The sequence below is a fragment of the Scyliorhinus canicula genome, chromosome 17, assembly GCF_902713615.1.
Source record: "Scyliorhinus canicula chromosome 17, sScyCan1.1, whole genome shotgun sequence".
In the NCBI taxonomy this organism is placed as follows: domain Eukaryota; kingdom Metazoa; phylum Chordata; class Chondrichthyes; order Carcharhiniformes; family Scyliorhinidae; genus Scyliorhinus; species Scyliorhinus canicula.
In genome coordinates, this window is record NC_052162.1 from 8,248,337 (window position 1) to 8,320,425 (window position 72,089).

General features: G+C 47.6%; 1 protein-coding gene across 8 annotated transcripts; it reads right to left on the minus strand.

Moving 5' to 3' along the window:
• Window positions 1-12,691: 12,691 nt before the first annotated feature.
• slitrk4 (SLIT and NTRK-like family, member 4) lies at window positions 12,692-59,116 on the minus strand. 8 transcript variants are annotated; one of them, XM_038774866.1, is made up of 3 exons: window positions 53,916-56,852; window positions 31,735-32,436; window positions 12,692-12,752 (listed from the first exon to the last, which is right to left on the minus strand). In XM_038774866.1, exon 1 carries the CDS (start codon window positions 56,669-56,671, stop codon window positions 54,158-54,160), a length of 2,514 nt encoding a protein of 837 aa, XP_038630794.1. In that variant the 5' UTR covers window positions 56,672-56,852; the 3' UTR covers window positions 12,692-12,752; window positions 31,735-32,436; window positions 53,916-54,157. The 8 variants fall into 8 exon arrangements, with proteins under 8 accessions (XP_038630794.1, XP_038630790.1, XP_038630789.1 ...); XM_038774862.1 differs by lacking the exons at window positions 12,692-12,752; window positions 31,735-32,436 and adding exons at window positions 14,191-17,961; window positions 58,632-59,116 and having other exon boundaries at window positions 53,916-56,686; XM_038774861.1 differs by lacking the exons at window positions 12,692-12,752; window positions 31,735-32,436 and adding exons at window positions 14,191-17,961; window positions 58,230-58,339 and having other exon boundaries at window positions 53,916-56,686.
• Between the last annotated feature and the right edge of the window lie 12,973 nt (window positions 59,117-72,089).

Here is a 72,089-nt window from a genome sequence, read left to right on the forward strand (position 1 = left end):
ATATTGGACCCGCCAACTCTAATGGTGACTTTTTCCAGCGCACTCTGCAGGACTTGGTACAGTAAATGAACAGGCAAAGGTTTCATGTCGTGTCGCGGATGGGCGGCGTTTGATTCCCCTCTCCTGCTGTGACCTTCGAAATTCATTAACCGGGAACCATATTAACGGCTGCCTCTGCACAGAACTAGCCGTCTCCAAGGCTGCTGGGAACTGATGACTGCCAACGATAGAAAACATTCTGCCCCCAAATTTAGCAATCCTCTCTCGAGTGCCTACACGATTCAGTGGAGGCCTGCTGCAATGTCCTGTACCTCTGCTCTGGACAAAGACCTCCAAGCAAGGACAACAACCCAACATGGGAGATGGTGACAGCAGTAGTCAGCGGTAACACTGCCCAGGTCAGCCATCAGTGCCGAAAGTGGATGATTATTCCACCAGGATTAGTCACTCTTCTCATCACTCCCAACTCACACACTCTTCACACTTCCACAGGGAGCTCACTCAATTCCAGTTCAAGTGACACCATCACTCCCGCTCCCACACAAACCTTCATCTCTCCTACTCATCCCGTCTATGGTCCCACTCACCGTTTACACATGCCAGGCATGCTGTACATCTGGCCTGGCACATGTCCTGCTTACACTCCCTCCACCTGTCTTTATGCAGGACAAGCTGCCTCACAACAAAGGGAAGAGGTCCCAGGCTGCTGGACGGATGACCGAACTCAAGGTCCTCACAGGCTTTGAGGATAGAGTGATTCAGCTGGTCAGTGAGGATGTGAATCATTCCTGTGCTGACAATGTGGTCTGCGGTGCTCAGCCTAGTGCAGATCTTGCATTAGAACATCTATCAGACAACCATACTGTGAGTGATGTTTCCTGTTTCACAGCCCCCTGTCATGCACGAACGATCTCTCATTTATTTTGTAGGCACAGAAGGAGCCAAGGGGATACACGAGTCAGGTCATGGACTCCAGCCTCAAGAACAACACTAATGAGCAACCTACACACCACGGAAATTGTTGACCTGTTACAGCACTCACTAACATGCTCCACATTCAGTCTGCGCTGCCATGGGGCGTTGCAGTGGCAAGCACTGTTGCTTCACAGCTTCAGGATCCCAGGTTCGATTCTGACCTCGGGTGACTGCGCGGAATCTGCATGTTCGCCCCGTGTCTGCCTGGGTTTCCTCCGGGTGCTCCGGTTTCGTCCCACAGTCCAAAGATGTGCAGGTTAGGTGAATTGGCCGTGCAAAATTGCCCCAAACGTTAGGTGAGGTTACGGGGCTCAGAGTTGGGGATTGGGCCCTAGGTAAGGCATTCTATTGGAGCAAGGGCCGGTGCAGATTCAATTGGTTGAACGGCCTCATTGTACACTGCAGTGATTCTCTGATGCTCTCTGACTCCCCCTCTCCCCTGTGTCCTGAGGTTCCCTTGCCACCCTCCCCCATCATCCCCTCAACTGTTCCCCATGCCTAAGATTCCCTTGATTTCCTTCTCCATTCCCACTGCTCCCCATGCCATGGGGTATCCTTGCCTCCCCTCTTCTGTGCAGAGTTCTCCATGCACTGGCCCCACATGTCAACCACGAACAAGCTGTTTTGTGACTTGCCTGTGACCCCGCCCGAATACCCAGAGCACTTCCTTGAGCACTGCACTCGATGGTGTGCTACTTTGTGTCAGTTTAACTTAGTTGGCTGGATGGCTGGTTCATAATGTGGAGAGGTACCAATAGAGTGGGTTCAATTCCCGTACCCGCTGTGGTTATCCATAAAAGCCCCGCCTTCTCAACTTTGCCCCTCACCTGAGGTCTGGTTAAATCACCGCCAGTCAGCTCTCTCTCAAAAAGCAGAGGGCAGCCTCGGGGACTATGGCATCTTCTGCTTTCACTCATCTCCGTGTTCCCCTCGGAGTTCAGTTCACCAGGTGCACGCCATTTGAAACCAGTTGTACGTCTGAGACGTAATTAGGTGTGGCATGTGAGTGTCCCTTTAAGAAAGGTTTTTGTCTTATCACACGGCTTCAGTGATGTCATTTTGCGGGTGGAGCTGGGCTGTGGCTGTGAGGTGCTTTGTGTTTCAGTTTCTGTTTGATTGTTTTGGACAACAGAAGGAGAAAGAAGTGCCTTGTTAACTGTAAAGATATAGTTGCTTTCCGGATGGAGTTAGAATCTGCTGGTTGAGACTGGATCAGAATCTCAAGAAGAGGATCAGTCCCATTCAAGTGAGAATACAGTTTGTTGGGCCACGCCCTTGAAAAGGGGTTTGGTTTATTGGATTTTGTTATTGAATTGGAACAGTTAACGAGGAATTCATTAAATGTTATATACATAAATTACTGTCGCTGTGCGGTGTCTTTATGTTTGTAATTGATAAAAATTCTTGCTGTGTTTATAGATATATATGTGTTAACTACATTCCCGGGATAAACCTTGTTTTGATTAAAACCTGAAGTGAAGGCTTTTGTGCTCATCCCAGCCAAATTCAACATAAAGGTTGTAGGTCAGGTGATCTTCAAATACACTTTGGAGTTTCTGAGCCTTGGCCCATGACAGGTGAAAATTTACTATCATGACTTTCCTAACATTTGGCTGCAGGAAACACGGTCCACCATTGACAGGGAAGAAGGGGTCATCACATCCTGCATTCACGTCACCGGGAAATGCATTCCGGGCCGTCTCCCGGTCTGTTACAGTTGTGCCACCAGCACTCACGCCGGGAGCAGACACTTTTAGATAAATCTGTGGCAGAACTGTGGCATTCATTCCAGAAGGAAATAGGGAGGGCACAGGGCCAACATGTTCGTATCAAGAAAGAAGGGTGGGACCAACAAATCCAGTGAACCCTGGATGTCAGGGGTTATACAGCATTAGATAAGGAGAAAAAGGGAGGTTTACGGCAGATGCCAAGGGCTCAAAATGGCGGAACTCCTGGAGGCGTATAGAATGTGGAAATTAGGAGAGTAAAAAGGGGACATGAAAGGATAATCGTAGGTTAAATAATGGGAAATTTTAAGTTGTTTTACAAGTACATTCAGGGTAAAAGGATAACTGGGGAAAGAGGAGGGTACATTGAGGGCCACAGTGGAATTTGTGTGTGGAAGTATGGGGGTGGCACAGTGGCGCAGTGGTTAGCACTGCTGCCTCACAGTGTCAACTCCAGTTGCTAGCTACAATAATAATAATAACCTTTTATTGTCACAAGTATGACGTTACTGTGAAAAGCCCCTAGTTGCCACATTCCAGCACCTGTTCGGGTAAGCTGGTATGGGAATTGAACCCGCTCTGCTGACCTTGTTCTGCATCACAAACTAGCTGTCTAGCCCACTGAGCTAAACCAGCCCCTCCGATGACAGAGTCAAGATTTCACATTTTAACAATAGAGTCATAGAGATCCACAGCACAGAAAAGGCCATCGCGTCTGCGCTGGTTAAAAACAACCATCCAGGTATTCTATTCCCATTTTCCAACACTTGTCTTGGCATCGCAAGTGCACATCGAAATACTTCTTAAATGTTATACTGCCTCCAACACCTTTCACCCTTTCAAACACTCTGGGTAAAAATTGTTTTTCCTCACATCCCCTCCGAATAACAAAACGTTATTCACCTCGATTAATCCTTGTGGCATGGAGATCTGCATTCTTATTATTTTCTTGGTGTAGAAGATGGCCCAAGTTTCCCAGTGGATTATTAGTGACAGACATATATTTACATCCCCTAGTTCTGGTCTCTCAATTTCCAGGGCTGACTAAACTGAATGTCATTACTTTAGCTCATCTGAAAGTGCTGTCCAGTGAAATACTCTTGATGTATATTCACCATCGTAATGCAGGGAAAGGCAATTGCCAATTTGCACAGACCAGGCTCCCACAAGCAATAGTGAGATAGTGATCTGTTAATCTGTTTTACTGATGCTAATTGAGAGCTAGAAGGTGGCCAGGATGTTAGGGAGAAAACCTCCATGCTCTTCCTTAAAATACCGCCATCGGATATTTCCACACCATTAAAAAGGCATGTTGCAGCTTTGGTTTGAAGCCACAGCTAGAAGGTGGATGCTGCATTTCTTTAAAGGCATTCGTGAGCCGGATGGGGCTTTACAAAATAGAACTCCAACAGTTTAATGATCAGTCCTACGCTATTTATTCATTTACTATTTATTTATTGAATTCCACCAGCTGCTGCGATGGGATTTGAACCCACGCTCCCAGGTGAATTAGGGTGCAAGTCCCATTGTCACTGCCCCCTACACAGCAAGTCTGCTGAGACTGTGCAGAAATGTTGGCAATCTCAGTTGCATTCATTCAAAATACCTGCCGTATAATACTTGTGTAAAAATTAGGTTTTGGAGATCAGGGGTTGGATTCTCCGCCGGAGGGATGCTCCGTCTTTGCCGGCAGCCCGGGGGGCTTCCCGATGGTGTGGGGCTGCCCTGCAATGGGAAACCCCATTGACCAGCCGGCGAAACGGAGCAACCCGCCAATGGGGTGAACCTGAAATGCGACGCGGAGCGACGGAGAGTCCAGCCCCAGATTTATAGGCAAGGTAGAAGGTTGACTTTTGCAGTAGTAATAATTTTGAGGGGTTGAAATCCATGCCGGTTCTTGGAAACTGCCAATAGTGACACTATCTCAGTTATTGCTGGCCATTATCCTGAACTCCCCAGCTTTTTATTTGCTTTGAAATGAGAAAAGAGCAATTTCAAAAAAGACTCACTGGACTGTTTCCGACAACTCCCGTTCGCAAAGCTAGCAGAAGGGATCTGCAAAATGAAGGATGTTTGGGTCCAAAGTCATGGTTAACCATGAGAGACAATATTACTTGAGTATATTCAATAATAATGGAGGGTTTCATCATCTTCTTCAATCATCTGCCTGAAGAGAGGTCTGACCCACCGCGCCACGATCTCCATCAAGGATAGGGCAAGGAGACAGGTCCCGATTCTACCCCAGCCGGAACTGGAATCCAGCCCCAGGCTGTTGGCACAAAGCTAGGCCAAGCTGACCATCCAGCCAACTGGCCTCCCAATGAATCTGATTTCCCGTGTCAATATCCACTTTTACATGCATGTTGTGGTCCAGAGACCTGAAGAGGGACGGTAGAGGCAATGAAGAGGTTAAGCAGTTCCATTAGGTTGGAAAAACCTGTCCAAGTAATTGGAAAGATCAATCAACATTAAACATCCTGCCTTCAGCCCTCGGCTGGTCATAAACCAGGTGACTTATGGCATTGTTGTCAAAAGAGCTTTCAAATATTGGTACATTCAAAGTCATTAAGATAATTGGATCCTCTCTCATTAATTGGTTAAATTTGCCCATCTATATTATTGTTCATTTCTATTGTTATTTATACCTACACTAGAAAATGCAGAGTGGCTCAATGCTTCTGAAAGTAACATTATTCCCAAGCTGTAAAGATCTGCCACCCTGCATATGTACCCCCCTCACCCCTCCAACCCCCTCATCCCCCTCACCCCCCAATTCCCTCACCCCTTCAACCCCTCATCCCCTTCACCGTTCCCGCCTCCCCTCCACCCCCACTCCCCGCCCCCAGCCCGCTGTTTAATCACATGTTGTCTTGTGTCTTACAGGACCTGCCAGAGATGGGGCCAATCCATCCGGGCCCCCCCGCCCCCAGCCAGTCCCAGAGCCGGTGCCCACAAGATGGCCGAGCACTGATGGGGAGACCAGCCCGAACACCAGCCCTCTGCCCGAGACCCAGGAGACCCCGGAGCTCGAACTCTGGTCGGAGGAAGACATGGACATTCCGTCACAGCTTCTCCAACACACTCCACCATCCCAGAGACAATCACCTCAGTTGGGCACATTAGTGAAGAGGCTCCTGGGACACTACCTGGTGTGTAAGACACATTGCATCCGGTACAGAAGGTGGAAGTAGGAGTGCCTGGATGGTCGGAGCGCAGGCCGGCCCCAGGAATCAGCTGCCGTCCAGGTGGGTCCTGGGCTTCTGAAACATCCAGTCCCAGCCACAGTGGAGATGCAGTCAGAGACCCAATGGCTACTGAAGGGGATGACGGCCGGCTTCCAGCACCTGCAGGCACAGGTGGAGGAGTCCATCCGCGAGCTGGGGCATGGGGTGGTGCCGGACATGCGTACCAACCAGGCCAACACCGCATGGGTGGCGTCTGCGGTGGAGGCAATGGGGAGACATTGTAGCAGCGCTCTTCAGCATGGCCCAATCACAGCAGGACGGCTGAGAATGTCATCGGCATTGCTCAGCCGGCATGGCGGAGACACTGGGCGGGCTGGTCCAGTCCCAGATCCAAAGGGAGTTGGCTCACACCCAGAGGGATGTGGCCCAGTCACTGGCTGATGACACCCTCAGGGTGGTGGCACAGTCAAAGACGGAGATGGTCCACTCTCTGTGCTCCATGGCAGTGAACGTGCAGACCCTTTTCGAGACCAGGGAGGGCCAGGTGGTGGGAAGTCCTCAGGGGATGGCTCCACTTGCATCTTTGCCCCATGGAGTAGCCCGGGAGCCATGGGGCACCCCGAGGGAGGAGGAGATGTTGGGGCCCATGCCAGTGACTCTCGCAGGGGAGGTGCAGGAACAGCACAGCACCTCGGACTCCCCTCCTCCTGTCCCTGGTGCATCTGGTGGACAGCGGGCAGAACAGGGTGGCACCATGCCACCCGGGACACCCGACAGTGCCATGTCCATCCGGGCCGGGTCGCCCCAGGAGACATGCGCCAACAGGAACCCTTGTCCCAGGGCAGGAGTCACAGCAGGCTGCTTCCACTCCTGCTGGACCATATCGGGGACCACCTAGGCATAGTGTTAGGGCTCATAAGGCCAGAAAGCTGGACTCCAGTTAAGTTGACATGGGTACAGGGCATACTTTATGGGGCTAGGGCACAGGCTGTATATATTACAATAAATAACTGTTAATACCGTTGAAACCTGCCTCGTTGCTCTGTCTCATGGGTATGGGGGAGGCCCCGTGGGTGGACCGTGGAGGTGTGGGTCTGAGATGTTGGTGCCTGTGCCCCTGGCCAGTAATCCCCCCTACCCCCCCCCCCCAGTCAGTAAAACGTGTCACGAGGAGGACGTCCCGTGCGCGCTGGCCCTGGCAATGGCGACATGCGGCTCCCTGTGCTTGCCCGGTCCCCATGTCCCGCTCATCGTCCCCTTCCCCCGCATCCTCCTGGTCGGACAATGCCTGCCCTTTCTCCTCATCCTTCTCCTCCAACACATCACCCCTCTGCTGGGCTATATCGTGGAGGATGCAGCAGGCCTCCACGATGCAGGTGACCCTCCTAGCCTCATACTGGAGGGCCCTGGTCGCTGTATGGGCATCGTTGTATTGGTCTTCTCATCGGTCAGTGGCCTCTGGATAGCTGTCATCAGGCACGACCGCAACAGGTAACCCCTGTTCCCAGCAGCCAGCCCCGCAACCAGGGGGGGTGCCCTTCAAACATGTCGGGTATCACTGAGCGCGCCAAGGTGAAGGAGTCATACACATTGCCTGGGTATTGGACGCAGACGTGCATGATGCCCATCTGTTGATCGCAGACCAGCTGGATGTTCATGAAGTGGAACCCCTTTATGTTAGTGTATAACGGCCTGTTATCCGCAGATGGCCGTAGGGCGATATGCACCCCATCGATCACCCCCTGGACCCGGGGCATCCCGGCAATGGCAGCGAAGCCCGCTGCCCGAGCATCCTAGTGGGGGCAGTCCACAGGGTACTGGATGTACCGATTTGCCTGGGCATATATGGTCTCTGTGATGGCGCGGATGCACCAGGTCACTGATGCCTGTGAGATCCCCGCTTGGCGACTGGAAGGACCCCGTCGCATAGAGGTTGAGGGCGACCATCTCCTTGACAGTCACCGGGAGCGGGTGTCCTCCCCATATCCCCGCGGTGGCAGGTGTGCCAAATTCTGTCAGATGGGTCTGGTAGTCCCTCTGCTCACCCGCAGCCTTTATCTGCATGCCTGGTCCTGAAGGTCCTCGAATGGCATGCGGTTGCGGCACACATTCCTCCAGTGCCTCCTTGGCACCTCCTCCTTGGCCTGTTGGGCGACCTGCCCCTCTGCAACCTGCTCCTCTGCTGCAGCTTCCCCTTCCTCTCTGAGCGGCCTCCGCTCACGCGGCCGCAGGGCATCTTGCAGGGCTGTGGCCTTCGCCACGACAGCCAGCATCGCGGGTTGATGTCCGAATGCCATTGTCTGCAGGCAGTGAAAGGCCAACATGTTAGCATGGCGCATACTCCCGTGCCCCGCCAGGTTCCGTGGGCTACGCAGTGGCCTGTTTGGCACTGCGGGCCTCGCCCACGCTTGTCCCCCCCCCCGCGCACTCCAGCCCCGTCGGTGCCCTCAGAGTCCTGGTGCCCGTCCCTGCTGCCAGGGGAACATTGGCTGGCTCTGCCCTCACCGGGGGCTGCTGTGGGTTTTGTCTTGGGTGGTCCCCCGGTGGGTGGCAGCCAGTTATGTGAGGCGTTCGGGGTGGGTGGGGTGCTGTGGCGGGGGGGGTGGGGGGGGGGGGGGGGGGCGGGGATGGATGCACCCATACGGTCGGTGTAACTGTGTAGAACTAGGAGCCGAGGTGGGTGATCAGCAGCCCCCTGGCTGCGGGGCTGGCTGCTGGGTAACAGAGGTTACCCGTTGTGGTTGGTGCCTGGGCACCGCCCTAATCCTGTTGGGGGGCGCCCTGGCTGTTCAGCCTGTCCCTCCTACCCCTCCCCCTCGACTCCCGTAGCTCTGACAGGGCCCCCCCCCCCCAACCACGGGCAGCACGGCCGATGTCTGGGCTGGCAGCCCGCTTTCATTCCACGTCGTTGCCTACCTCATGAAACGATTTGGAGGAAAATTTAGCCATCTGATTAGTAAGTTAACAGATAACACCAAGGTTGGTGGAGTGGCAAATGGTGTTGGTCTAACATAGAGGAGAAATCTACCATAAATGGCAAAACTCTGAGGAATGTAGAAAGTCAGAGATCTGGGCGTGCAGGTCCACAGATCTTTGAAAGTGGCAACACAAGTGGACAAGGTAGTCAAGAAATCATGTGGAAGACTTGCCTTGGTTGGACGGGGCATTGAGTATAAAAACTGGCAAGTCATGCTACAGTTGTATAGAACCTTGGTAAGGCCGCACTTGGAATATTGCGCACATTTCTGGTTGCCACACTACCAGATGGATGTGGAGGCTTTGGAGAGGATGCAGAGGAGGTTTACCAGGATGTTGCCTGGTCTGGAGGGTGGCAGTTATGTGGAGAGGCTGAATAGGCTTGGACTGTTTTCATTAGAAAGACGGAGGTTGAGGGGTGACCTGATAGAGGTCTACAAGATTATGAGGGGCATGGATAGAGTGGATGGGCAGACACTCGTTCCCAGGGTGGAGGGGTCAGTCACCAGGGCGCATAGGTTTAATATCCATGGGGCAATGTTTAGAGGAGATGTTAGAGTTTAGAGGTAGGTTTTTTCCGCAGAGGGTGGTGAGTGCCTGGAACGCGTTGCCAGGGGAGGTTGCCGAAGCAGACACATTAACGGCGTTCAAAAGGCATCTTGACAAACACATGGATAGGATGGGTATAGGGGGATGCGGCACTAGGAAGTGCTGAGGGTTTTGGCAAAGGTTGGTATCATGACCGGTACAGGCTTGGAGGGCCGAAGGGCCTGTTCCTGTGCTGTATTGTTCTTTGTTATTTGTTCTCAAAGGGAGATAATTGTCTGGAATTGAAGAGTTATTTCTTTTTTCCATTAATCCCATTGTTTCTTTCCAGCGTATCTGATAAAGCCATCTTGCGAAACAAAGGACAATGCCACTCAACATGTGCTGTATTAGTAGGTGTTAACACTATTGGTGTTATATCATTCAATGCACTGAATCTATTGGGACCTTAGCGATAGCTTGCTACATAAAGAGAGACTTGCATTTTAGTAGCACCTCTCACAATGCCGTGATGTCCTAAATTCTTTTAAAGGCAATTAAGCACTTTCAAAGCTTAACAACACAACGTTGATGTATGCTGCAGCAGACCATCACTTCACAGGGATGCAATTAGATAAAAAAGGTGGCAGGTAAGGGAGCAGCTGTTAGGAACCATGGCTAAAAGCTTAGTCAAAAAGTGTTACAATGGAAGGTAAATTGGGCAGGTTCTACGATGATCATGTGATCTGCAGCTGCAGGTTACAACCCAAGTGTTAAAGGTGAACGATAACCACCTGAGCATTTCTGCACGTTACAAAACATAGAACATACAGTGCAGAAGGAGGCCATTCGGCCCATCGAGTCTGCACCGGCCCACTTAAGCCCTCACATCCACCCTGTCCCCGTAACCCAATAACCCCTCCTAACCTTTTTTTTGGCCACTAAGGGCAATTTATCATGGCAAATCCACCTAACCTGCACATCTTTGGACTGTGGGAGGAAACCGGAGCACCCGGAGGAAACCCACGAAGACACAGAGAGAACGTTCAGACTCCGTACAGACAGTGACCCAGCAGCAAGGAATCGAACCTGGGACCCTGGTGCTGTGAAGCCACAGTGTGAAGCACTTGTGTTACCGTGCTGCCCTTTGACTCACCTTTTTCCTTCACATGACATATGCCCTTATATTGGGGTCCATGAAGTTATTTCTTATTTAAAGGAAATTAGTTCTTCTTATTAAGTCTCCAATAACTTGACCAAATTGACCAATAACAAGGACAAATGGCATTTTCATATAACATAGCTGATGGAACCATCAATTCATCAGACACGTGTTTCCGATGTGAATCTAGGCTTTAATCGACTTACTTCAGAGCCAGCCTGTTACCTATCGATGAACTCGCAGTGAACTCAGGCTGACTCTGGACATGGGTATTTATACAGCTGCACTAGGGGGAGGAGTCGTGGGCGGAGCCAAGGGTGGGTCCCAGTACAAGTTCCTGAGTGCTCCCAGCGCTACTCCCCCTAGTGGTAGGATAGCGCCACTGCGCTTACAAAGACAGTGTGAATTAACATATATACATCTATATTACATTCACCACAATAGCAAAATATCCCAAGATGCTTTCCAAGAACGAATATTAAAACAGATTTGCCATAATGCCTTGTAAGGAGATATTCAGCAAGAAAGGCTTGATCAAAGTCTTCGGTTTTAAAGAGTGCCTCAGTTCAACAAACATAAGAACATAAGAACATAAACCTTTGATTTTAGAAATGAACTTGTTTTCAAACCCCTCCATGGCCATGCTCCCCACTGCATCTCCTCCAGCCCGACAACCGTCCAAGACTTCAGCACTCCTCCAAATCTGGCCTGTTGTGTATCTCCACTCCACAAATGATAACCCTGCTTCAGTTGCTGTGACTAATTCCTTAAAACCTCTCCACATCTCTGCTCTCTCACCTCCTTTAGGACGGGCCTTTAAACCTATCTTTTTTGACCAAGCCTTTGGTCATTTCTCCGACTATCTCCTTGGGGATTCGGTATCAAATTTTACTTGACCTCACACCTATGAAAAGACTTGGGATGGTTTATTACATCCAAGGTGCTATGTCAATCCAAATTGTTGCTGAGGAGCAGAGATCAGAACTAGTTAGGGAGGCAGCAAGGTTCTTGGATTGAGTTCAAGAGTTTAGGGTCTGGGGGCCAGGGTGAGTAGGCCGTACTGTACCCCTGGCACTAACCCCCGTTCAATTCCCCAGCAGTTCCTGCAAGACACAAGACAAGACGCATGATTAGACCACTGGCCGGGGGTGGTGGGCGTGGTGGAGAGGGGGTCTGGGAGTATGTGGGTGCGGGGGGTGATGCTACAGTGGGGTGTGGGGTGCTATGGTGGTGGTGGTGGTGGGGAAGGGATGGATGGGTGACACACGTGCCAAGGGGGACCGCAGTTCAGCGTGGTGTCACTTCCTCGGCCGATGCCGACCTCCACCCCGCCGACTGCCCTTTCCTCGGGCCCTCTAACCAGGTCCAGTGCCCTCTGCCCTGCCTCAGTGATGGGCCACACTCCCACGATCCCCCTCCAGTTTTTCCCGCTCTCAACAGTTGCGTGTGGCCTTCTCTTGAGGGTTGGGCGGAGGAACAGAAAACGCAGTGTTAGATAGTCTAACACATGCAGCTCAGGGATGGCGAGCTGGTGGCTCCGGTGGCCAGGGCACCCGCCCATGGTGGCCGGTATGGGTGTCGGTATGTGGTGCAGGGTGGGGGTTCAGCCACGCATCAGGAACAGTGGGGGTGGGGGTGGGGGGGGGGGGAGAGAACAGGGATTAGTGCCACAGACACAGTGCCGCCTACTCACCCTGGCCGCCGTGAGGTGGTTGTGCAGTTTCTTCTGACACTGCTGGCCAGTCCAGATAGCGTTGACAGCTTCTACCATCTGCGCCCAGGCCCAGCCAATGGCGGCGGCGAGCAGCCGCCTCCCCACCCCGGGATACAACGTCGCCCGCCTCTCCTCCACGACATCCAGCAGAAGTCTCCAGTTCAGCGCGGCAAATCTCAGGTGCCGCCCTCCTGGCTGCCGTCTTGTTGGCTGGGCTGGTGTGTGTGGGGAGTAAAGTGTGTATATTCAGCTGCAGCTTGTCAGCCTCCTGAGTGTCAATCCCGGACATGGCTTCACGTGGCACCGGTGCTAGCCCCTTAACGCCCGTTGACTTGGTCTAGGTACGGCGCCAGTTTTGTTGCAGAACTCACGAATCCTGCTCGCCATCAACACCGCCTGTTTCTTTCTCCACAGATGCTGAAGTTGCTCTGTCCATTATGCTGGCGAAGATGTCGAGCGGCCCCAGATAACTAAGATTAATTTTCTCACTAAAATTACAGGGAGAGAAATTTCAGACAAACAAATTAAATCATCATACATACAAGAAGTAAATGTGGTGTGAGAAAAAACATTTTCATGCAGCGCGTGGTTTGTGTCTGGAATGCGTGGCCTGGAAGCGTGGTGGAGGCATGTTCAATCGAGGCATTCAAGGGGGCATTGGATGATTATTTGAACAGAAGCAATGTGCAGGGGTACGGGGAAAAGAAATGATGCTTGTTTGGAGAGCCAGTACAGGCATGAATGGGCCAAATGGCCTCCTGATGGGGCATGACAATTCTGTGATTCTGTGATGAAACATTGCTTTATTTGTGAAGAGAAAATATGATGTCTACTTTCATGAAATGGGCCTCATTGAAAATTCTGATCATGGAACTTTGTTTCTGTACAATTAGGCTGTTTTTGTTATCATGATTTGATAATGTGCTGAAACAATATTTAAATCCCAGCGACTTTGCTGAAGATGCACCTCTTTCAGTGGGTCACAAATGTTATTTCAGTGTGTCTGGTGTTGGTTCAAAGGTTCAACTCGCTCCCTTTGGTGCTGTACCTTCGACGATATAATTCATTAACCTCTTTAGAAAAAAAATATGGTTTACTACTCCACCATTGCTGACAACTGGAAGAAATCATGCCACCCTGTGCCTGAAGTTTAAAGCAAAACTCGGACTAAGCCTCGACTGGCACTGTAGCTGGGTAAACCTTTGATTCTGCCACACCTCGGGGTGTTAAAGGAAATTCGCAGGTGAAACCGTGACTGATGTATAATGTGCGGCCACGTAACTGGAAATCCTGTCAGCAGTGCAATGCCTGTGTAATGATCTGGAGATCTACTGGTATATAAGGGGTTAACATCTGTATTATAGTGCTAGACAACCACTAGATGGCAGCACCAGATCCATGTATATAAACTGCACTCAGAGGACATTCCCGCCTCTTCGTATCAGGAGTGACTAGTGAGCAGTGTTGGAGATATAGCTTAGTTGGCACGTGTAGTTAAGCATTATATGTGCTTCTTCTTATTTACTTAATCATCAGTTATGTTTGTTGAAGAGTGAACAAACTCATAGATATTTGTATTCGTTATTCAATAAATGTTATTTGCTTAATTTGAAGACTGATAATCTTACTGAACTACAACCATCAGACCATTCTGTAAGTAAGCAAAAGAGTAACGCAGTATTACAATTATGTAATATAACAGCCTGCAGGCATCTTCGAACACCAAGGTATTCTCAACTTATGCAGGAAATGCATCTGGATAATTACGCACTTTCCCGTTTTGCTCCATCAACTTGATTTTTGAAACTTGTTCAAAACCTCAGGGGGATTTTTCTTTGATTAAAAAGATCATAGACCCACGTGGCAGTATTAGCTCACAATGGCAAAATAAATAAACTCGTCAGAAGAAGTGAATCAGACGCCAGGTTTCAGTGCGTGTAATGCAGCAAGCCTGTTTATTAATATATTACACACAGCGTCAAAAAAAAATCAGTTTCAGATACATTAAAGTTAATATTTTTGATGAACATTTCATGATTTTTTTTTGAAGTATACAGAGAGTTTGCATAAAATTGAAGTACAGATTGTGAAGACAGTGCCCTGACCCAACTCCCAAATGTAACATGCCCCATTTAGCGAACAGTCGCAAATTGTTCTCTAATGCATTCATTACAGCAACGGATGAATCGTGGATGAAAACAGGGAGCTGCTTCCTCGAGGAATTAGATCTAATGAGCAGCATAAATACAAAGTAAACAGTTTGCTTCTTATAACACATTGCGTGTGTGTCTGTCTTTATGTGTATGTAGGTCTATGTGTATGAGAGTGTATCTACGTGTGTGTATGTGTGTGTATGTATGTGTCTGTCTGTGTGTTGTGTGTGTGTGTCTGCATGTCTATGTGTGAGTGTGTGTCTGTGTGTTTGTCTATGTGCCTGCGTGTGTGTTTTTGAGGTTTGATTGTCAATGGCAGAATCTTTGAGAATACTGAGATTCTCCAACCAGAAGTGTTGCAAAGATCAAGGTTTGATTTATACCAGAACAATTAGCTGTGATTCTGCACATTTTCTGATCACACTTTGCACCAGAAAATATACAGAATATTGTTTTGCAGGTGCTACGTCATATTTAATATAGTGAAAACTAAAATATATTATTAATGACCTGGTGCAATCATTTAAATGTTGCTTGTAAAATATTGGCAAGTATATATATCTTTTTTAAAAATCTCCCATATTAACTTCCTAAGGTACAAATATTTCATGGATATTTGCTTTATAATAAGGTCATTGAAAACCCACTTAAATAAGTTCAAGACTTTTCTTTTACAAGAAGCAATCTTGCACCTTCACTCATTTGCTAAATGTTACAATTTATGTTACTCCAAAATAATCCTGAGCAGAAATCATTCTCCTCGTGATCACAAAACCTTTTTAAATGCCTGGATCAATAATAATATTTTATTGCAATAAAAGGCATGGGAAGACAGTACTCTAGCGCAATAAATTATTCATCAGGACAATATGGGCTTCATTAAAGTTCGGAGCTACCCTCGTGCTAAAAGGTATGCTTTTGTTTAACCCATTCACCACACTGTGCCCACTATCGAATGTTTGTCCTGAGTGAGTCTGAACATTAAAGGGCGTAGAGTTCTCTTCCTGTGAAATAAAATGAATGGTCGTAGGCAGTTTTCCAGCAATTGTTGCCATTAACTGAATTAAATTTGTTTTTTTTGCAGCATATTCAAATTGAACCCCATTAAAACATCTGGGCCAGTCCATTGCACTCCACACGGGAAGAACTCTATATGCCTGGTGAAGTCAACGAGCACCTCTCTGTCATGGGGGAGCACAGTGAGGTTTACCACTGCTGCCTCACAACTCCAGGGACCTAGGTTCAATTCCAACCTCGGGTGACTGTGTGGAGTTTGCACTTTCTCCCCGTGTCTGTGTGGGTCTCCTCCGGGTGCTCCGGTTTCCACCCACAGTCCAAAGATGCGCAGGTTAGGTGGATTGGCCATGCTAAATTGCCCCTTAGTGTCCAAAAGATTAGGTAGGGATACTGTTTTAAGGGGTCAGCGTGGGCGCCTGATCCTCGGTAGGGTACCCTTTCAGAGAGTCGGTGCAGACATGATGGGCTGAATGGCCTTTTTCTGCACTGTGGTGATTCTATGATTCTATACAACCCTGCACAGACTAAGAAAATGGTGTTAATCTTTAATCCCAGGAGACACTCATTTAAACACATGCTGTACAATTAATAAAACCAGCACATGCCACATCAGCTAATGCACACTGATACACGAGAGGCAGAACTCTGGGGGTGAAATAAATTGGAAATGATAAGACATTTCATATACAGTGGAAGCTTGTTAAAAAAGCAGCTTGCAAGCATTTTACAAAAATCAAATCAATCCTAACGCCGAACCTGAGCCCCAGATAGATTTAAAGATAGAAAATGCTGGAAATATTCAGCAGATCTGGCAGCATCTGTGGAGAGAGACAAAGTTAATGTTTCAGAATTTTGTCAGAATTGAGAAAAGTTAGAAATATTTGAGCAAGTAAAAGGTGGGAGTGTGGGAAGATGTGATAGATGTGCAGGGGAGATGAAGTGACATATGGCGTAAAGTCAAAAAGGGTAGGTTGAGACAACTAAAAAAACAGAAAATGTGTCTAGAGGGGATGTGAATGGCAGGATAGCAGTGATTGGAATGTAAGATTTAGGAATCAAGAAAGAAATAAGTGGGACAACTGACCAACAAAGAATATAAATGAGGTTATGATCTAAAGTTGTTGAATTCAGTTTGGAGTCCAGAAGAATGTAAAGTCCTCAGTTGTAAAATGGAAGTGTTGGTCCTCGAATTTGCACAGGACTTCTTTGGAACGCTGCAACTGGCCAAGGTGAGAAAGGTCAGAGTGCGAATAAGGCGGTCAATTGAAATGGCAAGTGGCAGGAAGCTCAGGGTCACGCTTGTGGACTGAAGGGAGATCTTCCACAAAGTGTCACCTGGTTGTATTTGGAGACCCCCATCATGAGCAGCGATGCACAAGTTTGAAAGGAGCATACGTAAGTTACCGATTCACTTGGAAGGAGGGTCTGGGGCCTTGGACAGTGAAAAGGGAGGATGCAGAGGGACAGGTTTTGCATCGTCTGCCCTTTGAAGGAAAGTTGCTGGAGGCAAAGCAGGGAATGTGAGGGTGGGGGGGGGGGGGGGGGGGGGGGATTGAGGAGTGGTCCAGAGGGAAGAGTCTCTTTGAAATTTTGAAAGGTGATGGGAAAATATGTGGTGGTGGCAGAAATGGCAGAGGAGAGAGACCTGTTTTTTCTTTAAACGTGGCTATATATGGCACGAACATCCTTCACTTTTTACCCACACATGCACAGTATATAAATAATGACTGAATTAGCATTGAGAAAGCATAATCTCCGGGCTTGCTGATTCATCCCTGAACAACTTGTGCTTAATGATTGTGAGCAGAGGGCTGCAAAAGCCGGGATAACAAAATCCTGATCAGAATTTTACACGTCCCATTCCTCATCATTTAAAAAACATAAACAAGCCCCGACAAATCACAGCAGTGTAGGACTTGACATTTCAAAGCAGTTTGATTGAAAAGACTTGCCGATGACCTAATTTTGTTATAAAATAAACCGACACATGGACAGGTTCTTGCACAGTACATGTGGCAACCTACGTGGAACAAAAGTACTTTGCTCATTTGAAGATAAGTGGATAGGAAAGCATGCACGGGGTGGCAACAAATGGGAACTGTAATTTTATTTTGAAGAGTTGAGCACTTTTCAGAATCTCGAACTGCAGCTGGCATCACATATGTTCCAGAATGTGCTATTGTTTAGTGCAAGAGTCATTTTCAAACTGAGTGACCACGGAATTTAACCGAGGCATACCCACATGTATTTTCACAAGCTATGAGGGTACGAGGTATCGCTGAGGCATTCAGCAAAATTCTGCAGGTGCTGGAAATCTAAAACAGAAACAAACGAAACACAATTTGCTGGAACCCCTCAGCATGACACGACGGGTGGGATTTTCTGTGCCACCCGCCGGCCATCTGGTCCCGTCGTCGTCAGCAGGAATTCCCACCAAGTGCGCCCCTGGCACTGGGAAACCCACGGCATGGGCGCGCCGTCGGCAGAACCGGAATATTGCACCGGTGTGGGGCGGCCAGACAACTATCTGTGGAGAGAGAACCCAATTAGTTTCAGGCTGACGACCTTTCAACCTGACGGAAGATCCTGGAACCTGAAATACCAACTCTGTTTCCTGATCTGGGCATGCTGCCTGACCAGAGGCGTATTTCCAACATTTTCCCATTTTTATTTTCGGGCCAAGTTACTGACGGTCAGGTTACCTCCGGGCTCTCTGGTTGCCTCCCACAAGTCCCAAAAGACGTGCTGTTCGGTGAATTGGACATTCCGAATTCTCCCTCAGAGTTCCCGAACAGGCGCCGGAGTGGGGCGACTAGGGGATTTTCACAGTAACTTCATTGCAGTGTTGATGTCAGCTTACTTGTGACAATAATAAAGATAATAATAAAAAAAGCAGGCAGAGGCATTCCACAGGAATTAACCCACTTCAAATAACTGGGTTAATGTCTGTGTTAAAATAGAGGAACATCACGCGGATACAGCCAGGCAAATGTGCCTTGATTGATTTCAACCGAAATTACACTCATCACTATTATATTCATTGACCTACATTGACTTCTGGTCTATTGGCAATATCGCTATTATAATATTCTCATGTTGATGGTCAAATGCCTACCTGGCCTGGCCTCCTGCTTACCTCTGTGACCTCCCCCCCCCCACCATCCCCCCATCCTACAGTCCTCCCAAGGTTCTTGCACATCCCTGACTTCAATGCCCCCGTCACTGGCGACCATGCCTTCAGCTGCCTGGTCCCTAAACTGCTTCCCTTCTCAACCTCGCGCTCTCTTTCCTCCTTAGAGATGCTCTTTAAAACTGAGCTCTTTGATAAAAGTCTGGCTCACCAGTCCAAAATCTCTTTATGTGTCTCAATATCAAATTTTGATCGTGAAGCACCACAGCAGATTATCTTACATCAAAGGAGCTACATAAATGCAAGTTATTGTTGTCCGTTTCTGTAATCCTATAGAATCCCGATAGTGCAGAAGGAGGCAATTCGGCCCATCAAGTCTGCACCGACCCTCCGAAAGGGCACTCTACCCAGGTCCACCCCCCCTCCCCCCGCCCAAACTGCCTCACCGCTGTAACCCAACCTGCACATCCCTGGACGCCAAGGGGCAATTTAACATGGCCAATTACTGTGGGAGGAAATCAGGGCACCCGGAGGAAACCCACTCATACATGGGGAGAACGCACAAACTCCATACAGACAGTCACCCGAGGCCGGAATTGAACCTGGGTCCCTGACACTGTGAGACAGCAGTGCTAACTACTGTGTCACTGTGACGCTCACGCAATGGGTGACTAATTTGCAACATTGAATTTTACAACCTGGCATTAAAGAGAAAGTCTCCCCCAGTTCCAGTAATACAGCCAACTGTGCCACCCAGGCAATGGGATACCTCACCATTAAATTCACCATTCCTCGGGATCTAGAATGGTGCCCATTGATTAAACAGAATATAGGACTCAAAAAGTGATGTGAACATTTATTTTGTGGACTCACTTTACGTGGCTTAAAGATAAAACTCCATCGCAGACACAACACAGGTTATTTGCATTGAAGAATGATCAATGTCATAAGGTGTCCAACAGTGTAATGTGTTATTTCTCCTATTAAGTGCTGTAAAACCATTATTCCACTATTATGGAATGTCTTTGTAATAAAATTACAAGTTATCAGTTTTCCTTTTCCAGTGACAGACAATGATCCAGCAGTCTATCGCCCAGCATATGATTATGTGTATTAAACATAAAAGAAATAATGGGACAAAAATAAGGCCACTCGGCCCAGTTTCCCGTACAGCTACTAGCTGGTCACCGATCTACTCTCATCCCATTTTCTCCGGTTCGTTTTAAATCCCTTTTCAACTTTATCTCGGGACCCTCCCCCGGGATGGTGGTTCCCATGTCTGGACTGCCCCTTTCAGCTCTGGGCAAACTGAAGATCACCTGTTCCTCTATTCAATTAAATCATGAACCTTGATCTTAACTCAATCTACCTGCCTTAGTTCTGTTATTTTTTTTGCATTCCTATATACCCTCGGCTTAACAAAAATCTAACACTCTCAGCTTCGAAATTTCCAATTGCTCTCCAAGTCCAATGCGTCTTAATTCAAGGAATAACTTTAGGATTTTCACTGATGCGAAAAGTGTTGCCACTGAACTGACTAGCTCTAATTTTGAGATTAATACTCCCTTGATACTGATTTAGCCATTTTAAGCAACTCAATTATATCACTCCCTTAATCTTCTCTGCTCTACACTTGCCTGGATGAGCTGTTAGAATTACTGGATATCAGACTCAATTAATTCTTTAACCCCCTCACTCTCAGATTCTGAACTATTTAAAGTGATACTTCCTGTTGCTTTTTAAAAAATTCATTTAATGGATCTGGCCAGCATTTATTTCCCATCCCTAGTTGTCCTACAGAAGGTGGTGGTGAGTTGCCTTCTTGAACCACTGCAGTCCTTCAGTGGGTGTACAGTAAGTACACCCACTGTGCTGTTAGCGAGAGAGTTCCAGGATTTTGCCCCAGTGACAGTGAAGGAACAGCCGATATATTTTCAAGTCAGGGTGTTGAGTGACTTGGAGGGGAACCTCCAGGTGGTGGGGTTCCAGGTATCTGCTGCTCTTGTCCTTCTAGATGACAGTGGTCTTGGATTTGGGAGGTGCTGTCGAGGGACCCTTGGTGAGTTACTGCAGTGCATCTTGTAGATGGTACACACGGCTGCCGCTGTTCATCAGTGGTGGAGGGTTTGAATGTTTGTGGAAGTAGGAGCAATCAAACGGGGCTCCTTTGTCTTGGATGGTGTCGAGCGTTTTGAGTGTTGTTTGAGGTGCACTCATCCAGGCAAGTGGAGAGTATTCCATTACACTCCTGACTTGCAACTTGTAGATGGTGGACTGGCTTGGGGGGGTGGGGGTTCTAGAGGTGAGTTACTCGCCGTAGGATTCCTAGTCTTTGACCTGAAAGCGGTGATACATTCATCTGCATTTTTAACACTGAACACATGCTAATGCCTGATCAAATGTACCACAGCTGCATTACCATTATGCTCCGGGTGGAACGGCTATCTCCAGGTAAATATGTCAAATGGTTGTGCCCCAGGCACCATCGCACCAGTTACAGTGACACGGATACATGTAGTCCCTCCACCAGCCCATCCTGCTGCAGGGTAGTTCCAAACCCTCTCTCGCTGAATACCTCTACACACCATCTGCTCAGCAAATCCCTTATTTTGCTTCCTTTACACAGCAAAACTTAAGGAGGCCAGTTTAACCCAATCATTAACCGGCTATTACTTGATTGATCCAGGCCAGGGTTCTTCATTTCATGCCATTAAGATTGGGAATAATTTGCGGGTAGAGATTCCCGCAGCTGGCTAAAGGATCAGCGCCGGGTGGCAGACTGGTCCGCCGTCTCCCCTCCCACCTCGACAGCAAGGAGAGGGAAGCAAGCAGCTGACCCGCATTAATTAGCTGCAATGAATGGGCTGGAAGCCTGACTCTTTCCCCCCTACCCACCGCACCCATGGGAACTCCACCGGGTGGGCTTTGGTGTCAGTGTTGACAAGGGGAGACCTGGATCGATAGACCGCCAAGGGAAGTCAATCAGGTCAATCCACTGCTCATGTGCCCCTCTGCCAGGCTGCAGAGGGAGGGTTACCCAAGTGTCCTCGGGTTGGGTGGGCTCAGAGTGTGGGTAAAGGTTTGACCCCAGGACAATTCCCTGGGATGGGGTTCCCATGTCTAGACTGCCCCTTTCAGATCCGGGCAACCTGAAGATCACTCATGGCATGGTGATCTCAGGAATCCCTCTGTTCAAGATCTTCATCCTAGTCTGACCTGTTTTAACTCCAACGTTGCCTTCTCACCCTGAACTGCTCTTCCCGACAGCTGATGAGCAGACCAAACAGTCGAGTGAAGAATCAAGCCAGGAACACTTTCCTTTTCCTTACACCTGCTCCCTGAGCCCTATGTTTTGGAAAGTGCTGACCACTTCAAAGAAGCCAGGTGTTTTCACTTCCTCTTGTCTAATTGCAGAAAGCACTGAGCATTGTTGAAGTAGTCAGAAGCTGCATGTTATAACAAGATTGCTTATAAACATTGTGGCTCGGATCAATGAAGGGTACTTCAGATGCATTCAAGTCTGAAGGGAAAGTAAAATAAACAAAATGCCTGTCAGCTGTGTTTATACCATTAATCTGTCAGTCAAAGGCAAGTTGAAGATACTGCACTGTGAAATTGAATGAATGTTTGACATTTGAAAGGATCTCAGGGGATGTCAAGCTTTTCAAGTGTTGTGGGCTATCTTGGAATGCTCTGACACCAAAAAAGCAGCAATTTCAAACGCATATGGCTGAGGGAGCAGATATGAGGAAAGGGAAGTGTTCCTGACTTGATTATTCATTGACCTATCTGGCTTACTCATGGTGGTGGGGCAGGCGACCCATTATTCCTATGGTGGTTGGGGGGGCGGGGGGGGGGGGGGGTGGAGGAGGATGTCCCTCCTTGATGAGAGGTTGGTTGTGCTCTCCTTTGTCAGCGGGGGGTCAACATTTGCATTGTGCGATATGTTTACATCACCAAGACATGAGAATCCACCCCACCAATGCACCTAACACCAACGGAACACAGTCGCGATTTTCTACCGGCGGGAGCACTTCAACTCCAAAACATAGAATTCTGGTCGCAATTACAAAAGCTGAACTACCCAGGTCAAAGTCGCAGGATCTCTTACAAACTACATTCAGAGTTCCAGCAGTTCATAAGCACTTCAGTGATAAGGCGGTAGCCCTGGTGCTCAATATTTTGTTTTGGCTCCATCTACATTTGGGCCTGTGATTCTGGTAGGATATTTATCTTTTAGTTCTTACACCATGCTCTGTTTTCAGGCTCTGCTTGAACTTCTACTGAGATCCACTATTCCACCATTTTCCCCCATTCCCTCCTTTTGGGCCAATGCGAATTTAATTATTAAAGACCCAAACCACAGAATTCCGTCAAGTCATCTCTCATTCACCATATTTACACAGTACATATCATACGCATATATATCTCTATAACCATTATCATATTGCAACAAAGCGTCAGGAACACAGCCCAGTCCATCACACAAATCCATCTCTCATCCATTGACTCCATCTACACTTCGCGCTGCCTTAGGAAAGTGGGCAGCATAATCAAAGGCCCCTTCCACCAGGGTTATTCTCTCTTCCAACCTCTTCCATTGGGCAGGAGATACAAAAGTCTGAGAACACGCACTCACAGATTCAAAAGCAGCTTCTTCCTCGCTGTTACCAGACTCCTGAATGACTCTCTTACGGACTGCACTGATCTCTCCATGCATCTTCTCTACAGAGTAGTACGACACTCCGTATGCTTCACCCAATGTCTATGTCTATGTACCTACATTGTGTATCTACCGTATGTCCTATGTATTTTCATGTATGGAACGATCTGTTTGGACTATACGCAGATCAATGCTTTTCACTGTACCTCGGTACATGTGACAATAAATCCAAATCCAAATCACAACTTATGAATTTTCTAACTATTTTTATAATAATAATCTTTATTGTCACAAGTAGGCTTATATTAACACTGCAATGCAGGTACTGTGAAAATCCCCTAGTCGCCAAACTCCGGCGCCTGTTCGGGTACACAGAGGGAGAATTCAAAATGTCCAAATTACCCAACAGCGCATCTTTTGAGACCTTTGGGAGGAAACTGGAGCATCCGGAGGAAACCCATGCGGAAATGGGGAGAATGTGCAGACTCCGCACATTGACCCAAGCCGGGAATTGAACCTGGGACCTTGGAGCTGTGAAGCAACAGTGCTAACCACTGTGCTACCATGTTATCAGTCAATCACAGTAGTCAATTTAGCTCCTGTCAAACTAGCAACAAAACCCAACGTAGATATTTCCCAGGATTTTTGCAGAATGCAATTACAAACAACGATTAAGAGGTTTGTCACCAGCCAGAAAAAAAAACAGCCCAGTGATCCACGCCACATTCACCACTTCTAACATGCACTCTCTCCACCACACATTCACACTGACAGCAGTATCCACTGTCCACATGATATCGTGCAACAACTACATAGATTCCTTCGAGAACACCTTCCAAACATGCGGGGTGTAATTCTCCATTGGCAGGAACCTCCGCTTCGCCAGCGGCGCATCCATGCCAGCGGGTTTGCCAATGGCATGAGGTGGCCACGATGGGAAATCCCATTGGCCGGCTGCCAGAAAGGAGGATCCCGCTGCCAGCGAGGGTGCGCAGCGCAGGAAAACATGGCTGGCAGACCGGAGAATCCGGCTCGCGACCTCTACCACCTGGAAGCACAAGAGCAGCAGTCACCACCTCGAACCTACCCTCCAGGTTACACCCCATCCTGGAACTTAATCAACCATTCAGTCAGCATCAAGATTCAGCGCTGTGAGTGTACCTTCACCACACAGCAACTCAAGGAGTTTGCTAATCTTCAACTGCTCAAAGTCATAAAATGATAGAATCATAGAATTTACAGTGCAGAAGGAGGCCATTCGGCTCATGGAGTCGGCACCGGCCCTTGGAAAGAGCAACCTACTTAAGCCCATGCCTACACCCTATCCCCCTAACCCACCTAACCTTTTGGACACAAAGGGGCAATTTACCCGAGCCAATCCACCGATCCCGCACATCTTTGGACTGTGGGAGGAAACCGGAGCACCCGGAGGAAACCCACACTGACACGGCAAGAATGTGCAAACTCCACACAGACAATCACCCGAGGCCAGAATTGAGCTCGGGCCCCTGGAGTTGTGAGGCAGCAGTGCTAACCACCATGCCGCCCCTTCAATCAGAATTGGGCAAGAATTGCTGATCTTACCAGTGATATTCTCATCCCATGAATGAAATTGAAAAGAATCAACCTTGTCTGTGCAAGCTGTGTGCGTAATGTAACCCTTGTGGCGTATCTTTCGGGGGAATTTGCACTCCACCTCCTCCAATGCCTGCTGATTCTTCCTGAATCGCGGCACCCAAAGCTGAAAGTAAATATTTCAGTTAGGGTTTCAGCAGAGGACTGCCAGGCTTCTGTCATCATGTGATATCAGTGTTGTAGCTGTTTCCTGTAGGAACGGCTGAAATGGTGCATCAGGCAGAGTATTTTCTCAGGACATTTTCACAATAGATTCACAGAAACGTAGCTGCACATAATTGTTACGATGCTGAAGGAGGCCATTTGGCCCATCTTGTGTGCACCGGCCCACCAAGCCAGCTTTGGTTGGTCATTCAGCAGTTTATTTTTCCTGCACAGCACAGCTTTCTGGCTTCATTCGGACAACATCACCTCAAGTTCCCCTCCGAGCCACTCACCATCCTGACTTGGAAATATATCGGCCGCTCCTTCACTGTGGCTGGGTCAAAACCCAAGCATTCCCTCCCTAACAGCACTGTGGGCGTACCTACACCACATGGACTGCTGCGGTTCAAGAACTCACCACCACCTTCTCAAGGGGCAATTAGGGACGGGTAATAAATACCGGGCCTAGACACCAATCCCCACTTCCCATGAATGAATAACAGAAAAGCTGCCAATGTGATGACAAAATGCCAAGAATGCATCTCAAAATCCAATTTCAGCTATCACTGTGGAAAAGGAGGACACAAATCTGTGCTCTCAAACTTGTTCCCACTTCATAGATGCAATAATGGAAATGCATTCATGCCAAGAATTAGATACTGCAAAAGTGTACTGTCTATTCAATGTATGTTGCTTGAAGCTTGGAATTTTCAATTAACTTAGGATACACAATTTTCTCTTAAACTGATTTCTGCTGACAACTATTTGTATTTTTCACTCTCCTGGGACATCTCTTTGACATACATTTAAATATAAAAGTTGGTGCATAAACATCTCATTACTAAAACCCACCTGTTTATCTATGTATCATTTTGCAACTTATCACCTTTGTCTGGAAGGAAATGTAATGACATGGCAGAATACGGATAAAAAGATCAATTAATATTTTAGCGAATTGAAACAATAAGAGATAGAACAGAAGCTTACTTCTTCATCTCTGATAAAAATGGTCTTTTGCTTTGGAACATGGGGACAGAAACCCTTCACCTTCCCTGGTCTCATAAAGACCCAAATGTTTTCTAGCCAATCAGGTACTTTTGAAGTGTAGTCATTGCTGCAGTGCAGGGAAATCAGAGAATCAGAGAAGCCCTACAGTGCAGAAGGAGGCTATTCGGCCCATCGAGTCTGCATCGACCCTCTGAAAGAGCACCCTAACAGGGCCCAGGCCCCACACCATCCCCGTAGCTCCATCTCGGGCAATATAGCATGGCCAATTCCCCTAACCTGCACATTTTTGGACAGTGGGAGGAAACCGGAGCACTCGGAAGAAACGCAGATACAGGGAGAATGTGCAAACTCCGCACAGTCACCCAAGGCCAAAGTCGAACCCGGGTCCCTGGCGCTGTGAGGCATCAGTGCTAGCCACTGTGCCACTGTGCCACCATGTCGTGGCAGCCAATTTGCACACAGGAAGCTCCCGCTAACAGCAGTATGATAATAATCAGATAATCTGCTTCAATGATGCTGCTTAAGGGACAAATAATGGACACAACACCAGGGGGAACACACTTACTCCTCTTTGAATGGCATTAGATCTTTTATCATAAAAACATAAAATACTGGATAACCTCAGAGCTCTTGCAGCATCTGTGGAAAGGGAAATGCAGCTAACATTTTGAATCTATACGACTCTTCTGCCGAAGTGTTCTGCAGAAGGGCCATATGGACTTAACTCTGTTTCTCTCCCCACAGATGCTGCCAAACCTACTGAGTTTATCCAGCATTTTCTGTTTTTATTTCAGATCACCAGCATCCCCAGTATTTTGTTTTAAAAGGGGTGGAATTCTCAGTCTCGCCACACCCGTTATTTGGTGCAATGCTCTCCCGCCGGCAGCGGGATTCTCCGTCCCGGCAGTCGGCCAATGGGGTTTTCCATTGTGGGCATCCCATGCTGTCGGGAAATCCGTGGCCGTGAGTGCGCCGGGGACGAAACGGAGGATCCCGTCGACGGAGAATCCGGCCCTAGACCTTTTATGCCCACCTGAAAGGTTAGTCAGAGTCTCGGATTAATGTTTAATTTGAAAGGTGGCACTTCTGATGATGCAGCACTCCCTCAGTCCCTCATTTGAGTGTCAGTTTAGATTATGATCTGCAATCTCTGAACGGTACGGTAGCACAGTGGTTAGCACTATTTATTCACAGCGCCAGGGTTCCAGGTTCGATTCCTGGCTTGGGTCACTGTCTGTCCAGAGTCTGCACGTTCTCCCCGCGTCTGCGTGGGTTTCCTCCGGGCGCACCGGTTTCCTCCCACAAGTCCCGAAAGACGTGCTGTTAGATGAATTGGACATTCTGAATTCTCCCTCTGTGGACCCGAACAGGCGCCGGAATGTGGCGACTAGGGGCTTCTCACCGTTACTTCATTACAATGTACAATGTGAACCTACCTGTGGCAATAATGATTATTATTATTGTAAATGAGGCCTGAGCTCTGAACCTGTGAGACGGAGGAAACAGTGCTCTCCACAAAGTTCAATGGATGTGACTAAGAACGATTAAAATAATTTTTACTGAGAATTTCAAAACACAAGCCTTTTTGGGGGTCTTTAAGTATAATCTTGGTGTAAGAAAGTGAAATAAAATCAAGAGGAAAATTAGACTCCCCCCCCCCCCCCCCCCCCCCCAAAACACTGGGTCAATTCAATGAAATTCAGGAAAGAAAGATTATCCAGATCTTACAAGGGCACCAAGGAAAATTGTAATGCAAACGCTTAACAATTGGCACAGCCGACAACGACTTTGGCTTAAAAGAAGATCATTTTGAGTCATCACTTTAATTAGATGGTTCCCAATTCTTTGATCACATATTTGTTCTCAACGTGCTCGAGTTCATTACAATGACAGTATCACTGCAGAGATCATTTATGCATGTATATATAATACGTTTTATCATAATGGATGTGTCATGTGGCACTATAAATATGAAGCCTGCACCATTTGAAAATAAACTCTTTTCCTGTGTTCAGGCACATCCATTACATGTTTGATCTTTCACTCCCTTCCTTCTTTTAGCTCCAGTATGATTGCTTGCAGAAAATGGAAACTGCCTCGGAGTCAGAAGGACCTGGTCTCGAATCCTGCTCCAGAGACTTGGGTGCATAATCTAAACTCAAGCTCACAGTGCAGTACTGAGGGAGTGCTACACTGCTGTAGGTGCTGTCTTTCAACAGGAGAGGCCAAACTGAAGACCCATCTTCCCCCTCAGTTGGATCTAGAAGATGGCAGTTTTCACACTGTTTGTAGAGCAGACGACTTGCACTGTTTGTAGAGCAGGCGCGTTACACTGTTTGTAGAGCAGACGAGTTACACTGTTTGTAGAGCAGGCGCGTTACATGTTTGTAGAGCAGACAAGTTACACTGTTTGTAGAGCAGGGGCTTTCAGGCTGGTGTCCTGACCAATATTTATTTCTCTCAACCAACATTTCTGACAAAGGAGATTATCTATACTTTACTGCATTGATATTGTGGACTGCACACTCTGATGTGATGGGGAGGTTTGTGCACACTGATGCGGTGCCTCAGTGAGGCCACCAAGAGGCCCTTGCCAGGTAGGGCCTCTTACCAGGAGGGTGGGGAGGGGGCGGGTCATGGTGGGTGAGGTGTCAAACAGCGTACAGGCCACTACATTCTGAACGACAGAGAATGGTGAGGAAGACTGTGCATCTCACTGGCTGCCAAGGTGGAAGAAGCTTGCGGTGGCAAGATGGTCCCGGTCATTGTGGTTTAACAGATGACTGAAATCTGACCCCTGACCCTTCTTAAGGGCAATTAGGGATGGGCAACAATAGCTTGCTTCGCCAGTGATGTCAAATCCTGTGAACGAGTAAACAAAATGTCAAGATCGGGTGGGCAATGATGGTGTGTACATTCCTACCAGGGGCCCATTAGCTCGGGAACCACACCCTGCAGCGTCGCCATCTTTGTGGGCAAAGAAAGAAAACTTCAAATATTACGACTTGGAACATCAGCTCGCTCACGGATAATCTTAAGATTGTCCAGAAAAATGAACGTGAGGTACCGCGACTCCAAATTGACATCACCATCCTCTGTGAGACCCACTGTCATGGGGAGGGGCAACTGAAGGAACAAGCAGGGGGATACACTTTTTACTGAAAGGTTCGATGAAAGTGATGCTAAAACGTGTGACCTCCTGGAATGGCCATCAGTTGCCTGGCAGACCAGCCCCAATGGTGCAAGTCGAGAAGGCATCGTTCCAACAGCTCAAGGCTGATACCCAAACACAAATCTGGAAGATTATGGATAAGTAATAATAATAATAATAATCACTTATTGTCACAAGTAGGCTTCAGTGAAGTTACCTGTTCGGGGAGGCTGGTACCGGAATTGAACCGGCGATGCTGCCTTGTTCTGCATTACAAGCCAGCTGTTTAGCCCACTGTGCTAAACCCGCCCCTGGAAAGTGTTTGGAAGAGAAAATCCAAGAGCTCCAAGAACATGCTGACCATTATGGCTTTCAAAGCTTTCTGAAGTCACGAAGGCCATCTACAGACCAAAGCCAAATGGATAAATTCCCCTTCGCTCACAGGATGGTGTTTCTCGGCTTGAGACGAAATGGACGATGCCATCCATCAACACTGGAAAGAACATTGTCAACAATTCCTCAAGCTTGAGTCCACACTGGCAGCTGATACTCTGCAGTACAAACTATGAGTGATCCACCATCAATGGGAGAGCTGCAACAGTCAAATGGATGAGAGACAACAAAGCCCGTGGCTCCCAATGGTATTTCAGATGAGGTCTTCGAAGCGGGTAGGTTTTGTTCGTAGCAAGACACAATAGAGTCATCCTATGGATTTGGGAAGAAATAAAATACCCCCAGCCAGTCCCCGACACTGAGACTTCAGCAAAGTGACAATTTCACCCATCTTCAAGAATGGAAATCGATGCACCCCCTCCAGCAGCGGGATAGCGGGATACCGAGAATACCGACAGCGGGAAACCTGGCCCCTGGTTTTTAACATTCCCTCTTGTCTTGTGTCTGTGACATTTTTGTACGATCTCTCCTACCCTATTCCTCACCTATTTTGCTCTACCTCTTCAACAATATAAGATACATCACATTCCGACCTCTCTGCAAGTCATCCGGGCTCGAGTGTTTCTCTGACCACAGATGCTGCCAGACCTGCTGAGTTTTTCCAACTTTTCCTGTTTTTATTCGACAAACTCCTAACATGCGTTCTCCTGAACCAGCTACTTTCTGTGACATTTAGCGTGACTTTAGACATGCCACGGGAACCTCTAACATGGATTTTGTTGCAGGTAAATCCAAGAAACGAATCGAGAGCAACACCGGGAACTCTTCAATGCATCCATCGACCTGACCAAAGTATTATTGTGTAAGTTATGAAGCTCTGTGGATTGTGCTCCAAGGCTTGGGATGTTCAACAACCCTCAACGCAATCCTACAACAGCCTCATGATGACATGGCTGGAAATGTCTCGAGAGGGAGATCTGAAACAAATGGCTTCAAAATACAGACTGTGGCTCTTCATCTCAAAGGTCATCTGCCCCCTGGTGTCAGTAAATACCACCTAGATGTTAAATTATTTAACCTCAGTTGCTCTGTGCCAAAGTTAAGGTGAACACATATGTATAAAGATATAGGACGGGATTCTCCGACCCCCCCCCGCCGGGCCGGAGAATCGCTGGGGAGCGGCGTGAATCCGGCCCCGCCGTCCCGGCGCCGTCTGCCGTATTCTCCAGCGCTGATTTTTCGGCGGGGACGGGAATCGTGCGCACCAGTCGGGGGCCCTAGGTAGCGGCACCCCCCCCCCCCCCCCCCCGCCCCCGGCGATTCTCCGGCCCGCAATGGGCCCAGTGGCCGCCTGTCTTCATACACCGCGTGACATACACCAGGTCCTTACCGGCGGGACCTGGCTCTGCTGGCGGCCTGTGGGGGGATCTGGCCCCAGGGGGGGACCCCCACGGTGGCCTGGCCATGGGGGCAATCTTTCCCTCCGCTCCAGCCGGTATAACGGTCTGCCATGGCCAGCGCGGAGAAGAAACCTCCTGCGCATGTGCTGGGATGACACCCATTCGGTGCCGGTTGGCGCGCGCCAAGCCCTTCGCCGCTGGCTGGCGTGGCGCCAGCCCCGCCAGCGCCGGCCTAGCACTTGAAGGAGCGGAGGATTCCACACCTTCCGGGCAGCCCAACGCCGGAGTGGCTCACGCCACTCCTCGGCGCCGGTACGTCCCGCCCCGCCGGTTAGGGGAGAACCCCGCCCATATTGTTTGTGGATGGCCGCAGTTGCCCATTCCGCAGCAGAATTGCCAGTGACAATCTCTTCAATTCTGCATTCAAGAATCTCAGTGGGTTACCAAAACAAACCTTATTGTTAACCCAGACGTGGCCAGCCAAATATTCTGTCTCCATATGTGTCCAAGGAGACACTTTAGAACATACTGAACACCCGCACTACTTGATGGGGAGATGGGGGTGCAGTGGTACTGGCAAACAACAAAGAAATTCAGAGAGGTTAATGCTCTGGGGACATGGGTTTAAATCCCACCATGGCAACTAATGGAATTTCAGTTCAATTAATAAGGCTAGAATTAAAATGTTAGTTTGATGGGGATCGCAAAACAATGCCATTTATAATACCCGCCTGGTTCATTGATTCCCTTTAGGGAAGGAAATCTGCCATCCTTACCTGGTCTGGCCTACACGTAACTCCAGACCCACAGTGATGTGGTTCTGATGAAGAGCATCCAGACTCGGAACATTCGCTCTGTTCGCTACCCGCAGATGCTGTCACACTCGTCGAGGCTTTTCAGCATTTTCTGTTTTTGTTTCCGATTCCAGCATCCGCAGTAATTTGCATTTGTCCACATGAATATGGTTGACTCTTGACTATCCTTCGAAATGGCCAAGCGAGCCACTCAGTTCAATGGCAATTAGGGATGGGCAACAAATGCTGCCCTCGTCAGAAATACCTGCATCGTGTGAAAACATTTTTTTTCAAAAGCCACCTCTCTCAAAAGATGACCATTGACAGGGTGAACAAACAGCGGATAGTCCGAGCCAGTTCAACCTTCTACAAACTCTGGCGATAGACTCCAAATGTCAACAAAAGCCCAAATGGGTAGAACGTATGCCGTCACCACACTGCTCTACTGCACTGAGACCCTGACTGTGTATCAGCAATACATGGAAGTGCGAGAGAATTTACAGCAGCAATGTCTCCATGTACCTCCCAGATTCAATGGAAGACCCAGAGTAAAAATCCTTGTGTCCTCCTTGAAGCCAGCTCCATGAGCATTCAAGCCAAACTCCTGAAAAGTCAGATTAGCTGGACTGGTCAATGCCTGAAAAGTGTCCCCTGTTGCTTGTGTGGTGATTTGCATCTGTAAATCTGTAAATACACAAGGGGTTAATGTAAATACACTAGGGCACCGTAAATACACAAGGGGTTAATGTAAATACACCAGAACTAAATAAACACTAGAGGGAGCACCAGAAACATTATGACACACAGACATTCAACCAATAGGCCAGTAAGATAGGACACGATCAATGGGCAGTCAAGACACCCAGAGGTGACACTACCACAAGGGGGCTACCCATATAAAAGGATAGGGCACACATGCTCTTTCTCTTTCCATAGGCGACACTCAGAGACGCAGGGGCAGATCAGGAAGCATCACACCCACCACATGGATGAGAGCAGACTGGTTAGTCAGATAGAGTTACTGTAGTTCGATTAGCAGGAGAGTCGAACCCAAGAAGGAGAATTGTGAACTGTTCAATAAATGTGTCAAACCTATCTCCAAGTCTGAACCTTCCTTTGTCAGAGTATACATCAAGGAAGCAGCTTATGCTACATGAAGAAGGATAACACAACAGCTTGCTCAATTCTCAGTGCATTGATCGTGGCCAATCCAACTAAGCTGCACAGTTTTGGACTGTGGGAGGAAACTGGAGCACCCGGAGGAAACCCACGCAGACACGGGGGTACGTGCAAACTCCACGCAATCACCCGAATCAAACCTTAGTCCCTGGCAGTGTGAGGCGGCACTGCAAACCACTGTGCCACCATGCCAGCCTTGTCCATCAAGCCCCATGCCAGTCCAAGTGCCTTCATGATGAGGCAGGGTGGTGGCTGAGTGGGAAAGAAAAGGAAGTAAACCCCGTACTCCTATCCCAACACCTTAATAATCATCTTGCCTCGTGTGCCTGATGATCTATGGATCAAGGTACTCCGGCTTCGCTCTCGGGTTTGATTGTTGACTACTGTCCCTGTGGTTATGCAGCTTCCAGTGTCCAGTCCTCAGAGTCTGATTGGAATGCTAGGCAGTAACACCCGCCCGCGACGTGGCACGTGTACCCACGGGAATCCACTTGAGAGCAGTGAATTGCTCACATTACTGACATTGCCAATTCCCTGTCAGTGACAGCCTTTAACTGTGCGACCAGAGGCCGGCACGTTCCGTGGGGGTTAAAAGTGACATCACCATATTACAGTGGACAGGCCTCTGTCCTGGGAGTGTTCGGTGGGGCAGACAGGCAAAAGCTGATGTTGCCCCTGTTATGGGTGCACATGATCGGAAATGAAATGAAATGAAAATCGCTTATTGTCACGAGTAGGCTTCAATGAAGTTACTGTGAAAAGCCCCTAGTCACCACATTCCGGCGCCTGTTCGGGGAGGCTGTTACGGGAATCGAACCGTGCTGCTGGCCTGCCTTGGTCTGCTTTCAAAGCCAGCGATTTAGCCCAGTGTGCTAAACATGACCGGGCCCATCTGCCCCCCCGCCCCCCCGAGGGCCACCACACATTCTCCACTCCCCTTCCCAAGGGCTCCAATGCACGCCCTCTCCCGAACACTGGAGCAACAACCCCGGTGCCCCTGGGTTGACTGCCTGTTTTCAAAGATGGCTGCTGACCTCCTCCAATCCCCACAGCAGCCAATTTGCTAGCTTCACGTTTTCAAACAGGTGTGCGACAGGGCACCCACGTGATTGCTCGCCAGGCAGCTGGTTAGATCATGGGTGGATGTTAGATTGGAGATCCTTCCTGTTAATGGAGATCGGTCTTTATTGGAGATTATTGGTTCCTTGTCGTGGCAGGATCCAAATCTCACCAACGGGAGTTGGGCGTTTCGATCGGAAACTTATCAGCACACGGAGCGGTTTCCGATTTCCGATTCTCATGCGATCTAGCCAGCTCGCTCAGAAACCCACCCAATGCGGCGTGGCCATTGTTTTCTTCATTCATGGGATGTGGGCATTGCTGGGTCAGCATTTATTGCCCATTCATGAGGGCATTTAAGAGTCAACCGTCTGGAGTCACATATAGGCCAGACTTGGTAAGGGTGACAGAATTCCTTCCCCAAAGGAAATTTGTGAATCAGATGGATTTTTTTGGCAATCGGCAATAGTTTCATGGTCACCTTTGGACTTTGAATTCCAGATTTTTATTGGATTCAAATTTTACCATCTGCCACAGCGGGATTGGAACCCAGATCCCCAGAGCATGTCTCTGGATCTCTGGATTACTAGTCCAGCAACAATACCACTACTCCACTGCCTCCCCGTTAGATCGCGCGCAATGAAATGAAAAAAATGAAATGAAATGAAAATCGCTTATTGTCACAAGTAGGCTTCAAACAAAGTTACTGTGAAAAGCCCCTAGTCACCACATTCCGGCACCTGTTCGGGGAGGCTGGTACGGGAATTGAACCGTGCTGCTGGCCTGCCTTGGTCTGCTTTAAAAGCCAGCTATTTAGCCCAGTGTGCTAAACCAGCCCCATGAGTGTGAAGCAATTTGTAAACTCTTTTGTTTGTGAATGGCGCCTCTGAAACACAATTCGTCCCTTTCTATGCAATCTGCCAAGCCTTTGTTGCATGCGGCAGATTGGTCTCGAGGTATAAGTGCTGAAGTCAGAGATGTGAGGCAAAAAATTCTCTGACTAAGGAAACAAAAAGAGGGCCTTCATGTTTATTGGAAAAATTCTGAGGAAATTTAACAATCAACCATCCTCAAATAAAACAATTACTTTTGTTTCTTTTTTAAATGAATGACCCCTAACTGTCACAACACTTCATGTAATATAACTTCCCCAACACAGCTTCAGTACATGCATTATGTATTCAGCATTCCCCTCGATCATTTCATTCCGTTCTGTTTTGTTTTGCGAAGAGCTGTTTTGCTACTCTTTACAAATTAATGTTAAATTGAGCACTTAATGCAAAATACTGGTACTGTTCTTGAAAGTTTATTTCAATATCATTGTCCACGCAATGCCAAAACTTGCCATTGCCATGTAATACCATTCAGTGCTGAACAATTGAATGCAAATTTATATATAAACTGTAACCTCCCCTGTCCAGAAACCTACTGTTCAGAAACACCACTTGTTGGAATTTTCTGAGCAAGTAACTCATGGCATCATTCCAGGCTCGTATTTGGGGATTGCAAAAGTGAACAATATAGTGTTTGGATGAGTAAAACAAGCTTCATTGCTGCTTTATATTGTTTATCATTGTTTTTGCACTGGACACACATCCGTACTTTGGCATTCCCAAATCATTCGCCAATCCAGACCTTTCCTTGGATTGCCACCTTGCCGTGGTGGAGAGGCATGAGTGTTCTTTTCATCCTGAGAACAATGCCGTCTGGAGTCTTGAACTCCTGGCAGGGTTACCCATAATGGTAAGGTCAGTGCGGCATGGTAGCACCGTGGTTAACACTGTTGCTTCACAACGCCAGGGACCTGGGTTTGATCATGGCTTGGGTCACTGTCCGTCCGGAGTCTGCATGTTCTCCACGTGGGTTTCCTCCGGGTGTTCCGGTTTCTTCCCACAGTCCAAAGATGTGCAGGTTAGGTGGATTGGTCACGCTACATTGCCCTGTAGTGTCCAAATGTTAGGTGGGGTTGCTGGGTTACGGGGATAGGGTGGAGGTGTGGCCTTAGGTATGGGGCTCTTTCAGGGCCAGTGTAGACTCAATGGGCCAAATGGCCTCCGACTGCACTGTACATTCTATGATTCAGTGGAGAGGAACAAGACAAAGCACAATCCAAAACAAGTCTTCAATGGCAGATCATGAAGAGGATACACTGATGGTATCAATGGCTGCGATGGTGGATGAAGGCTGCAGCAGAACGGAGATTCCCCAGTTGCTGAAGTTCCCTTGCCACTGGATCTGGACCTTCCCTCTGTCAAGGACAGTGTCTGCTGATGTGCAACAGTATTCCCACGTTAAAAGATGTCCCGGACCAGGTGTCTCTCTGGAGAAAACCAACACACACCCCACACAGACAAGAAAGTAAAGTCGCCATAGTCCCAGATGGCCATCGGTTGCTTTCCTCTGTTGAGGGGGTAGAGCTGACTGGTGGTGATTTAACCTGTGGATCACCACACCTCAGGCAAGGAGCAAGGTTGAGAAAGCGGGGCCTTCATGAATGAGTTGGTACTGGGTTTGAACCCGTGCTTTTGACCTTGCTCTACATCACAAGCCAGCTGTCCAGCCAACAGAGCTAAGCCGTCCCACACAAACAAGTCCTGCGGTGATCGGCGATAGGATGATAAGGATAGGATCGTGAGATCTGCAAGGCACCTGACCGTCAGTGGTGACCCTAGCTCCAGACCAGCACGTAGGTAGTGGAGCTTGATGCTGTTGTCTCGAGCTTGGAATTGTAACAGAAAAGCGCTTCGGCAGCTTTCTTCAATACTGAGCAGCCCTCTTCAGGATCCACTCTGCTCACCCCACATGGGAAGGGCGTGAAAAGGTGCCCTAAAAATAAACGGCGCTGCCCTGCAGGAGACCTGATGAGCAGGGAACGGCAGCTGAGGGAAGATGGCGGCTGTTACACCTTATTTTGGGGAGGAAAACCCGAGGGTCGGCCCAGGATGCATGGAATTGGATTAGCCAACAAGCCCAAACACATCGACCGATTCTTGGAGCTCCCATTTAGCATCAACAAGTACTCCATCACCCTTTGTCTACAACTTGCAAAAAATCAGCATGCAACGGTCGCAACATTCTAGTCCCCAAACCTTGATGTCAATCAAAAGTCCAAAGAAGGCTTCTACTCCACTCTGGATACAATACTCTCCAACATTCCTCCTGACTACCAAATGCGCGGAATACCAACTTGTCATCACTAACACACTGTTGCTCAAAAAATACAAGTTCAAGACTTCCTGGAGACATTAAGGATCAAAGGCTGGCTCATGATCGACCTCATTATCGTCCGATCCTGAGACCAAAAGGATGCCCTCATCACCAAATTTATAACCACTGCAGATGACTGCTAAACAGAGCACCGACTCGTCAACTCCCCTATGTCCATCAAACTCCATCAGAAGCAGCGGAAGATGAAAATGCAGCTGAGAAAAAATATTAATGTTGAGCGGTTTCAAGAGGCAAGCATGCAAGTGAACTTCCAACAATGTCCTCTCCTAAATCACAAAATGTCCATTCTAATGGAATGGAGGAAAGCTGGAAAGAGCTGAAGACAGCCATCACCTCAAACTGAAGAAACCATCAGCTATAAGACCAGAGAACACCAAGACTGGTTCGACAGGAATGACCACACCATCCAAGACCTCGCCGACAAGAAGAGGAAAGCTCTCCTGTCAAAACCACATAACCAGCGAGGCGAAGAAGAGAGCTCATCAATTAGCCAAGGCGGAGGTACAAAGAAGAACTCGGGAAATCAAGAAAACAAGGTAGACTGAGAAAGCTATGGAGCTGAAATTCCTTGCTGACAAGCACAACACGCAGGGTTTTGTCAGTGCCACCAAGGCAAGATATGGACCCAAAGCCCTAGGCCTCAAACTGGTGCAGAGTAAGGACAGATTCCTCTTGAGAGACAGAGAAAACATCAGTCCTCGATGGAGGGAGACACTGCAAAGAACTCCTAAACCATGATCCAACTATAGATGAGGACATGTTTGAGGAAATCCCTCAACTCCCCATGAAAAATAATCGTGGACTCCCACTAAGCGTGGACAATTAAACATGTGAAGAATGGAAACACTGCGGAAGTGGACGGGATTTCAATGGGACTTTCAAACTTGGAGAAGTGATCATTTGTCATCTTCATCAGTTGTTGCTGAAAACCTGGGGCAGAGAAGAAATTCCTGCGACCTTAGGGATGAAGTCAATGCCACAGTCTTCAAGAAAGGAGACAAAGCGGACTTTGGGAACTACCAAAGAATGTATTTACTCTGCATCACCAGGAGGTTCATCACCCGAATCCTAGATAGCCACCTTCTGCCAGTCTCTGAAGAAATGTTCCCGGGAAACCACTGTGTCTTCCGACCAAACCATCAAAAACGGACATGATTTACACTGATTGGCAATTTCAAGAGAAACGCCAGGAGCAATATCAACCACTCTACATGGCCTCCATCGATCTGATCAAGGCTTTGACTCATTTAATCAGGAAAATAGAACATATGTAGAATATAGAACGTACAGTGCAGAAGGAGGCCATTCGGCCCATCGAGTCTGCACCCACCGACCTAAGCCCTCACTTCCACCCTATCCCCATAACACCGTAACCCAATAACCCCTCCTAACCTTTTTCCCCCTCTCACCTTGAACTCGTGACCCCTAGTAATTGAGTCCCACACTCTGGGAAAAAGCTTCCTGAGGGAGAAGTACTGACCAAGTCACCAGGCAGAATCCCGCTTCTCTCTTTGAAGTAGTGCCAATATTTTACAAGCATTTGAAGGAGCTTTTTTCTTTCATTGTCCCATCTGGGCGACACCACTGGCTCTGTAACACTTCCTCAGTTCCGCTTTGGGGGTGCCAGCCTAGATTTTGTGGTCCTTGTAACCCACAACCTTCTGACACAGAGACAAGAGAGTTGCCCATCAAGCCGAGGCTAACACCTGAGCACACAACTTCAAAATAGAAGGTAATGTGTGTGGAATAATGAAGATCCCACAAGTGAGATCATTTCCATTTCACGTTCTCACTTTCTTTTTTTCAAAGCTCATTGTCGATAATCATTTCAAGGTCAGCATCTTGAACAATCATGGAAACTTCAGTGCTAATGGAGGCTCTTTTTGCCTCATGTGCCATTGTTGATAGGAGTTTTCCCACTTGCATCCATCATTATCTTTCTTGAAATCACTCCGCTATTCCCTCCTGGACGTCATTTCAAATTTGATTCAGCTTCAATAACCACTTACACTCCATGTAGTCCTTTGCAGAAAACAATTTATTTTTTCTTCTCCATTTATACTTCAAGCACTGATCTGAACTCATGTTTGCTTTTCAGTCTCAAAATTCAATATTAGAAATACAACATTGCTGGCACTTAACCCATTCCTGAGATTCTGACGAGTGTTTAGAATGCATCAGCATTGAGCTTAATGGATGGAGAAATTTCAGATGAACGTGTTAAACATCTTGCAAGTAAGCATTTATAAATTCTTGTTATAGGCTCACCAGCCAAGTTAACTTTCCATATCGGTCACCTGAACTTCTATTATATTCCCCTTTAACCTACTCCATCCCACTGGGGATATCTCTGCATTTCAGGCCTCTCATCATTACATCCCTGTATTATTCACACAGTACCAAAACAATAACAGATTAACAGGTCATTCATTTCATCGCTGTATATAACAACTTGCTCCGAGCAAAATTCTTGCTGTATTTGAATGCATGGCAACATCTGTTACCATAGACATAGAATATCATAGACTTTACAGTGCAGAAGGAGCCCATTCAGCCCATCAAGTCGACACTGGTCCTCGGAAAGAGCACCCTACTGTTACATTTCAAAGTAATCCATTGTACGCAAAGCCCGTTGAACAATTTTTGGGAGCTATGTTCCAAAAATAAATATTCTCTTCTTCTGTTTCAATGGCCGCAACTTATTTTCATGTGAGGGTACTCAAAACAATTAAAACTTACAATGCGACGACATTTTGAAAGCTAGGGAATATCCCAAGAGACTTAACTGAAGAGCAATTTTTCACATCTAGGGGGACAATTTAAAAATAAGGGGCGGGATTCTCCGTCTTGGTGCCCCCCCCCCCCCCCCCCCCCCCCCCCGCCCGCCCCCACCGGCAGCGGGATCCTCCCCCGTCCCGGCAACTGGCCAATGGGGTTTCCCATTGTGGCTACCCCCACGGCTTCGGGAAATCCGCAAGCGTGAGTGCGCTGCCGGGGAAGCGGAGGATTCCGCCGATGGAGATCCCAGCCTTGGGGTTTCCCATTTTAGAACTTTATTTTCTCGGAGGGACATGAATCGTTGGAAATGACTTCCCCAGAGAATGGTGGAGACAGGGGTCAATGCATATTTTTCATGCAGAGGTAGGATTGATTCTTGACTAATAATGGTGACAAAGGTTATCAGGAGGGGTGGGGGGAGGGGGAGTGGCAAACAGGATGAGGAATTGGGATCACAATTCAATCAACCATGATCTTATTGAATGGTGGAGAAGGCTGGAGGGGCCGAATCTCCTGCTCTTAATTTGGATACTTGTACATTCAAACCAATTGATGCAGAGATATAGAAAAGAATATCAGGAAGAATAACTTTAAACTTGGTCAAAGGGATACGCTTTAAGGGGCATCTATCAGAGGAAATCAGGGGTGGACAGTTTTCAAAATATGACATTTGGAGGATTGTTCTGCTTTGAGACTTTCAAGGCTGGATGATGGTGTAGTGGTTAGCACTGCCACCTCACAGTGTCGAGGGCCCAGGTTCGATGCTGGCCCCTGGTCACTGTCCGTGTGGAGTTTGCACATTCTCCCCGTGTCTGCGTGGGTCTCGCCCCCACAACCCAAAAAGATGCGCAGGGTAGGTAGATTGGTCACGCTAAAATGCCCCTTGATTGGCAAAAAAGAATTTGGTACTCTAAATTTATTTTTTTTAAATGCTTTGAGACTCTTTCTGTCTTTAATTTAGCCGAAAGTGAAGGTGTCATGTGACTTATTCCGCGATCTACCAGACAACCATGTGGGTGGCGTGGCTGTTAAAAATTAAAGGGAGGTTTGTTTCTTTTTCAGGAAAGAAGTCTTCAGACTTGGAAACAATAATAACCTCATTTGTGTTTACAGTGGTTAATCTGCTGGTCTTCAAAATCCCAGGAAGGTGTTGAGAATGCTTTGCTGTAAATAGTTGTGCTTTGAACTTAGATTTACTTCTATGGTAAAAGAGAGCTGATTTGTCAAGGATCGCTAATTGGTATGTCTATCTGTTTACAATGCCCATGTGATTCATGTTGGAAGGGCCTTTGAGAGGAAAGGCACAGAGAACGTCATTGTCAGATCAGGTTACAGGCTTTTCAAATATATCATTAATATCGGAAATTTAGGCTGCGAAGGTCCAGGAGAGTGGGGGCAACTAAAGAGTGAAAGTCTCTATGGTTCACTGCAGGAATGAGGTGGGAGCTCTTGTTAGCCTTAAGAAGACCAAATTCCTGAGGATTTGAAATGAGGCTGGAAGATTCACCAGCTTGCACCAGAGGGAAAGACAATTTCAGAGTTAAAAATTACCAAGCTTGGGAATGAAAGGATGGAAGTAAACCCTCAGAAGCTGAAAATCACCGTCGACTGGGTTCAGGCGAGTTGACTGTCTTCTTGACAGACAGTATATCATATGACAGATATAAATATAATTCACAAGTGTATCAGTGAAATGGGTTGATTGGATGTGTTACAAGTAAATGGGGAAAATTATGTTCTGTACTTTGAGGTCTATGTGACCAATGCAAATAATGTGAAGTAAAAATAGTTTTTAGTTTGTCACAGTAAAAGTCTTAAAATGTGAAATTTTGTCCATCCTTTCATCTCCGAACTGCAATTTTGAATTGCTTTTTTAAAGTTACTAGTCTCTATGAGAACTGTAACAACAGTCAGAAATATTTAGGAAGCGAATTCAAGAGTTTCAAGTCTAGATTGCTAAAGACCAGTTATGGGACAAAAGGAGTGAGCACTATGTATGTGGACAGCATTGGAGAAATGTTGTGTTTTGAGAGGGTTAGGAGGCTAGAAGAGGTTTGAAAGATAATAAGGGGGAGTGATCTGTAGGGATTTGAACAGAAGGGCGAGAAATTTAAAATAGAACCGTGGCTGGATTTGAAGTCAATATAGGTTAGCAAGTGCAGGGGTAATGAATCAATGGAAACTGGTGCAAGTCAAGGAGTGGGCAGTAGAGTCCTGGATGAACTTGAGTTTACAGAGGGTGCAAGATTGGAGAGAAGCCAGGGGAGCATTGCAATTATTACGTCAACATGCAAAAAAAAAGGCATAGTTAATGGTATCCTGTGAACACTGTACTCAAACTGTGCCCTAATTAATCTCTTACGCAGATACATCACAACCTTGTTTTTTTGTTTTAATTGTTCCTCTAGATAAGGTCCACATACTAACTTGATTGAAAGATCAGTGCATCTCTATCTGCTCCCTCAATTTCATGACTTTGTATTTGGCTTTTGCTTCTCCCAAAGTGTAATCCTCCTGGCTCGACAATGTTGAATTGCATTTAGCATTGACCCTCCACTTCCTGTATTCTCTTGAAGTGTTTCTGCTCCTTGTCTTTCTCAGTCAAATTAAGCATCAGTTTTAACACGTTTATTGATCTCGCTGACACAGGATGTTAAAGAGATTTGCCTTCCGGTGATGTCCAGGGATAATTGCACTGGAGATCATTTCCGTCATCAGTTTAAAATCATTTGTTTTGTCTTGTTTTGTCTCATTACAAATTCTTAATTCCACAAACTGGAACAAAAACTGCCTTGACAAACTTCCATGTTGTAACTAATGCCCCATTGCTCCAATTTTGACTCATAGAATGAGTTTAGCACAGAAGGAGAGAATCCCCAAAAACTCTGAGATTTTTTGTCTTCACATGCTAATCCAATTTTCTTCTGAAATCATAGAGTCGCTACAGTGCAAAAGGAGACCATTTGGCCCATCGAGCCTATACTGACCCTTCAAAAGAGCATCCTAGCTAGTCCCACGCCCACCCTATCCCCGTAACCTGATAACACCACCTAATCTTTTCGTCACTAAGAGCAATTTAGCATGGCCAGTCCACCTAACCTGCACATCTTTGGACTATGGGAGGAAACCGGAGCACCTAGACGAAACCCCGCAGGTACGGGGAGAAAATGCAAACTCCGCACAGTCACCCGTGGCTGGAATTAAACCCGACTCTGGCGCTATGACACAGCAGTGCTAACTACTGTGCCCCGCGCCACAAATAAATCTGCCTTTACTACAATATCAGGCAGGACATTCCCGATCACACTGTGTATAAAGGGTTCTTGCGTCCCCAGCCACTTGTTTTCAGTGGTGCACCATTCGCAGGTGGTGGAATTCTGTGTTCCCACTGATGTTACTGGGACAGAGAATCCCAACGGCCGAAGAATTCCAGCCGTTGGAATTCTCGCTATTGTGTTTTTTTGCCAGTCATCTGAGGGGCTGGTTTAGCTCACTGGGCTAAATCACTGGCTTTTAAAGCAGACCAAGCAGGCCAGCAGCACGGTTCAATTCCCGTACCAGCCTCCTCGGACAGGCGCCGGAATGTGGCGACTAGGGGCTTTTCACAGTAACTTCATTGAAGCCTACTTGTGACAATAAGTGATTTTCATTTTTCAAATTATACCTATAATCTTTATTCGTGTCACAAGTAGGCTTACGTCAACATTGCAATGAAGTTACTATGAAGAGCCCCTAGTCACCACATTCCGGTGCCTGTTCGGGTACACAGAGAGAGAATTCAGAATGTCCAATTCACTTAACAAGCACGTCTTTCGGGACTTGTGGGAGGAAACCGGAGCACCCGGAGGAAACCCACACAGACACAGGGAGAACGTGCTCACTCCACACAGACAGTGACCCAAGCCGGGAATCGAACCTGGGACCCTGGCGCTGTGAAACAACTGTGTTAACCACTGTGCGACTATGCCGCCCATTTGGTTCTCTACACCTCCACCAATGGGAACAGATTTTCTCCATGTACTCAGTCCGAACCCTTCATGAATATGAATAGCTGTATCAAATCTCTCCTCCACTTTCACTTCTCTAACAACAGCCCGAGCTTTTCCAATCTCTCCCCAGCACTGAATGCCTTATTCTTGAACCCATTCTTCCAAATTTTTTTCTGCACCCTCTCCAAAACTTCCACAGCCTTCCACAAGTGATATGCCCAGAATTGCTTGTAACACTCCATTTGAGGCCAATTCAATGTGTTGGAAGTTCAATGTGTTCCCGTAACAGCCTTCCCGAACAGGCGCCGGAATGTGGTGACTAGGGGCCTTTCACAGTAACTTCATTGAAGTCTACTCGTGACAATAAGCAATTTTCATTTCATTGTAAAAGCCCATCAGAACTTTCTTACTTTTGTACTCACTACCCCAAATTATAAAGCCCAGGATCTCATACTTTGTATTAACTACGGTCTAAACCTGCCCTGCCTGCTTCAACAATTTGTGTGCACACGCCCCCAAGTTTCTCTGTTTCTGCATCCTGTTAAAAGTTGGAACTTGCCTCTCCACATTCTGCCTCCCAAAATATGTGGGGCGGGATTCTCCGTGAATCGGCGCGATGGCCCGAACCCGGTGGCAAAACGGTGCAATTCACTCCGGCGTCGAGCCCCCCAAAACATCGCGAATTCTCTGGCCAAGAATGGACTAGTAGTGGCGTGATGCCATTCCCGATGGCGTCACCTGTCGCGGACGTGCATGGCGTCACTGCACAAAAGGCGCCCCACCTTCCCACCCTGGAGATCTCGCAAAATGGCTGCCCGCAGCGCAGCGCCAAGTGAGACCCCCTACTGCCTGCCTCCTTCCCCATCCCCCTTCCTCCATTTCCCCTTCCCCATATCCCCCTTCCCCCATATCCCCCTCCCCATATCCCCTTCCCCATATCCCCTTCCCCATATCCCCTCACCCATTTCCCCTTCCCCATATGCCCCTTCCCCCTTATCCCCCCTTCCCCCATATCCCCCTCCCCCATATCCCCCCTCCCCATATCCCCCTCCCCATATCCCCCTTACCCCATATCCCCCTTCCCCCATAATACCCCCATATCCCCTCTTCTCCCATATCCCCTTCCCCATATCCCCTTCCACATATCCCCCTTATCCCCCCTTCCCCATATCCCCCTCCCCATATCCCCCTTACCCCATATCCCCTTCCCCCATAATACCCCCATATCCCCTCTTCTCCCATATCCCCTTCCCCATATCCCCTTCCACATATTCCCCCTTCCGCCATATCCCCTTCCCCCAAATCCCCCTTTCCCATATCCCCCCTTCCCCCATTTCCCCCTTCGCCCATACCCCCCCATAATCCCCCTTCCCCGATATCCCCCCATATTCCACCTTCCCCCATATCCCCTTCCCCATATCCCCATATCCCCTTCCCCCATATCCCCCTTCCCTAATATCCCCCCACATTCCCCCTTCTCCCATATCCCCCTTCCCCATATTCCCCCTTCCCCATATCCCCCATATCCCCATCCCCTATATCTCCCTTCCCCATATCCTCCATATCCCCTTCCCCTATATCTCCCTTCCCCCATATCCCCCATATCCCCTTCCCCTATATCTCCCTTCACCGTATCCCCCATATCTCCCTTCCCCCAGATCCCCCCAAATCCCCTTTCTCCATATCCCCTTTCCCACAAATCCCCCTTCCCCTACCCCAATATCCCCGTTCCTATATCCCCCTTCTCCCATATCCCCCTTCCCCCATATCTCCCCTTCCCCCACCCTGACCGCTACCTCTGTGCTGGCCGGCGTCAACCAGCACGACTGGTTGACGCTGTTAAATAGGTGGTTTTATTTACATCACGCCGGCAGGACTTCGGCCCATCCGGCCTGGAGAATTGGGGTGGCCCCGGGGCCTATTGCGTCGCGCCCGTCCTCGAAATTCTCCGAGGCGCTCACCGCGATTCACGTCGACGGAATTTTTGGGGGGTCTGGAGAATATCGCGGGGCGGCCGGGCGGGATTTACACCGCCCCCGACGATTCTCCGACCCACCGGGGGTCGAAGAATCCCGCCCAATTTCTCACTAATCTAAATTAAATGTAATCTCTCCACCATTCCATCAGCCTGTCCAATTCCTCTTGATGTCTCTCACTTACAGGTCACTATACTTCAAAGTTTTGTGCCATCGGTAAATTTTGAAGTTCTGTTTTGCATATCCAAATATAAGTCATTAATATGTGTCAAAAGACAAATGCTCCTAATATTGAACCCAGGTGAACTCCGTGCATACCTTCCTCTAATCTGAAAAATAACTTCACCTGTACTCTTTGCCTTCTGCCACCCAACCATCTTCATATCCATGTGGCCACTCTCTCTTTTATTCCATGGACTTCAATGTTACAGCCAAGCCATTTATGTGGCACATTATCAAATGTTCACCCCCACCATCTGGCCTGGGCTTGCAAAATCCTACCAACTGTCCTGGCTTGAGATAATTCACACCTCTTTAACCTGGGGCTACCCCTATCTCTGGATCTGTAAAGACTTAATTACCTGCAAATGCTCGCATTCAAAGCATTGTCTTGCATTTTTAATTTTGTCCATATATATGTTTCTGGAACCTACCTCTTTATTCACCTGAGGAACCAGCAGTGCTGCGAAAGCTAATGATTTGAAACAAACCAGTTGGACTTTAATCTGGTGTTGTAAGACTTCTTATTCTTTCAAAGTGGGCATCCTTACATTTTAGCACGTAATCTTCTGCTCACTCGCAAAACCTATCCATATCCTTTTGCCTGTACCTCACAACTTGATTCCCTATCTATTTTTGTATTGTCAGCAAATTTGGCTTCACATCGGTTCCTTGATCCAAGTTTGTAATATAGATTGCAAGTAATTGAGTCTCCCGCACTGATCCCCGTGACACTCCACTGCTTGCAATTTGCCAACCTGAAAGTGATCCATTTATCCTGACTTTCGGGTTCCTGTTATTTAGCCATCCCACTATCCAATGTTTATCATATCAACCATATTACACTCATCAACTCTCTATGTTTATAATTATATACTGAAGTCCTGATGGTAAAGATGTAAAAAGGAACTTAGTCTTAGAACCAGTAATAAGTTATGTTGGGAAACCCATTTTCTCTGCACATCACTCTGGGTGCAGTATCACCAATGCCCAGTACAGATATAACACGTTTCCAGAGTTTGATACTCAAATGCCTCTTGCAATAAAAGCCATCATTCCATTTGCCTTCAGAGTTACTTGCTGTACGTGCATGCTAACCTTTTGTGAATCATGTACAAGACACCCAGATTTTTCTTCCTGCAGATTTCTGCACTCTCCCTCCATTTAAGTAATGTTCATGATGTGGAGATGCCAGCATTGGACTGAGGTGAGCACAGTAAGAAGTCTTACTGTGCTCACCCCACAGAGTACTGATTGAGTACCCCTCATTGTCCAGCATTTCCACGGAGCGGCGAAAAAGCGACATCTTCTTCGCAGCCTTCAACATGTCATCGATGAAGACGAACATCTAGCCAAGGTCATCCCCACACCCCCACTACTTGCTTTCAAACAACAGCACAACCTCAAACAAACCATTGTTTGCAACAAACTACCCAGCCTTCAGAACAGCGACCACGACACCACACAATCCTGCCATGGCAATCTCTGAAAGACGTGCCAGATCATCAACATGGGTGCCACCATTACACGTGAGAATACCACCCACCAGGAACGTGGTACATACTCGTGCGACTCGGCCAACATTGTCTACCTCATACGCTGCAGGAAAGGATGTCCCGAAGCGTGGTACATTGGCGAGACCATGCAGACGCTGTGACAACGAATGAACGGACATCGCGCGACAATCGCCAGGCAGGAATGTTCCCTTCCAGGCGGGGAACACTTCAGCAGTCAGGGGCATTCAGCCTCTGATCTCCAGATAAGCGTTCTCCAAGACGGCCTTCAGGATGCGCGACAACGCAGAATCGCCAAACAGAAACTTATAGCCAAGTTCTGCACACATGAGTACGGCCTCAACCCAGACCTTGGATTTATGTCGCATTACATTCACCCCCCACCATCTGGCCTGGGCTTGCGAAATCCTACCAACTGTCCTGGATTGAGATAATTCACACCTCTTTAACCTGGGGTTACCCCTATCTCTGGATCTGTAAAGACTTAATTACCTGCAAATGCTCGCATTCAAAGCATTGTCTTGCATCTTTGATTTTGTCCATATATATGTTTCTGGAACCTACCTCTTTATTCACCTGAGGAAGCAGCAGTGCTGCGAAAGCTAATGATTTGAAACAAACCAGTTGGACTTTAATCTGGTGTTGTAAGACTTCTTATTCTTTCCAAAGTGGGCATCCTTACATTTTAGCACGTAATCTTCTGCTCACTCGCAAAACCTATCCATATCCTTTTGCCTGTACCTCACAACTTGATTCCCTATCTATTTTTGTATTGTCAGCAAATTTGGCTTCACATCGGTTCCTTGATCCAAGTTTGTAATATAGATTGCAAGTAATTGAGTCTCCCGCACTGATCCCCGTGACACTCCACTGCTTGCAATTTGCCAACCTGAAAGTGATCCATTTATCCTGACTTTCGGGTTCCTGTTATTTAGCCATCCCACTATCAAGGCTAATAAATCACCCCAACACCATCAGCACTTGTGTAGTAACATTTTATGTGGCAACTTATCCAATGTCTTTTCAGGAAGAAAAGAAATACAAAAAGTTTTATTTTTCTCTTCTCTCCCCCTTTTTCACATGGAGTTCCAGGGAATAAACAAGGTATCTCGTGATTGATGAGAATTTCTCATTTTCTTTCAATTCAAAGTATGTCATGAACCGTTTCTACATTGGAATCTGTTTTCTGCACATGCTCAGCTTTTGCAAATCATTAATCATGCAAAAGGCACCTTGCTTGCACCAGTCACGTGAAGCTATCCACTTGCAGATTTGACGGCCCTTTTAATTTTACTACTCTTTCACCCATGCAATTCAGGGAAATTAAAGAAATCTGTTTTCAAGTGTGCTTTCAAAAGTATGCTCGGGCTGCAGACAGGAAGTGAAAACATAACTCCCATTTCATGGCACCTGTAAATCTCACTTCTCGGTTATACAGCCACTGATGCCTTGGTAGTCTGCTGGAATTTAGGTATAGCTACATAATAACAGCTGTAGAATTTCAGATCTAATGATACCTCAGTTCTAAATCTACTGAACAATATTTCTAAGATCTGCCTGCTTGCATTTAATAGTAACCTATACAGTTCTGCACTATACTGAATAGGTGGAGCATGTATAAGTGCAGCTTGAAGCCATTCGTAAGTAACTTGAGCCTGATTCAGCAATTCAAACGCAAACCATCTCTAATCAATTAAAAACACTAAATGGCAGATGTTATAATGATTAAACAAGCTCTGGCAGATGTAAGGTCATGATTTACTCTTGGGTTTCCAATGATACTGTACATGATTTATGATATAATCAAAACTTTTTGCTTCCAGTCTACTGCCAATCTATTACAATCCTTCTAAACTAATGCATATCCATTGGCATCACTTTTTGTGAGTTAGGGGGCACTTTTTCTAAGTCCACATTTCCTTTCTCCGCCTTGTGACCTATCAGTTATTCGCATGTCAGCAAAGAAAGACAAGTTGAGAAGACTGAGTAAAAGGGAACAGTCCGGCAGCTATTCACATGTAAAGGACAATGATTGAGGTTATTGTAGATCCAGAGCGTGATGCAGCATAGAAGAAGCAGGTGAGTCTCAGGTTGAACTATTCAGTTAACTTTGCCCCTCACTCTCCACCTTTTCCCCCACATCCCTGCAAATGTTCACTCTTGATGATTATCATGAAGTCTTGAATCTGCTTCCACTTTCCCGACAGGTGGTGCATTCCAGGTCATAACAACTTGCCACATAAACAAAACTTCTTCTCCTCCTCCATCCCCCCCCCCCCCCCCCTCCCCCCCCCCCCCCCCCCCCCACTGCCACGCCTCCTCCCTCTGATTCATTTGCCAATTACCTTCAATCTGTCTATTTGGTTGCTGACCCTCCTGTCAGTTGAAACAGCTCCTCACTATCTGCTCTGGGGAAACCCCTCCTAAAAAATGGTGACCCTGCAAAAAGTATGCGTTGGCAGAAAGGAGGATGTATTTGGAGTATTCAGCATCGCTGTAGGGTTTCTGCTACTTAAACAAATAGCAAAAGTTAAAAGAAAAGACGAATGTCAATGTTGGCCAGAATTCTGCGGTGGTTGGGATTCTCCTTTCCCACTGGCGGTGCTTCCCTGCCTGCGGGTTTCTGGTGGCATGGGATAGCTTCAATGGGAAATCCCATTGACAAGCGGTGGGAAGAGAGAATCCCGCCGCCAACGAACAGCGCGCCACCAAGAAACACGCGGCGGGGGGAGGGGGGGGGGGGGCGGCCTGGAGAGTCTGTTCCGTTATCTTTTGCCAACAGTGACAATATTTGCTGCACAGGCCACACAATCTTCCCTTTCCATTGAAGTTAGAGTAAAGGATAATCAAGCGCAGTTAATAACGGATAACCAATTCAAATTCTTCTCTTTGGCACCATCATCCATTGCTAAACCCCCCCACCGCCCAACCCGCCATGTTTTTGTGAAGTTTAATAATAAGGGGTTGGTTGTTCTAACTGGTGTCATTCTCAAACATCCAAGCAATTTACTCATTGTAAATTTCTCTTTGTATTATTGTTAATTATGATTGGAACATTTTAAGTCCAAGGCCATCCCTCTCCAAACCAGCAAAACAAATTAACAGTGCATTTTATACACAAGATAAAACAGCTCTAAAGTCACGCATAAGCCTTACGATTCTGATGGATTATATATATGATTTAAGATAGAATCTAGAATTATTGTTCTGCTATTGCCAGCTATCAGTAATCATTGTTCTATATTGTGGATATCCCCTGACGTTGCTCATAGCTGGTTGGTGAAGTTTTTAAAAAATAAAATCGACTGGGTGCATTCAGATAAATTTTCTGCATTGTCTCTTCCAGCACGAGCAGGGAGCACAGCACACGGATGAGCACAAACCCCCAGCCAATGATTTTCTATCCATCATAACAGGCAGCTGGAAATCCAATGGGTGGCAATGGATACAAGTGGCTTCTTACTTCTACCTTGTGAGTGAAACGTAATTTCCTGATGTTATTGTGTGGTCAGAGGTGACCTGACCTGCAGTCTGAATTATGGAAAATTAACCTGTATTTCTTCTGGCTATCTGCCAGGCACATAAGCTGCAACATGCTTTCTAATTTTGAGGACAACTATTATTCCCCTTAATTGCCCAAAATGAAGCCAGGCTTTGAGTTCAACAAAGCTGCCAACTAACTAGGTGTGCAGATGACCAAGTAATCCAGGTAATTATCACCAAACTTTTCAAAGCTGCTCTTCATGCTAGGAGCAGCCATAGATATTGATTTGCCATATCATGCATTACCATTAGCTCAGCAATGACTTACATTCATGCAGTGTCTTTATCATAGCTAAACATCCCTACATGCTTCACAAGAACATTATCAAATATTGGGTACACACAAGAATCCAAAATTGAAGGAATGCAGAGTAGTGTGAGGGTTACAAGTTGGAAAGAAGTCAGAACAGTAGGACATGGAGGGATTAGAACATGAGTATGAGAATTTCAAAACTGATGCATTGGGAGACAACGTTGTTTAATGAGCACAGGAAATGGGTGGAAGGGATTTGCTATTATGATAGATGAGCAACTGCAAATTGCTTGTGTGACCAGGTGAGGAGTGAAACCCATAGAGAGTTCATTTTGCAAGTCAGTCTCACTGAGATCACTGATCACAGACTTAACCGTACACCTTGACTGGAAATCCTGAGCATGTCAAGTCATTTGAAAATGCTGCATTTATGTTGTAGAACATGGGAATTTATTGCCATGTCTACACTGAGAAGATAGAAACAAGACGAGGCCATTCAACCCCTCACACCTGTTCTGTTATTTAATTAGATCATATCCTGACAGTGTTTGCTCATATTAGCACCATAGCCCTTAAATCAAACAAAGACCTGTTCATCTCATTCTCAAAAATTTCAATTAACCCTGAGCCTCCACAGGTTTTATTATGATGTGGAGATGGACTGGGGTGAGCACAGTAAGAAGTCTTACAACGCCAGGTTAAAGTCCAACAGGTTTGATTCAAACACGAGCTTTCGGAGCGCAGCTCCTTCCTCAGGTGAATGAGGAGGTAGGTTCCACACACATATATATATATATAGACAAAGTCAAAGATGCAAGATCGTCCTGCATCTTTGACTTTGTCTATGTATATGTTTCTGGTTCCTACCTCTTCTTTCACCTGAGGAAGGAGCAGTGCTCCGAAAGCTAGTGATTTGAAACAAATCTGTTGGACTTTAACCTGGTGTTGTAAAAGGTTTTATTATGTTAGAGGGTTTATATATCTATTTCCACTTGTGTGAAGACGAGCTCCCTGCTAGCAAGGCAGAACAGCCTCTAATTACATTTAATGTAATGTCCCCTTCTTCTGGGCTCCTGTGTTATAGCAATTCCTTTAATCAGCTTAAACATCTCAGTTAGTTGAAGGGTCATAGGCCTGACAGGTTAACTTTGTTTCTGTATCCACAGACACTGCCTGACCTGCCAAACACAACCCAGCTTTGACAGTCATAGTTCAGATTTCCAGCATCTGCATTTTGCTCCTTTTCCTTCTTCAACAGTTTGAAAGTTTAAAACAGAAAGTTTAATTCCAAATTTTCCAGATTGCTTGCCACAGAACTGAACACAAATTCCTTTTATTTGCAATTGATACTGAATGACCAATCATTTATGAATGCATGGCCATTTCTCAGATCACCTTTAATTACTCCGAGCCCCAGCAAAGCAATGCTTAAAAAAAAGAAAAATTTAAAAACCTGCTATTAACCCTACACGTAAACCGCAAACATTCTGGTTGATGAAATGACTAGAGTAGATAATGAGGCTAGCTTCTAAAATAATGACATTTTACATTAATATTAAACCAAGAAACACAATTCATCGTGAATTAAGTATGAAAATACAAAATACATCAAATTATTTCTAGAGCAATAAATACGTCAGCAAGTAAACATTTTGGTAACTGGGGTAAACATATGAATATATATTTGCCAATCTTTAACTCAGAGTATTTGAAATGGTTCAGATAGATCAAATAATGGCTTTGAAGATTTTAATATGCTTACATAGTAAGCAAAGTGGTATCCTTGGGTTGGGAATGTATAATCTTGGCTGCATACGATGGATTCAATTGTTGAAACATTAAAATACTCAGACTCCAGGGATCTTAAAGCTGCTCGATGGGGGCGGGGAGAAGAAACGACACTTTTACCAGAATTGTCAGGATTCTGACTGGAACGCTGGTTCCAATTATAGAGCCTAAAGTAAAATCCCCCAATCAACTCCAAGGTGTTTCTTAGGATGTTCCCTGAGGCCATTATTTGGGGAATTCGTCCTAAATAACAATCCGATCAGCAAATGTCACAGTCGGTGCTGTTGGTGCCATTCCTACCCCGTACTGACCCATCAGCCTGCCCCTTTCAGTCTGTGTGCCAAACAGAACGACACGACTCCCTCATTGAAGAGACGCAGAAAGATGCATCAAAATGTGTCGGAGCGCTGGCTGCTTGGTGAGAATAACTCAGGGGAGTTCACAGATCAATTTCACCGGGGAAGGAGGGGAGGATGAGGGGGTGGGCGGGGGGAGAGAGGAATCTTAAAAACCAAACCAGAGACAACCGATCGCATCCAGCAAAAGAGCTGGGACACCAAACCCGAGGTGCGGTGGTGGGACACTTTAAGATTGAGTCACTGAATACATTTTAAATTTAGAAAGAAAATCCTGTTACCATTGATCGTGTTGTCTACCTTGTCGCTTCTCAGTGCGTGTTGGTGTTGGGAGGTTTTGTTTCGAAATCTGGTGAAAATCCTGCAATTTATACAAAAGTCTGGGCGGAACAGGTTGCAAGGAAGCAATTGGGGAAACTCGCTCCCAGCTTCTTCCCTCGTTGTGATAAATATCTGAAAGTGAAGCAAATGAAAGGCACTTTTCCGTTTAAAAAAAAACCCCACTCATGGCAGCACATCTGTCCTACAACTGACTCAAAGCTGTTTGTTCTTCAAGTACTTGCAGGTAATCTGGGCATCCCTGAAGTTTCGCTTTCAGTTCCAAATAATCCCCCTTCCGTTGCTCCCCCAACATTTTGGAATGGTTGCCCCCCAGGAGAGATTTCTTGAGTTTTTTCCCCTCGCATTGCTTTTCGGGGTATTTCAGTTCGAAGCCAGCAATGCTGTTAATCTCCTGTTTCCCCTCTATAAGATTCCGGTAAAATAAATGCGGATCTCTCGCCGGGAGCAGCTCATCCAGCTCGTCGATTGTGCTCAGTCTTTTTTTGGTGTCTGGGCGCAGAGCATCCTTGTCGTTCTCGCTGATGTTCCTCAGGAAGATCGTCTGTCCCTGGGGGTCGGCGAAGGGAATGCCTTGTTCTGAGATCCTTGGGCTCCCCAGGTAGCTCTTGCTCATCTGCTCAATGGTCTGCGGGATGAACTTGTCCCCACCGCTCAGAGGCAGGCTGTCCTCCTTCCCGGGCGGCTGGTCGTTTTTCTTCAGGTGAAGTTGCATGGAGCTGCACTCCTGGTGGCCCACCGCTTCGTGCTTGGCGTTGCTCTTCTTGTGCCGCTGCAGGACGAAGACCAGGAGGCAAAACGCCACGAAGACGGTGAGGATGAGCACCACCAGGATGCTGAGGATGAGGATTGAGAGGGGGACCGGCCCCCCAGGCGAGCTCTTGCTCAGATTCAGCGGGGTGGCCTCCGACGTTGCAGTGGGCTTGTAACTGGGGCTGGCTGCGGGGGGCTTGTTCAGCAGCCGAGGGCACAGCACCTCGCTCTTCAGCACCCTCAGATCCACGCTTGCGAACTGGACTGGGGTTTCACACCTCACCTCCTTCACCTGGGTGGCCTGGCTCAGTTTCTCCACCCACAGCTTCAAGGCCACCAGGTCACAGGTGCAGTCCCAAGGATTGCCTTCCAGGTCGATCTGGGTGAGCGATCTCAGCTGGTCCAACACCCCGCTGACAGGGAGGTACATGAAGTGATTGTTCTTCAGGTTCAGCCGGGCCAGAGGCACTCCAGCGAAAGCGTAGGCTGGCAAGCCCTTCAGCAGATTGTTATTCAGGTACAGCAGCTGGAGGTTGGACATTGAATCGAAAGTCCCCGCCAGGACCTCCTTGATCAGGTTATATTGAAGATACAGGTACTGCAGGTTGTGGAGGCCCAGGAACATGTCCTGACACAGTCTTTCAATCTGGTTCCCATTCAGGAACAATCTGCGCAAGTTGGTCAGGTTGCTCAGTACACCCTTTTGAATGGAGGCGATTTTGTTGTTGCCCAAATTGAGCAGATCCAACCCTTCGTAGCCCACCAGATCAGAGATGCCGACCTCCCTGATGGAGTTGCCATTCAGGAGCAGTTTGCTCACGCTGGGAGGCTTGGGGTGCAGGAGGGACACGCTCTCTATCCCTCTCTCCTGGCAGTACACACTCAGCCCCAATTCTGACGAGTCGCTTTGGCAAACACACCTGCTTGGGCATGGTGCCTGCGGGGGTGCCCGGGTCTGGAAGGACACAATCTGGCTGTAATTGCGACTGCTGGAGAGAAACTTGCCGGAAGCGATTCCTGACTGGGACCTCTTGGGCGAGTTGGCAGCTCTGGGGGAGGAGGTGGGAGACATAGGGACGGCCAGAGGGCGGCGAGTGACTCGGGGAATCACCTGCAGAGGTGGAGTCAGGCTCGGGTCGTAGTGGCCGTCCCCTTCCTCGGGGCACAGCTCCAGTTTGGTCGTTTCTTTCAGCAATTTCCCGTACAGCCTGCTGGGCATTTCACACTTGGCATCTCCAATCAGCAGGTGGTAGGGCATGTTCTCCAGCCAGGTGGTGAGAGACAGCAGCTCGCACGAGCAGTTCCAAGGGTTGTCCTCCAATTGGAACTGGACGATTCTGCCGATGTGTTCCAGCACTCCAATGTAAGGAATGTTTTGCAGCCTGTTCCCGCGGAGATCGAGGTGTGTGAGGGAGGCAAAGCGGAATATGTTGTCGGGGAGGTGTGAGATGAGGTTGTCGTTGAGGATCAGGACTTTGAGTCTGTGCATCTTGTTGAACGTCCCACGCTCGATGAACTTGATGAGATTGTAGTCGGTCTGAAGGTACTCCAGATTCTCTAACCCCTGGAACATGTCGGCCCGCAGCAGCTGTAACTCGTTGTTATTCAGGTGTAACTGTTTGAGGCTGCTGAGCCCCCGGAAAGCCCCCGCCTCGATCTCCTGCAGTTTGTTATTCCCCAACTGCAGGGAAATTGCGTTGGAGAAATTGCTGAAGGAGAAAGGGTGCAAGGTGACCAGGAGGTTGTTCTGCAAATTGAGGTGGTAGAAGGTAACGGGCGGCGGTCTGAGCTGATTGGGCCGGTACATACTCCCCTTCTCACAGGAGATGTACAGGATGTGCTCGGCTGTGGTGCAGGAGCAGGCGGAGCAGATGTCCCGAATGACAGGCTCCGTGCTCGGCGAGCTGCTGGAGACCCAGACAGGCAGCAGCATGAGGAGGATCATCTTCACAGCAACCACCTGGGAGAAAAGGAGAAGAGTGCGGATCTTTAGTGCTGTGCCTCAGAGAGAGAGGGAGCGAGAGAGAGGTGAGGGAGAGAGAGAGAGAGAGTGAGAATGAGGGAGAGAGAGAATGAGAGAGAGGGGGAGCGAGAGAGGGGGGGGGGGGGAGGGAGAGAGAGAGAGAGAGAGAATGAGAGAGAGGGAGAGAGAATGAGAGAGAGGGGAGGGAGAGAGAGAATGAGAGAGAGGGAGAGCGAGAGAGAGAGAGCTGAGGGAGAGAGAGAGAGAGCGAGAATGAGAGAGAGGGGGAGCGAGAGAGAGGGGAGGGAGAGAGAATGAGAGAGAGGGGGAGCGAGAGAGAGGGGAGGGAGAGAGAGAGAGCGAGAATGAAAGGGGAGGAAGAGAGAGAATGAGAGAGAGGGGGAGCGAGAGCGAGGGGAGAGAGGGGGAGCAAGAGAGAGAGAGAATGAGAGAGGGAAGGGAGAGTGGGAAGGAGAGAGGATGAGAGACAGGGGGAAAGAGAGGGAGGGAGGGAGAGAGAGCGAGAATGAGAGTGAGTGGGAAAGGAGAGAGAAAGAAGGAGAGGGGAGGGGGAGAGATGGAGTGGGGTTGGGGAGGGAGAAGGGGAGCGAGAATGGGGACGGAGAGAGAGAGAATGAGAGAGAGAGGGGAGGGGGAGAGATGGGGTGGGATTTGGGAGGGAGAGGGGGAGGGAGAGTGGGGACGAAGAGAGAGAATGAGAGAGAGAGGAGGGGAAGAGATGGAGTGGGATTGGGGAAGGAGAGGGGGAGGGAGAGTGGGGACGGAGAGAGAGAATGAGAGAGAGGGGAGGGGGAGAGATGGAGTGGGGTTGGGGAGGGAGAGGGGGAGCGAGAGTGGGGACGGAGAGAGAGAGAGAAAGAGAGAGAGAGGGGAGGGGAGAGATGGAGTGGGATTGGGGAGGGGGGGAGTGGGGACGGAGAGAGAGGGAGAGAATGAGAGAGACGGGAGGGGGAGATGGAGTGCGGTTCGGGAGGGGGAGGGAGAGGGAGAGTGGGACGGAGAGAGAGAGAGAATGAGAGAGAGAGGGGAGGGGGAGAGATGGAGTGGGATTGGGGAGGGAGAGGGGTAGGGAGAGTGGGGACGGAGAGAGAGAATGAGAGAGACGGGAGGGGGAGAGAATGAGTGGGATTGGGGAGGGAGAGGGGGAGGGAGAGTGGGGACGGAGAGAGAGAATGAGAGAGACGGGAGGGGGAGAGATGGAGTGGGGTTGGCGAGGGAGAGGGGGAGTAAGAGTGGAGAAGGAGGGGGAGAATGAGAGAGTGAACGAGAGAGAGCGGAATAAAGAGCACGTCATTAAATGAAGGAAAGCAGACAGATTGGAAAAGTTGCACACAATCCTGAATGTCAAGCAAAGGTAAATGGAGGCCGGATAGAGAAATCTGCCGGATAGGCGCTAATTAGCGGGGAAATTACTGTACCGCAGCGCCCACACACAGGGGGATACCAGATTAGCAGAGTTATTCCAGCGCCGACTGGTGCAAATGAACTCCGTTCCTGAACCTCTCCAAAGTTGAATTACCTTCTGATCTTCCTCTGCGGGTAATCCAGTTTGCGATGCAATCGCATCGGGGGCGTCAAATTGGAAAGTGTAATCCAGCAATCACATAGCAGCAATCAAATCAACCCCCCCCCCCCCCCCCCCCCCCCCAAACCGGGGCCAGCCTGGGAGTCTCCTCTGTATCTGGCCGAGGGCTGCCTGGAATCCGGGACGGTCAAACGGTGGCTGGGACCAGAGGAAGCCCGGGTCCATTTACACTGGATAGAGATGTGGATCTGTGTGTGTGTGTGAAGGCAGGCAGGCAGGGAAGGATGACTGAGCGCAGGGTAGCACCCTGGGCTACTCCGGGCCGATCACACATTCAGTACAGTTTGTCACACGAAAGCTGGAGACGACGATGGGAAGAAACCTTCAGCCGCTCACCAAAAGCCCCCCAAACCGTCCGGGTGGAAATACTTCACAGTTCGCCTGCGGACGGGCAACGCCAAGGGGAGACCAGAGAATCTGACTTCAGACCGTTTCATTAGTAATTGCTCCATCAGATAGATCTCCCTCCAATCCGCCTCGACAGCAGCCTTTGCAATAACCATCGCTCCTCGTTTTGCTGTGGCTGCTGGAATGGGGAGTTGAGCACCGAGCTGACACTGCCTTGCACATTAACCCCGGGAGGGTGAGCTCGGGGCAATCGGAGACCTCCACTTTGCATTTCTCTCAAAGACAGACGATCGGCTCTGCTTTCCCCCTGCATCGAGAACAGCTCCCAGACCTAAAAGCAAAAGCCCACATCAGAAAACATCTGACGCTTTAAACACAGCAGGTGAAGAAAAAAAATGAAACATTCAAAGAAAATTGCAAGATTCAGCCCCAAGTCAGATCTTTCCTGTCTGTCTCTCTGTCTAATACTGAACGTCAGGGTCCGTGAAGGGTGGGGGGGGGGGGGGGGGGGGGGGCGCCATTAAATAAAATCAATCATTAACGGTGTCATTCTGGGAACACATGGCACTGTGGCTACTGGAATATCCCGTGTGTCCCAGCTCCCCCTACCTGCCTCAATTGGCACACATTCAGCCAGCAGAAAAGCACCATCCCCACCAGCCTGTCACAATATGCGGCAGGATTTTTTTTCTGAAGTTATTTTGGTTTTAAGGGAGAGAGCGCAGTGCCTTTCCAGGGTCCCGATCTCTCCACACTCCTGCACTCAGCCCCCTAGTTGTCCTCCCGTTGCTTTTTTTTTGAGGGGGGGGGGGGGGGGAGAGATTATTTAATCTTGACATAACTCGAGGGTACTGGATTAAACATCACGTCCTGTCTTTCAAACCATTGCCATATTTTTCCCCCTCCAGTTAAAGCACGCCGGGGTAGTGGAGAGCGAGGAGAGGCGGAGGAGTAACGGGACCACCGTTTTGATGAAGACATTCCTTCACTTTACCACTTTCTGTTGGCGCAATCGGCGTTCTCATTCTTAACTGGGAACCCACCTCAATCCTTGCACTGTGGGGGAGGGGGGGGGGGGGGTGCAGTACCGCCGGGTCGTGGAGCAAGTGGCAAATATTCTCAACCCCCCCCATCGCCCCACCTTCTCCCCTCGTTAGTCCCAATCCGGAGTAAGGAACACATTGACTCGACCCAGCATCTGCAGGTTTGATACCAGAACTGGTTTAAAGCTGCTCTAAATAAGCGTCAGAGAGACATCTAGTGTGAATGGGACACGGCTGCAAGTTCTTCTTTAAAAAAAGGGCGATTCGCGTTCTGAAGGGAACTATTTATTAACGGCTGCAGACGAAATCTTGATCACCAACATTCGCTGCAAACTAACCCCCCATCAGAAGAATAATGGATGTGTGCCTGCAGATTTTCTGGCGAGCCCGCAGACTCTGGCAATCAATTGTCTCTTTGGACCAGGAAACAAAACTGATTAAGGGGGGAATTAGGGAATGATTTCAAAATGATGAGGGGCTTTGATAGTGTAGATAGCGAGGGAGTGTTACTCACTGACAGGGGAGCTCCCAGACCAGAGGATCCACGAGCGGGGCAGAAGTGGAGTTGGGGAAGAGAGGGTGCATTTTGTATGTGGGGGGGGGGGGGGGGGTTGGTTTTGTCCCCAGCAAGTTTTATGATCTGGAGTGCCCTGTCAGAAAGGATGGCAGAAGCAGATTGCACCCTCTTGAAATTGGGGGAAAGGTGCAAGGCGAGAAGGACAGGCCAACGTGGCGCTGATAGAGAGGTGACACTGTCCGAGGTGCTGAATTTTCTCTTCGGAAACCACATCGGGCAAAAACAAATCACTGCGGATGCTGGAATTTGAAACACAAAAACAGAAAATGCTGGACAATCTCAGGAGGTCTGACAGCCTCTGTGGAGAGAGAAGGGAACACAGTTGCCCTGTCAGTGGATGCAAGCGACGCCCGGGACTCTGGTTCCAGGCAGAAGAGCAAAGAGCTCTCCTCTGTGTCCAAGTCAAGGTAACCCTCAGACATCAGTCATAAAACGAATAGATGGGTGTGGTTTAAATGTCAACTGGAAGTGTGTGATATGCTAATGAGACAGAGTGTACTCATCACAACAGAAAGTCATACAATATCTCACGATCTTGCTCTCCCTGGATTAACCTCTGGAAGCCACTGGACGATGTTCAAAGAACAAAGAACAATACAGCACAGTAATAGGCCCTTTGGCCCTCCAAACCTGTACCAGTCATGATACCACCCGTGGCCAAAACCCTCAGCACTTCCTTGTGCCATATCCCTCTATACCCATCCTATCCATGTGTCTGTCAAGATGCCTTTTGAACGCCGTTAATGTATCTGCTTCCACAACCTCCCCTGGCAACGCGTTCCAGGCACTCACCATCCTCTGTGTAAAAACCTGCCTCGCACATCTCCTCTAACATTTTCCCCATGGACCTTAAACCTATTCCCACTAGTGACTGACCCCTCCACCCTGGGAAAGAGTGCCTGCCTATCCACTCTATCCATGGCCCACATAATCTTTAAGACTTCTATCAGGTCACTCCTCAACCTCCATCATTCTAATGAAAACAGTCAGCGGCTATTCAGCCTCTCCACAGCTAACACCCTTCAGACCAGACAACATCCTGGTAAACCTCCTCTGCACCCTCTCCAAAGCCTTTACATCCTTCTTATAGTGTGGTGACCAGAATTGTGCACAATATTCCAAGTGCGGCCTTACCAAGGTTCTATATAATTGTAGCATGACTTACCAGCTTTTATACTCGATGCCACATCCAATGAAGCCAAGAATTCTGTGTGCTTTCTTGACACTCTTGTCCACTTGTGTTGCCACTTTCAAAGATCTGTGGACCTGCACACCCATATCTCACTGACTTTCTATATTCCTAAGAATTTTGCTATTTACAGTTTATTTCCCCTCTATGTTAGACTTACCAAAATGCATTACGTCACATTTGTCTGGATTAAACTCCATTTGCCATTTCCCTGCCCAAGTTTCCAACCTATCTATGTCCCTCTATATCCTCTGACAATCCTCAACACAATCTGCTACTCTACTAACCTTGGTGTCATCCACGAACTTACTAATCGGACCTGCCACATTTTCCTCCAAATCATTTATGCATACTTCAAACAACAGAGGCCTCAGCACAGATCCCTGTGGAACACCATTAGTCACAACTTTCCATTCAGAAAAATACCCTTCTACTGCTACCCTTTGCCTTCTGTGACTGAGCGAGTTCTGTATCCATCTTGCCACCTCACCTCTGATCCCATGTGACTTCCCCTGTTGTACCAGTCAAATGAGGTACCTTGTCAAAGGTTTTACTAAAGTTCATGTAAACAACATCTACAGCTCTTCCCTCATCAATTATCTTTGTCACCTCCGCAAAAAACTCAATCAAATTAGTGAGGCATGACCTCTCCTTCACAAAACCATGCTGTCTATGGCTAATGAGTCCATTTGTTTCCACATGGGTATAAATCCTGTCCCTGAGAATTCTCTCCCATAATTTACTGACCATCAACGTGAGGCTCACTGGCCTATAGTTTTGAGGATTATCCCTTCTATCTTTCTAAATAAGTTCTCAATAACTGTTAGCATTTTACTTACTTCAACAGACCATCGTTATCACAACAAGACCAAACATATTATCGTGGGCGATATCACATTACTGTTTGTGAGTACTTGCTGTGCGGATGGCCACTGTGTTTTCTACAATACAACAATGTACTTCATTTTTGTAAACCGTTTTAGGATGTAATGAAAGACATTTTTTTTATGGGAACGGGAAATCCTTCATTTCATGACCTCAAGGCATCCTAAAGCACTTTTCACAGCTAATAAAGTACTTCCGAAGTGTAGGCACCATTGCAATTTAGCAATTATCTATTGAAAACAAAAGAGAATATGTTAACTACTGAACTGAGCTGTTTAATCTGCTGAAGTGTGCTCAATAAAATAACAATAATAAATTGAAGCAGAGGCTGGTATCAACATCAAGAGAGAACACGAAGCAATGGAAACACGGAGGTAATTCCCGAAAGTGGGGTGGACAGGAGCTGCCAACCAGCAAGAGAATCAGAGATGACAAATGAAGTGTTTCATTAGGTTACTGGCGTGGTAAAATGGCCAGCGGCCTGAATACTAGGCCCAATACAGAATTGGACACCTGAAGTTAAAGCCACAGTCAGAAACACAGGTCTGATGGCAGGTCAAACAGCTGAATATGAATACACTGGGCAGAGTTAGAGAGCTGAGGCAAGTCTGGGCCTGTCCTGGAAGATAATCAGCCCCATTCAAATGGATTGATTATTGTGGATCGCCCAGATGAAGCCAGACTTTCTGGCACCGAGATCATCTGATCTGGGATAAGGTTACGTATGGATAATGCATCTGAGAATGGACCCCTGGTGATGGGTTCCTAGTGTCCTGTAGAGTTACAATCAGCAGCTCCATTGGGTGTTGCGACCCCCACCCCGAGACCTCATTGACCCAGGGCCAGAGAAGGTTCGGGATGGGTGCGAAGAGGGTATAAAGAGGAAGCAACCAGAGACCTTGCCCAGCGAAGACTCAACGCAGAGGATGCGGAGAAGACTCAATGGTGGAACAGAGGACTGAAAAAAGCAGCATGCAAGACCCACCTTCACAGGCGAAGGCCCTGAGATGACCGAGACTCAGAGGATTGGACCGGCAGTTCGATATAGTTCATCGACACGGGTAGTATTAGGAATCTGAAGGCATACTGCAGTTGGGATAATTTTTTAAAAAAAAATTTAGAATACCCAATTCATTTTTTTTTTCAAATTAAGAGACAAATTAGCGTGGCCAATCCACCTAACTTGCACATCTTTGAGTTGTGGGGGCGAAACCGAGGCAAACACAGGGAGAATGTGCAAACTCCACATAGACAGTGACCCGGTGCCAGGATCGAACCTGTGACCTCAGCGCCATGAGGCATCAGGGCTAACCCACTGTTTAAGGGATAGCTATTTTGTTATGTTTGAAAACAAATTGTGAACTTGTGTTTCTCCTTTACGCATCTTGCAATTAAGGGCCCCTGGGTAAAATGTTTGAATAATAAACTGGTCAAATTATCTGGAATTGTACAGACAACACTGGAAATGGCTCGGCATTGTGGGAGATATTAAGCTCTGTAAAGCTATGGGGGAACGTGTGATAGAAATTTTTAAAAAAAGAGAAATGGATGTTCCGAAGTAAAACAAAAAGGTGGGACTTGGCAACAGGATTGGACTGGTGGCCACGAGCTCCCCATACACGTGAGAAAAGATGAAAGTGGGAGTTGCAAACTGTTTCAGGTAGCAGCTGGGAGCAGAGAGAATAAACTAAGACAGGAAATGTTGCGAAATGTGGCATCGAAGCTGCATACGTTCTCGAGGGAAAGCATAACTTCAAGCAAACTATTCACAGGATTGCTCCAAATCTCTGCCCTATTTCTGTTCTTGACTCTTCCATTCAGTGACTCACCAGGTTTGTGTTCCTGTTCCAGCGTCTGACTGTGGACCTGCTCGTTCTCTCTCTCTCTCGCACACACTTTCCATGAGGCTTCTGCTCCCTCGTTCTCTTCGAGCCTGCACTCACAGGTCCGGCCCTGCTTTTAGCTCTCTGCAGCCTTCACACCAGACTTGGATTCTATTCCCAGTTTGGTCAGGACTTTGGTTCTTGTTCCGAGGACAACCACCAGGGCTGACCGAACTCCCTCGCCCTTCGCTATCCAAGGACGATGATCTGTGCCATTGGGGACCTCGTGTCGATCGGTATATATGCCCTTCAATGGACAGGGCTGGGCCTCCAGCCCAGATTGGAAGTTGGAGTCCAGAAATTGGAACTCTGAAGGCCAGCTAATTCTCTCCATCCCCTCTCGCCCCCTCCCCTCGGCCACACCTTCCTATACTTGAAATGCTTCATTCTTGCAACTACGCACAACTGGCGACCCTTTGTAGCTTCAATGTGATGCAGACTTTAGAATGCTCTCCATGGATCATGTGTCCCAGGATGGGATGATTGTCCATACTCGTTGATACAGCTGCAGGTAATCTCTGTCACCTCTTCCAGAAGTGCGGCATGGTGGCACAGTGGTTAGCACTGCTGCCTCAAGTGCCAGGATCCCGGGTTCAATTCTGGCCTCGAGTGACTGTCTGTGCGGAGTCTGCACGTTCTCCCCCTGTCTCCGTGGGTTTCCTCCGGGTGCTCCAGTTTCCTCCCACAGTCCAAAGATGTGCAGGTTAGGTGGATTGGTAATGCTAAATTTCTCCTTAATGTCCAAAAGGTTAGGTGGGGTTACTGGGTTACGGGGATAGGGTCGGGGCATGGGCCTAGGTAGGGCTATCTTTCCAAGGGTTGGTGCGGACTTGATGGGCCAAATTGCCTCCTCCTGCACTGTAGATTTCTATGATTCACTTTCTGCCTTTTTCCCCCATGAGGAGTGGGGGCGAGGCATGGCGACTGAACCCCTCCCAAATGACACCTCATTTCAGATCTTTCTGCAGGTCCACTCTGCTTTCATCCCAGTGATGGGGTGGGATCCGGCGATAAGGAATCTTTACTGGGCAGCTATCTTCAGTCATAATCCTGTGGCTCACCATGTCATAGCACCCAATAGCATCACCATCCTGAAGAAAGATATCCTGCACTGGGAAGAATCAAATTGAGCCCCTCTCCTTCAACTCGTCGATGTCCATCTTTGAAATGAGGTTAGCAATGTCTCCCCCAGTCAGTCCATTCTTCATGATAGTGACAGCTTTACGGGCACTTATCATGTTCTCGGAAGAAGGTAAACATCTTTGTTGCTGAAACTGGCGACCTGCATGGGTACCCTACCCTTCCCTCCCACAGTGAGATGGAGAGTTCCCAGAGTTAGACACAGTGGTAGCTCAGCTCTATGGAAAACATGATGCTCCAGCAAATCCCGCTAGGACCATAAGAAACAGGAACAGGAATAGACAGTGCGGCCCCTCAGGCCTGCTCCGCCAATAGGATCATGGCTGATCCGACATTCCTCACATCCACTCTCCTGCCCTTTTCCCGTCACCCTGATTCCCTGACTGATCAAAAATCTATTTTTCTCAGCCTTAAATATACACCAGGACTCTGCCCTGTTATGCTACCCTGGGCAGGTCCATGGTCGATTCCAGCTCCACGTTCTGCAGAGCCATAACGCAAGTGAATTAATGAATAATTCTTGTTAAAAAACAAGAATCTCATCGAAACATATCGGAATTTTAAGGGGCTTGACAGGGTAAATGATGAGAGGATGTTTCCCTCTCATTTGAGAGAATAGGACCAGAGGGCATAGTCTCAGAATAAAGGGGAGCCAATTTAAGACAGAGATTAGGAGAAATTTCTTCTCTCAGATGATTGTGAGTCTTTGAACCTCCTTTCCATACAAGTGTTTGGCCCTTGGCTATCCAATAATTACAATCATCAGGTTTTTAAGTTTAAAAACAATTACTGTTTGTATATAACTTGGACAAATATTAAATATGTAGTGAATACAGTTGGTAAAATGTCCTTTAATACCTGACTCCCCCTTACTTGACCCACCTCTTATCCACGCGCACAGGACAGACAAAAACAGAGGGGAAGGAAAAGGGTAAAAAATAATAAGGAATAAGGTCAACAGATAAGAGTCCTTGTTTCAGATGGTAGGTTCTTTAATCCCAGTTTTCAGTTCAAGGTGTTTCCTTTGGATTCATTCTGGTACCTGTGGTTTCAGAGATGAACACTCACATCCTCTCTGCATAGAAAGTAAAACTTTGTCTTTGTCTACAGCCTGATAGATCGGTTCAGTCAGATTTTCTGGGGTTTCATAAATGCCGTATTCACCACTTTCAGCAGCTTTCTGGCAAGAGTTATATTAGGCTCTTGCCTCTGCCAGACTCCAAACTGAAAACAAACCCAGTCTTGTGACTCTGGCAAACACCTCAGTGGAATTATATCCAATCACCTCCTGTCACCTGGCAGATCACAGCCCTTTTAGGCCATTTCATTGGCCACCAGCCACATCAATCAATCCGGGTTATCACTGATGTCAGTCCAAAACAGCACAGCCTTTTGCATCCTCCTGTTAAAGGCACATGCCACTTTGCCTTAAAGTCACAGGTCCATTAAACATCCATGGATCAAAAATATAATGGCAGAAATAAGAGAAAGGGGAAATAAGGGAACAAACAGAGAATAAATACCACAAACAGGAAGGACATTTACAGCCCCCACAGCTGTATGGAAAGGAGGTTCAAAGACTCAAAATCATCTGAGAGAAGAAATTTCTCCTCATCTCTGTCTTAAATTGGCTCCCCTTTAATCTGATACTATGTCCTCTGATCCTCAGCTCTCAAATGAGGGGAAATATCCTCTCATCATTTACCCTGTCAAGCCCCTTAAGATTCTGATATGTTTCAATGAGATCACCTCTCATTGTTCTAAATTCCAATGAGCAGAGTCCCAACCTCTTTAACCTTTGCTCATAAAGTAATCCCATCATACTGGGTTTCCTCCCAGTGAACTTTCTCTGACCTGCCCCCAGTGGAATAATATCTTTGGGCTGTTTAGCACACTGGACTAAATCGCTGGCTTTGAAAGTAGACCAAGGCAGGCCAGCAGCACGGTTTGATTCCCCTAACAGCCTCCCTGAACAGGCGCCGGAATGTGGCGATTAGGGGCTTTTCACAGTAACTTAATTGAAGTCTACTCATGACAATAAGCGATTTTCATTTTCATTTTCATTTTTTCATCTTCGTTAAATGAGGGAACCAAAGCTGTTCACCCGTACCTTGTACAGTTGTGAAGCCACAGTGCTAACCACTATGCTACCGTGCTGCCCAACTGAGGCAAGAGATTGCTGGAGGAGGAGGTAAGTGCTTCTAAACTTACTTTTCTATCTGGTTAACCCTCAACGAGTGGGCATCTTCCCTAATCCCCTCCCTCCTGCTACCGAGGAATCCAAATCCTACCCACGGCACTCCGATACATCTGACACAAAGCACCCCACTCCATGGCCTCTGATCTCCCCTGAGGACTTTTTAAAATCAGAAGTGCAGCAAATAATCTCGGCTGACCCCACCAAAACCCTGAGGCTGCATCCCTATTACCTCTTGCAAATGGAAGGATGCCAATCAGCGTCCCATCACCTAATTTTGCTAATGTGTCGAGACAATGAATAGTTGAGAGTTCAATACAGATCCCTGCAGGTCACCCATCCTGCTGATTCCAGTACCGGTTCATTGTCCCTCCTCTGTCCACCTTCTGCTTAACCAATTTCTGGACCAGGTCAATAATTTACCTTCAATTCCATGAACTTCAACATTAGCTCACAGACTCTTGAGAAGAATTTTATCAAATGTCTTCTGAAAGTTCAAAAAAATAACGTTGATCGACATTCTCCTGTCCGCTATTTTGATCACCTATTCGCAAAAGTCTATCAGATTTGTCAGGCATGACCAACTCTTCCCAAATAACTGCTGCCTTTGTCTGATCAGTTGAAAATGTTCAAGCTGTTTAGAATTAGAATTAGAACAGTACAGCACAGAACAGGCCCTTCGGCCCTCGATGTTGTGCCGTGCAATGATCGCCCTACTCAAGCCCACGTATCCACCCTATACCAGTAACCCAACAACCCCCATTAACCTTATTTTTTAGGACACTAAGGGCAATTTAGCCTGGCCAATCCACCTAACCCGCACATCTTTGGACTGTGGGAGGAAACCGGAGCACCCGGAGAAAACCCACGCACACACGGGGAGGACATGCAGACTCCACACAGACAGTGACCCAGCCGGGAATCGAACCTGGGACCCTGGAGCTGTGAAGCATTGATGCTAACCACCATGCTACCGTGCTGCCCAAATGTTTAATGTGGCTGACTCTTAAATACCTTCTGACATGGCCTTACAACCGCTCAGTTTTATCAAAGCATTCTGAAGACTGTAAAAAGGAATGAAACCAAATGCATCACTCGGCATTGAAATACACACTGGAAACTGATAACGGTAAACTCAGCTCTTTGGCCCTACAAGGAGAGGGTTGTGCTGGGAGTTCTCAGCATCAACTCTGGGCGCAATGCAATAGGTCAAATATGGGCAAGGAAACCTCCTTCTGATTGCCACCTATCACCCACCCTTAACTGATGAATCTATACTCCTCCATGTTGAACACCCAGAGTGGCAAGGTAGGACACACTATGTACTCTAGGTGGGGCACTTCTATGTCCATCGCCAAGAGTGGATCAGTATCACCCCGAGCTGGGCAAGTCCGAAAGGACTTAAGCTTCCAGACTTGGTCCTCGCCAGGTAGTGAGGGAACCAACAAAAGGGAAAAACCTACTGGACCTCATCCTCACCAACCTACCTGCCGCAGATGACAGTATTGGTAGGAACGGCCACCGCACAGTCCTTGTGGAGACAAAGTCCTGTCTTCGTATTGAAAATACCTTCCAGCATGTTGTGTAGCACTACCATTGTGCTGGACGGGGTAGAATTTGAAGAGATCTAGAATGCATGAGGTGCTGTGAGTCTGCAGCAGAATAGTATACAAACACAATCTGTAACCTCACCGTCTAGTATATCAATGTCTCTACCATTACCACCCAACCGTGGGATCAACCCTGGTTCAATGAAGAGTACAAGAGAACATCCCAAGAACAGCAGCAGGCGTACCTAAAAATGAGGTGTCAACCTGGTGAAGCGACAACATAGGGCTATCTCCGTGCCAAGCAACATAAGAAGCACACGATAGAGTCAAACAATCTCACAATCAACACATGAGATCCAACCTCTGTAGTGCTACCACATCCAGTTGTGAATGGTGGTGGACAATTAAACAAATATCCCCATCCTGAATGATGGGGGAGCCCAGCATATCAGTGCAAAAGACATAACTGAAGCATTTGCAACAAGCTCAGCCAGAAGTGTGGAGTGGATGATCCATCTTGGACACCTCCTGGGCCTACAGCATCACCAATGCCAGTCTTCAGCCAATTGAATACACGCCAGATAATATCAAGAAATTGCTGAAGGCACTGGATGCTACAAAGGCTATGGGCCAAGACAACATTCCACTAATAATACTGAAGACTTGTGCTCCACAACTACTAGTTGTGCCCTTAGCCAAGCTCCACCAGTTCAGCGACAACACTGGAATCTAACTGGGAATGTGGAACATTTCCCAGGTATGTCCTGTTGCCAAAAAGCAGGACAAGTCCGATCTGGCCAATTACCGTCCTATCAGTCTACTCTCCATGATCAACAAAGTGATGGAAGGGGTCATCAACAGTGCTATCAAGAGGCACTTACTTAACAATAGCCTGTTCACTGACGCTCAACTGGGGTTCTGCCAGGGCCACTCAGCTCCTGACCTCAAGACATGTTACAACATGGACATAACAACTGAACTGCAGAGGTGAGGTGAGAGTGACTGCTCTTGACATCAAGGCAGCATTTTACTGAGCATGGCATCAAGGAACCCTAGATAAACTGGAGTCAAAGGGAATCAGAGGGAAAACCCTCCGCTAATTCGAGTCATACCTGACACAAAGGAAGATGGTTGTGGTGGTTGGAAATCAATCATTTCAGCTCCAGGACATCACTGCAGGTGGCCCTCAGAGCAATGTCCTAGGCCCATCCATCTTCAGCTGCTTCATCAATGACCTCCCTTTCATCATAAGGTCAGAAGTAGGGATGTTCATTGATGATTGCAGAATGTTTAGTATCATTCATGACTTGTCAGATACTGAAGCAGTCCATGTCCAAATATAGTAAGACCTGAGAAACATTCATTTGCACCACAAAAGTTTTTTAAAAATACATGTATGGGATGTGGGCATCGCTGGTTAGGCCAGTATTTGTTGCCCATCCCTAGTTACCTTTCACAAGGTGATGCTGAGTTACCTTCTTGAACCGCTGCAGTCCATGAGATGTAGGTACAACCATTGTGCTGTTAGGGAGTTCCAGGATTTTGCCCCGGCGACAGTGAAGGAATGGGGATATATTCCCAAGTCAGGGTGTTGAGTGACTTGGAGGTGAACCTCCAGGTGGTGGTGTTCCCAGGTATCTGCTGCTCTTGTCCTTCTAGATGGTAGTGATTACGGTTTTGGAAGTTGCTGTCTAAGGAACTTTGGTGAGTTACTGCAGTGCATCTTTTAGATGGTACACAAGACTGCCACTGTTTGTCGGTGCAGGAGGGTTTTAATGTTTGTGGAAGGGTGAGCAATCAAATGGGCTGTTTTATCCTGGACGGTGCTGAGTTTCTTGAATGGTGTTGGAGCTGCACTCATCCAGGCAAGTGGAGAGTATTCCACTACATTCCTGACGTGTACCTTATAGATGGTGCACCGACTTTGGGGGTTCAGGAGGTGAGTTACTCACCATGGGCTTCGTAGTCTCTGACCTGTCCTGGTAGTCGCAGTGTTAATATGGCTAATCCAGATCAGTTTCTGATCAATTGCCTTGCCATATTAAGTATCAGGCAATGACTATTCCCAACAAGAGAGACTCCAACCATCTCCTCCACTGGACCAACGGGTGGCCCATCTCCTGCTGCCGAGAATCATAACGTCAGGAGGTCAGGTATTCTCGCCCATTAACTCTCCTCCGCCCTCCACAGGTGCTGTCGGACCCACTGAGCATTTCCAGCATTTTCTATTTTTATGTCAGTTTTCCAGTATCTGCAGTATTTTATTCTTGTGTTACCAGAAGCTGCCGTTTGAGAATATGAGGTGGTTATAATCTGAAGCTATTGAGCTTGAAGCTGTGTCTGGAAGATTGTAAAGTGCCAATCAAATGCTGTTCCTCAAGCTTACATTGAGTTTCATTGGAACAGCTTAGAAAACAATGGACGGTGAGCCCAAAATACGGGTGGGGCGCGTGACAGGCTGTAAAGTATCGATAAAAATAATAAGGCATCATCTCCAGGGTCTTAGTTTGACCAAACTAAGGATTGCCGAAAACATTCTTTTAACTTAGGGTTGGTCCAGGTCAGTATCAATCCTCCAAAGTGATTGGATAGGTGAATTTGTCAGTGAATATCTGAATCACAAATGTTTGTTGCTGTTAATACTTCCCCACGATGAAATGAAAAGTTGCCCATGGGCTCACGACTGCAATTACTGTTTAATGAGGTTCTGATCTTGGCACAGCCATCAGTAAGGTATCATTGCAGATTGAGGGCAAGCTTCCAGCTAAAGGATCAGAGATGGGAGTGTGAGGTGATTAGCATCTCCGTAAAAAATACTCCACCGAACCACTGGACTGAGGTGAGGTTTCAGAAGTAGGTTACTTCTCAAATAACAGATGGCTGGAAGAGAAAGCCTTCTGTTTGCAATATGAAGGAAAATAAAGAGAGAATAAAATCAGAAATTGATTCTCCCCGTATTTGCGGGGTTTCACGCCCACAACC

Excerpts from the sequence above, each read along its gene's own strand:
- slitrk4 (XM_038774866.1), bottom strand. The coding sequence starts at position 56,671 with ATGATCCTCCTCATGCTGCTGCCTGTCTGGGTCTCCAGCAGCTCGCCG.